Raw genomic sequence first — 72,089 nt, 5'->3', positions numbered from 1 at the left:
AGAATTGAGGGGCACCGGAGCAATATTAAGAAAAATTAAAAAAAAAAATATATATATTTACGAAATTACGAATGAATTTCTTTTGCCCTAATGTCATCACTCTTGCCCTAATCTGTCATCAGTCGAGCAAAGAGGAGAAGCGACACAGCACGAAGAGGCGACGGCGACCCACCATTCCCTTCCGGCGACGGCGACGCAAGAGTTCCGGTGAGTCTTCTTCTTCTTCGTCTTCATCTTCTTCTTCGCCTTCTTCTTAGCCTTCTTCTTCTCTGTTTAATCTTCCTTCCACCCTCTTCTGTCATCTTCTTCGTTTCTTCTTCTTCATCTCTTTTTTTTTTTTTTTTTTTTTTTTTTATACAGAGATCACCAATCAGCAAGCATCTATTTTCAATTCGTCCCCTGCACTGCATATCAGCCACCTAGCAACCAAGCAACTGGTCAGAATCTCTTCATCTCTATTTTTTTTGATTTTTTTTCTTGTTTCTTGTTTCTTCTTCAGAGGTATAATCTGAATCTGATGTAGAACGAAAAAAAAATTAGAGAGGTATTGAACCCAATCATATTTAGAAAAAAAAATAAAATAAATAAAAAATGTTAATAAATAATTAATCTGCTGCAAGTGTTAATAATTATAATCTGATATTAAAAAAAAAATTAGATCACAAATAATTATAATCTGATGTTAATAATTATAATCTGATGTTAAAAAAAAATTAGATCACAAATAATTATAATCTGATGTTAAAAATTATAATCTGATGTTAAAAAAAAATTAGATCACAAATAATTATAATCTGATGTTAAAAAAAAATTAGATCACAAACATTGTTAATAATTAATCACAAATATTATTTTTAATCATCAAAAATATTATTTTTTATGCTTATAGGAAAATGAGTTCATCAGGCAGTTTAGGTTCATCTGCTGCAAGTGCTTCTGCTCCTTCCATTGATCAATCTGGAGATGAAAATGCTCCTCTTTGGGGCTATGTTACAAAATTAGTTAGAAGGGGAGAAGGAGGAAGTGGTAATACAAAATTTAAGTGTAATTTTTGTAACATTGAGTACCAAGGGTCATATTCTAGAGTTAGAGCCCATTTGTTGCTACTTACTGGCCATGGAATTAGAGTGTGTGCAATTGTGAAGAACAAGAGTGATCTTCTTTCTGAAATTCGAAAGGCAGATCAAGAAGCTGAGAATCGGAAAAAAATGGCAAAGCCAAAAAATGTTCCTTTACCACCACCATCTTCTCAAATTAGTGCTAGCCACGGCAGTGTAGAAGATGTTGGAACATTTAGAATGGAAGGTTATGCACCAAGAAAGAGAAAGGCAATTGGGAGTAGTCCTTTAGATAAGGCATTCAATCAAAGTGTTAGAGAGCACTTACATTCTTTAATTGCACGTATGTTCTATTCAGCCGGTTTGCCTTTCCATTTGGCTAGGAATCCATACTTTGTGGATGCTTTTCAATATGCTGCTGAGAATCAAATTGTTGGGTATGTCCCTCCTGGATATAATTTGTTGAGGACTACCTTACTTCAAAAAGAAAGGGCAAATATTGAAAGGTTATTGGAACCAACTAAAAAATCATGGGATGAGAAGGGGTTGAGTATAGTATCTGATGGATGGACTGATGCACAGAGGAGGCCTCTCATTAATTTTATGGCAGCATGTAATGGTGGAGCTATGTTTATAAAAGCTGTTAATTGTGAGGGTGAGACCAAGGACAAGTATCATATTGCCAAATTAATTAGTGAAGTGATTGATGAAGTGGGTCCTACTAATGTAATTCAGGTAATTACTGATAATGCTCCAGTTTGTAGTGCAGCTGGATCAATTATTCAAGGTAATTATCCGAAGATCTTTTGGACACCTTGTGTAGTACACACTCTTAATCTTGCTCTTAAGAACATTTGTGCTGCGAAGGAAATTGGAGTTGCTGCATATGCTTATGATGAGTGCCATTGGATCACTACTGTGATTGATGATGTAATGTTTGTGAAAAATTTCATCATGAATCATTCCATGAGATTAGCTATTTTTAATGAGTTTGTACCTTTGAAGCTACTTTCTGTTGCAGATACACGCTTTGCATCTGCAATTGTTATGTTAAAAAGGTTTAAACTTATATATCATGGTCTCCAAACAATGGTGATAAGTGACAAATGGGCTTCTTACAAGGAAGATGATGTTGGGAAAGCAAGTGTTGTAAAGGAAAAGTTGTTGAATGATGTTTGGTGGGATAAGATTGAATATATACTCTCATTCACATTGCCAATTTATGAGATGCTCAGATTTTGTGACACAGATAAGCCATGTCTACATTTGGTTTATGAGATGTGGGATTCAATGATTGAACGGGTGAAGGCATCCATCTATAGACGTGAAGGGAAGTCAGAAAATGAAGAGTCATCCTTTTACTCTATAGTGCATCAAATATTAGTGGAAAGGTGGACAAAAAGTAGCACACCTCTTCATTGCCTTGCTCATTCTTTGAATCCAAGGTATAATTCACATTAGAGTCATAGTTTATACTTTAATTTTTTTCATTGCATAATTTACTTATTATTTTTTTCTAATTATGAAATCTAGGTATTATAGTGGGATGTGGCTTCATGAAAATCCCATTCGTGTTCCTCCTCACAAAGATGTTGAAATTTCTGAGATGAGAATCAAGTGTTTTAAGAGATACTTTCCTGATTCAGATGAGAGAAGAGTTGTTAATACAGAGTATGCGAAGTTTTCAGGTTGTTTAGAAAGTTTTGGTGACTCTGACTCAATATGTGATAGAGGCGTAATGGAACCAGTGGTTTGGTGGTTGGCACATGGCTCTTCTGCACCTACGCTCCAATCTTTGGCAGTGAAATTACTTAGCCAACCATGTTCCTCATCATGTTGTGAAAGGAATTGGAGCACCTACTCTTTCATTCACTCTATGAGGAGGAATAAAATGACACCACAACGGTGCGAGGATTTGGTTTTTGTGCACTCCAATATTCGCCTCTTATCAAGAAGGAGTCAACTATACACAGAAGGAGAGACCAAGTTATGGGACGTTGGGGGAGATGCATTTGATTCATTGGAGGGTTCTGGTTTCCTTGAAATTGCAAATCTTTCACTTGATGAGCCAGAGATGGAAGCTGTTTTATTCAATGATGAAGTTGATGGAAGTGAACTTTGAAGTGTCAAGTTTAGATATATAGGGCTTTCTTTTGTTTTTTTTCATTTGCTTGTGTTATGAACTGAATTGGCCTTGTTTTTCTTTTGGTGTTGGTTGTTTTTCCATTGCTTGGATTATGGACTGAATTGGTGTTGGTTGTGTTGTATTGAATTGAAATATATTAATATTTGTCTTTTAGTTTTATAATTCTCTTTTTAGTTTTGATATTTAATTTCAATTTGTAGGTTGGATCTTCTCACCATAATTATAAAAAATAAAAAAATAATAAAAAATATCGGCGTACCGCAGCCGTACCCGTATCCTACTTTTTTGGAATTTTGCCGTATCGGCGTACCCGCACTCGTACCCGTACCGTACTCGTACCCGCACCCGTGCTTCATTGATTGCCATTAATAGAGCTGCCAACGAGCTGAGCCCAGCAGAGCTTTAAGGTGTTGGATTCAGCTCTACATCCTAAGGATGTGATCAAGTTCAGCTCATGTTTGTCAAAAGCACAGCCCCAGTTCCACCTGCTCAAACTTGCTGGGGACTATTCCACAAGCTCATGGCCCAAGCTTGAGTAAGCTCAGTTTAGTCCTGTTAATTGGTTTTGAGTAACATATGTTTTATTCTAACTGATGGAAGACTAAAAAGCAAAGGACAAAAGAAAAATTCATGATGCAACATATCTTGTAAGTTGTCAGCCAATCATGTGACTTGTGGGCAACTTTTTTACCTTTTATATCATATTATGTTTACAACAATTGCAATGGTCAAATTTAAACATGAGGATAATAAATAGGTATGTATGTAACTTTAAGGGAATTACAAAACCATTGCAAGTTCACATCCCTGAACCCAACAAGCTAAACATCAGCCTGAAGTGGTTCATGTAATAATAATGGGACCAACATCAAATCAAGTTTGAGTTGTTCATGAACAGTTTGGGTCAGTTACAACTTTGTTTCAAATTTTTAATATCTCTGAGGTAAACTGTAGTATCTTGAAACATGGCAAACCTTCAAAATGAATCATTACCACTCATTACTTCACTAATTTAAAAATTTTTACAGTCAGTATATGGTTTGACTACAAAAAAATTGTATGAGAAGAGAAGTTATTGTTGATAGTTGTACAGATCTAATGTTGCTAACCTGCAAGGTCTGCTGTACAGGTGCTGACACCAATTTTACCACTTTCAGATCTATGTCTGCAGCTAAAAAATTGATTACTATTTACCAAAGAAAATCATTCCTGGTGTAATAATCGATTGCATGGAGTTTAATATTCTTATCTGTATTGATGTTTTAAACGAGGCAGGTGCAAAAGGACTAAATGACGAGTCTTTATCACATAAGTTCTGGTAGAGTACAAGCTGGTACAGTGCAACCAAAAAACCAAACCAATCAAACAATAACCAAAACCAACCAAACACTCTTCATTTGGTTTGATTCAATTTTCAAGGCATTCTACTTGGTTTTGTTCAAGACATACTAACACCACTGGATCTTATTTTAGATTAGGGTTAAGATATTGGATAAGCCAGATCAACCAAAAATTGACCTTTAATACAACAACTTAAAGTAACTTTAGGTTCAGCTTCTTTCTTTCTGTTCATGATAATGAATGATTTGGATCACATACAGATTTAAAATAGGAAGTATCATTAGCCAAATTTTTATAAAACTCAATTAATTACATTTCAGTCTAGGATTTTCATTAAGTAGTAATAAGGGGAGAAATTATATCAATAAAAATTAAAAAAAATAACAAAATTCCTATAAACTTTCCATAATTTCTGAAGAGAATAGAGAATCGAAAGAGGAGACAAAACTCCTCCAAATCAAACCAAACTAAACATCAAATAATCTGGTTTGATGTGGTTCCAAAAGCTAATGGTGGGGTTTCAGCTTACAGAAATGGAAACTGATCCTATAATGGTTTTGTTTAAGTTATCGATAGTTCACAAATCAAGATAAACTCATGAAGCGTTGTCAAGATTAAGACCTTACATCTCCAAATAGCTCACCAAGGAGGAAAGACTGTTCCTCTACCACACAAATCCTGATAGAAAGACAAGACAAAGAACATCCCATGCTTCGATATCTTCCACACTACAGCGTCCTAGTTGGTCCCTTAAACCCTCGACTCAAAGATACAACCAAAGAGAGTCTCCATGGACTAAGGCCCTGTTTGGCAAGTAGCTATTTTAGCCAAAAAGGAACCAAAAAAGCCAAAAAAAAATTAATTCATACTAAAAAGTCAATGATTCCTTACCATTCACTCCACAAAGTCAAAGATTCCTTTCCATTCACACTATTTTTTGCATGTTTTTCCATAAAAAGCCAAAATTTCCTTCCCAAACATATTGATTTTTTTTCATTCCATATTTTAGTCAAAAAGCAACTAAAAAAGTCGCTTCCCAAATGGACCCTAAGGCCTCATTTGGCAAGTGGTGATTTTAGCCAAAAAATCACTAAAAAAAATCAAAAAGGCAATAATCTATACCAAAAAGTCAAAGATTCTCTTCTCTCTATTTTTTGCACATCTTTTCATAAAAAATCAAAAAGTAATCCCAAACATACTAGTTTTTTTTTTTACATCATATTTTAGCCAACAAGTTACTAAAATAGCCTGCTCCCAAACGAGGCCTAAATCTCTAATTTTTCCAACTCCCTTGTAAATTGTGGATTCCATTTCACTCCTCTAAGGTGGTCCCATCAAGGAACATGACCTTCAAAGTAAACAAATTAGGGAACATGTCCTTCAAAGTTTTGTGGCCACGCCATGAGTCCAACCAGAACCTCACCCTTCCCCCGTTACTCACCCTAAACAAGATTATTTTGAAGAATTCACCCCAAACACTCATGATTCCTTTTCATAACCCCAACCCATGTGAGACCATAAACCCTGCCTATGACCTAATGTCCCCAAGTGCACCCATACCTCCTCTCCATAGCCTCTCTCTTCCACATTTAACCTCCATAATCATTTCCCAATAAAGTATAGAGGAACTTATCCATCTTACAAATCCCCAAACGTCCCCTATTGACTAGCTAAAACACACTCTCCCAATTAGCCAAGTGGTACTTGAAATCCCCCTACCCCCCCCCCCCCCCCCAAAAAAAAAAAAAAAAAATCCCCACAAAAAGCCACTTTGGAACCTCTATACCTTTCAAAGTTCCACCATAGAGCATAGAACAATAAACAGAGACATCAGAAACAACCTATGGAAAGGAACTTTTATTTTGATGAGCTAGCTTCTTGTCAAATCTCTCCACCACCTATCTCAAAATTGACTAGGCTTTAAATGAAGAACCAAACAAAAAATCCAAGTATGAAGTAGGCAATGAATCAAAATAGAAATCCAAGATCCCATGTCATCCACTTCCCCTACCCTAATGAGAGCAATCTTTATTAAATTAACATAAAGTCTAGAAACAACCTTGAAGCATAGAATAACGCACTTAACAACCTCAATCTTCCTCCTTAGATTTGTAAAAGAGAACAATATCATAAGCAAACAATAGATGAGACAAACGTATCCAACGTCCACCTCAACCTGTACTTCAAACCCATTAACTAGACCTTCCCTTATCACCCTATTAATCATACAAATTCTTTAGAATCTTCAACGATCTTCTTCTTCTTTTCTTCTTCATAAATCCACAATTTCAATGATTTTGTGAATATGTCCTAATTTCTATAATAGAAATGCAGTACACCAATAAGCAAAGGAAGAGGTCATTGAATAAAAAAATTATGCATGCACACATATAAACACATACCATTTCAATATTCTGACATGACCACGCCATGTTTGTGTCCATCTTTGTTTCACTATATCTGTGTCATATTGAATCAGGGCCTAGAGGTATAATCAGGGCCTAGAGGCATGTGCAACCAACCCAGAAGTCAGATTTGCTCCTAAGCTGTGATTTAGTCTACCAATTAAAATAACAAATATATCTAAATACTACAAACATATCAAATCTCATGCAATGGCATCACTAGCAAAATTTCCACACAAAAGTGATATGATTCAGTAGAGCATCCAACCCATTGAAAATAAAGTTGCAGTCATCACCTACCACAAGGCCTGTAATAGGGCCACAAAGCCAGATAAATGAAGAAAAAGCATGTTGTATTCCAAGCGTCTGCATCAACGGGTCAAAGAAGAGCATAGTTAACCCAACAAGAATATACACAATCCGCAATGAGTATTATATACCACAATGTTGAAAATTATAAAAATTTATTCACATGAACATGTATGTACCTATGTTTATATGCAAGTGCTTATATAAGATCAATTCGTATATTTATGCATCTACATAACAGATAAAAGCAAGTGCAATAGTATATGAAAAATATAAGATCTAGTTAAGTAATTACATTACCTTTAAACGTCCTTGAAGCCTTTAAAAGCCAAATATATGCGTGTCACAATTGCAAATAACAATTTTGTTCTCTCTCCAAATTACTAACAATTTCTTATATAAACAAACAAAAGCACTAACGTAAGGCAGAGCTTGCCATATAAACAGTACTTTTCACCGGATGTTGTTTAATTTAATCAAGCAAAATGCATATATCAAATGTGTTTCACTTCAATCATATATTTACTCATTGTCTAAAAACTCCAATTTATCCAAGTCAAGTTAAACTAACAACCATTGCCTTCCTATTGTATCTCCAACGCTGTTTGGTACAACTTAAATGAGATGCTTATAGCTTATTTTAATTTAGGAGTCTACAAAAAAATTGGTCACTACAATTAGCATTCATTTGGCCACTGAGAAAATGGGAAAACAATAAAGGTGAAAAATTAGTAATTTCTCTCTTCTTTTCATCCTTAATCTTCTTGGGTTTCATCTTAGTTTAATGGAAAATTCTGTTTTGCGTTTATGTTTAGGGTTAGTTCTATGATTTAGATTTTAATGCAGCATCTTTGTAAGCATGTTAAGATTCAAACTTTCAATCTTTCCAACAAAACAGAGTTAAGCATAGCATCAGAATTTGCAAATGTACAACTTCAAAATTTCACTGATTCAGTCCAAATGTTCATGCTTTCTCTCAATATATTCTTAAAACCCAAAATTAACATTCAATAAATCTGACAATTAAACACAAAATCTAGATTTTTACACATGATAGAGAGAGACCTGAATGTAAGGAGTGAGAAGAGAGAGTTGCAAAGCCCAACCGAATTGAACACCGGCGGCGACGGTGCAACTGAGAATCAAGGTCGCCAAAGCGGCATGCTTCGGTGGGGGATGAGAGGGAGAAGAACTGGAAGGCAGATCGGAGTCGATTCCATTTGAAAACCTTGATTTCTCATCAACCTCAATCTGATGATGATGAGGTTGAGCTTCCTCCAAACCCACCAATTCCACTTCCTGTCTCAGATTCTTGTAAGGCACCCGGATCGAGACCGAGTCCATTTTCACCTATATATGAATCTATCCTTATATATGAATCTATAACTGTGTCTGTATATATATATATGATCTAGTTGATCATGGCAATAGATAGATCCAATTCTCTGGTTTTGAAATGTAGAGAGCGATAGAGCGAGGGAGCGAGAGAGAACGAGGTGGGGGGAGATCAAATTTGGGCGATGGGTCTCTTCTGGACTCGGGTGTAGGGGGGTGGGATGATGGATAAATATTTTCCACATTCTCACAAAATTTTATTTTTGGTTAAATTACATTGACACCCTTGAGAGTTTGTCCAATTATTATCACTCTCGATATTTTGAAAATTATATTTTTACTCTGGTTAATAGTCTCATTTCATAAATTCTGCTTAAATAAAAAGTAACAACTCTTAGTAGAAAAATAAAAGAAATTACATTAAAAAAAAAGTAAAGAAAAGAAGAAAAAAAAGATGAAGTAAAGCAAAAAAAAAAAAAAAAGTGCATGAGTTCAATGTTTTTATTCTGTCTAAATAATTGTAATGACAGGGGGTTAGTGTAATTTTCCAAACATCAAGAATGATATGTATTAAATCCAAATTTCAGAGGATATAAGTGTAGTTTTTCTCAATTTTGCCTTTTCAAGTTTTTTAATTTATTTTTAGAATTAATTTTTATTAAAAATTAGATAAAAAATAGCATATTAACAATTATATGGGATAAAAATACTTTATTATGTATACAAAAAGTTTAAGTGCATAGATGACTAAATACATATTCTAACACAAAAACTGTCCATTCGATTATTCGACCGGTCGACTAACAAGAGTTTATTGACCATTGCTGTCATAATATCTTCTAATCGTTCAATCGGTCGTCCGATAAAACAATTTATATGTACGTAGTTTTGTTGTTATGTATAACTTACATTTCTAATATAATTTTAAATCTTAATATAATAATATATTATTTATGTTATGTAATAGATATTATAGTATTTTCTGTCTAATTTTAAAAATAAATAAGAAAAACTTAAAATATAACAGATAAAAATGAAAAAAATAAACAAATTTTAAAGAATTAAGCGTCATGTCTAGTATGGTTAGATTTGATTGATGGGCCCAGTGAAAGCATCAGCAACCGTGTTGAATTGAAGTTGATCATTATTGACTTTTATAATTTGGGATTAGATCAGAGCCGTTTATCAAATATGTTTTTGGTTTTTAAGGCCTGTTTGATTCCAGCATATGATGGGTGAGACTGGATATTATATCTTGTGGGATTCATATATTTTATGTTTGTAATTTTTTTTTAAAAAGGATATAATATCTCATGAAATTGTATATCCCCAAAAGTGGAGGATATACAATACCACCACCTCCCATTATATCATATCCCAACCAATGGGATATGATTTGAAAAGTTCAATTTACCCTTTTGTCTATCTAATGTAATATAATTTAATATATTTTTTGAATTTAATATAATATAATTATTGAATTTAATTTAATATGATTGAATTTAATATAATATTTTAATTTAATATGATTGAATTTAATATAATATAAAAATTTAATATAATATAATATAATATTATTTTATTTAATTTAATTTAATATAATATAATTTAATACAAATTTTGAATTTATAATTTAATTTAATTTAATTTAATATAATATAATTTAATATAAATTTTGAATTTAATATAATATAATTATTGAATTTAATTTAATATTATCAAATTTAATATAATATAATATAATATTATTGAATTTAATATAAATATTATTGAATTTAATTTAATATAATATAATTTAATATAAATTTTGAATTTAATATAATATAATATTATTTAATTTAATATAATATAATATTATGAGGGCAATCTTAGAAATTACTTGTTTATATCCCACAATATATTTTATAAAACAAACATGGATTGTATATATCCAATCTTATATATCAAGTCAACAAATATGAATTAGGAGATATATTATCTAATACTTATATCATATTCATTATATATCCTAATTAAATCTCACGTCATATTATATCTTTTATTTTATATCAAGGGAAACAAACAGGGCCTAAGGGTACCATACGTGTCTTCACGACAAAGAAAGCGTGGAGTCACCGACAGAGAAATGGGAGTCAAATTCACGAAACGGTAATGGTCTACCTTACACAACATACAAAATGGACTCTTTTGTTTTTTATCTATACTATATATTAAGTAAAAGAGGATTTTTAACTTCAAGTTTTCTGGGAGTTTCAATCTTTCAATCTAATTTTTTTGATTTTTTGATTTAAAAAAAAAAATTCTTAGCATTTATTAATTTCTTCCAACTCCTAAGTCTTACCCTCATAATAACACTTTAAGGCATTAAGAATAAGCATAAAAAAAATTCTTTGAAATCCAATACATATGAATTCCTTGAAAAGTCCCAACACATTTGATTATTATCCCTCATAATAACACTTTAATGCATTAAGAACAAGTATAAAAAAAAATTCTTGAAAAATTCAACACATATAATTATTATCAAAATATTAAACTTTAATATAATATAATATAAAAAAAAGACATTTAATTTCTTGAAAAGTCCAACACACATATGATTATTATCAAAATATTAAACTTTAATATAATATAAAAAAAAAATATTTAAAAAAAAAATTAAAAATCACAATTCACATATATATATAATTATAAACACCATTCGTGCTATGGACTTTGGCGCACCAGTGTTTCGCACTCTCCTTGAAATTTCAAAGAAACTACATCAAGGAGTTTTGTTGCTACATATTAAAAAATAAAAAGATCAAGTATTAATAAATGTACTTAAAATATAAATTATTTTATATAATTTTAAAATTATAAATATTTTTTTATTAAAATTTGTCATTTAATAGAAGGGAACAGCTATTTTCATTCCATTTTATTCCAAATATACTTTCTTCTTTATCTTTATTATACATAATTATACTGATATCTTTAGAATTTTAGTTTTTTTTTTTTTTTTTTTTGTGTAAGGGTGTTTGGGCCCGTTTGTTTTCAAAAGTAAAATGGAAGGGATTCGTAGTGACGAGATTAATAGTGAGAAGATTGTTAGTGAGGAAATTAACTAAAATTTTGTTTATTTTGATGATAGTTATTGGTGTAAAGATTATTAAATTATTTTTATATAAAATAAACATAAAGTAATAAAAAAATAAAAAAAAATACAAAAGCATTAAACATCAATGTTAAAAAAAAATACACAACACGTAAAAAATAAAAAATAAAATAAAATAAATAAAACAAATAAAATTATAATTTTTACTTAACAAAAAATACCAAGAAAATAAAATTAAACATTAATGTTCAAAAAAAATACCCAACATGTAAAAAATTAAAAAAAAATAGTCCGACGGACTGTTTTTTAATACCAAGTCTCAAACCTCCATCATAATCCCCTCCCCAAGACCCATCCTAATCCGGAGAGCATTATAAATCCCTTTTTCATCTCCCAAAACAAACACAACATTAGTGGGTTTCACCTTCATCTCAATCCCAATCCTCCCTCTATCTTCCAGAAACTTTTGTCTACTATTTAGAAACTCCTGTGTGAGAAAACACGTAGGTTGCGTTTATATGTTTGATTACGGGCCTATCAGAACTTGTGAACTTAGTTCAAGGTGTAGAAATGTTTGACCATTTCTGACTTCTAACACGAAGAAATGATTGTGTGGCTTAAAAGAATCACTACTGGTTCGGATCTTACCCCAATGAAGACAACTTTTACTAAGGTGCTAAAGATAGACTAAACTAAAATTGAACTTTCATTAATCTAAAATGAAATACAATTGACTAATCTAATTGATCTATGTTGAGCTAAGAAGCAAAGCTAAGTTGAGTACAACTATGAAGCTAAAATAAATGAAAGACTCTTGGTCGAATTGATTGGTACTAAATCCTTTCAAATGTTGCACTTGAAGCCTTTTATATACTATTGGAGAAACTCCCCATTCTGCTCAACTGCCAGGAATGTGGTAACCTCTCCTGGTGACATGTGCCATCCTTAGCTTGACCCCATGAGTAGGAACGATTTTGACCATTCATAAATAGTGCCGATCTTTGTAGTTTTGACTAGATCCATTGAGCTTCTATAGGTTTCCATGTATCCCTCAATAATCAAATTTGAATTTATTTTGCATGATTTGGGAAAAAGGCTCCTCTGTTGTAGTATGGATTGATCCTTAAAACCTTTTCATTTGCCATGCATGCTTATCCATACGAAACCTCCAACCCGATCTTGCATGATTTAGGGAATTCAGTTCCTATATTATAGCCTTCTTGTTGATGTTGTTAAATCTTCAAATCCCATGTAATTTAGATTTGGGGTGGTTGCTATGCTGCGGGCACAATAGCCACTGTTGTGTAGCCAAATGGGCCCACTTCAGGGTCCGTTGTATCCCCAGCACAACAGCTATCCCAAATTCATATAATTTTCATCTATAGCTGTCATTTAGCAACAAATTAGGGAATAAGGTAACCATTTTAGGAGATAAACCTCAACAACCTCCTGACTTTTAAGAACAGTTGAAGCTCCATTATCATTGAATAATTATTTAATTTGTTAATTAACCAAACAACTTAGTTAATTAATTAAATAAATAACATAAAGTAATTTAATTTGTACAAACGCCATTTGACTTCGGTAGTGAGTTTCAAAAAATCTTTGACCACATAATATTAAATAATTTAGAGAATTACAACATGACCATTTTTACCAAAAAAAAAAAAAAAAAATTACAAAGAAAGTGCCAATAGAACTTTCTCTGTGTCTATGGGAAAAGTTCGCAGATGTGAAATTAGCTTGCGCCCAAGGTCCACTGCAACCATTTTGATTTGTTTGGAAATTGAACATTATAATTTATGCCTAATGATGATGTATAACAAACACAAAATTAAAGCTAAATAAATACCATTTACATTTTTCGAATAGTTACAATGACAATTGTTTCCTACGTATCATTTATTTTTTTGGTTTTTTGAGCAGGCTTCCTACATATCATTGAAATCCCCAACATCATATATCCTAGACCAATTATTTTTTATTTGAGTTTAACTTCTCTCAAATTCATATAAACTTGAGGGGTTTATGGGAATTATTACAAGTTGGATCAATTTATTTATTTTTTATGAATTAAATACATTGAATGTCTTACAATATAAATGACTTAAATCATCGAAACGGGATTCGTTGTGAGCACTACAGCCCCTCAACTTCTCTCGAATTTAGATTTAAACTTTAGAGAAATCCAATCCTTCTTTTTTCTTTATGGACTGCTAGGTTAGAACAATTTGGAGGGGAAAAAATAAAAATAAAAATAAAAGAAGCGAGATTTTCATTTGGTTCATCATTAGGCGAAAAATGGTAGAGTGAATTACGCTTTACCTTTCTCAACTATATTGTATTGTATCATTTTTTTTCCTCTCATCTATTAATTTTTTTTCAAGCTAAACTTTCTTGATTCTTGAAAAAAAATAAAATAAATACCCTTTCAGCTATAGAATAAATTACACTTTACTCTTCTAAATTTTCACTCAATATCACTTTGCACCCTTCAACTAAAAAATGTTACACTTTATCATGTTGTCTATACTATGGCTACTATTGCGGCTTTTTGAGGAGAAGAAAAAAAGGATAAAAGAATAATGTCAATTTAGACAATTCATAAATTTTGATATATCATGGGTAAGTCATATGTCAATTTTTCATCTATATATGTAATGAATTTTTAACGAAAGGTTTACACTAATATAAATTGATAGTTAATATGACAAAGTATAGAATTTTTTAATTAATAGAGTTAAAGTGATATTAAGTAATAATTCAAGGGAGTAAAGTATAATTTATCTTATTGCGAAAAATTGTATTTTTGTTATAAAAGTCCAAACTAAGAAGAAGAAAAAAATAGTAGATGAAGGAAATAAAATGTTATAATTTTTTATTCAACGATGTAAAAATGATATATGCCAGTATTAAAAGGGATAAAATGTAATTTGTTAGAATAGTAAAGAGAGATAAAATAATATGTATTGTATTGAATAAATTGTCCTATACATATATAGGCTGAGAAAAAGTATCCTACTAGAAATCTAAGGCCTCATTTGGGGACTAGCCGGTTTAGCCAAAAAGCCAACAACTCATACCAAAAAATCAAAAATTCTCTTTTCTTTCTACTTTTTACACATCTTTTTGTAAAAAACCAAAAAAATCATCCCAAACATACTAATTTTTTTTAGTTCATATTTTAGCCAAATAGCAAAAAAGTTACTAAATTAGCATGTTCCCAAACGAGACCTAATTATGAAAAAGAGTATCTTATAAGAGACCTAACTATGGCAATACCTAATTTATTTAGGAAATCAATAACTAACATATGTAGGAATATATACCAATATACATTAACATCCTCCCTCAAACTCAAGGAGGACAAACATCTTGAGTTTGGAGAGAGAAACTAAAATATAAAATAAAATTAAATAAAATAAAAGGCAAATAAATTACAAAATCCAAACGGGAGCGCAAGGGCGCTTGAAATAGATCAGATGTTGAAACTAATGCCAGAAGACAGTTTATGGTCTTGTCGGACCATTGTAGGAATTGGCTGAAACTAATGCCAGGACAGTTTAAGGTCTTGCCGGACCGATATAGAAATTGGCTAAAACTAATGCCGAGATTAGAGGCCGAAGCTAATGTCGGGAGACAGTTTATGGGGTTGTAGAGATTGGTTAATCGGAATCAATATCAGGACAGTTTAAAAGGGTTTATGCGGACCGATGTAGAGAACTGGATATTGAATCAACAAGCGTAACACACACATAACTTATGACGTGGTGTTGAATGATGATGGCAACAAATAACTGAGTCGGCTTGGATGGTGTGCAAGGAGCGACTTGGGTGGTGCGCCACAGGGGGCGGCTTGAGTTGCGCGCCACAGGGAACGACTTAGGTGGTTTACATGGTGTATAACCATGTTCACCATGATATCAGCCACAAAGGATGGCTTAGGTGGTTTACATGATGTATGACCATGTTCACCATGATATAGATATAATACCCTCCTCAAACGCAAATAGGTTTGAAGATAGAAACCTATATGAGGTTGAAGCAGAGAGAAAGACAGAGTGAAAAAACAAATGGATTGCCAGTAAAAAAATAAAATAAAATAAAATGATAGAGATAATTGGGGTAGGAATAAACCAGCGGACAAAAGAAAGAGATCACCACGAAGCGATACTGGCAGGGAAATATGACAGCGAAATAAGTTGAGGTTCGGCAGGCGACTAAGGCAAGGCTATCGCTTGCTGGTGAAGTGAAATTACTAGGTACTTAACCTAGCTCTGATATCATGTTAAAATCATAGAGAGAGAGCGAGAGATAAAATAATATGTATTGTATTGAATGAATTGTCCTATACAATAGAAGGCCTATATATATAGGCTGAAAAAGAGTATCATACTAGAAATTTAACTATGAGAAAGAGTATCCTATAAGAGACCTTACTATGGCAATACTTAATATATCTAAGAAATCAATACCTAATATATGTAGAAATATATACCATATATACATTAACAACATTACTTTCATTTTGATTTCTAATAAGGTGGAAGAGAGAGGGAACGAAGAGAGGATGGATGAGGAGTGTGGGTCCTCCTTTGTACATGGTCTATTTTATGTTATTGGAGGGTGTATTGGGAGAAGTTATTCATTAGTCAGAGGGCACAGTCACGTGGTGTCCCAGATGTGTTCTGATTAGTGGAAGTGTGTGTTCCATAATTTTATGTTGTGTGATTGGGGAACATGAGGGAACACGTGGGTTATGATTAGCCAGGGAACGACAATGCTACGTAGCTCAAATTTTGTGGCTCAAAAGTGGCTCAAATGGCCAAAACGACGTCGTTTTGAGTACAGAACAACATAAAAATGGCCAAAACGACGTCGTTTTGGTCATTTGAGCCACTTTTGAGCCACAAAATTTGAGCTACGAGACATTTTCCACCAGGGAAATAGTCACAAGGTGTCTCTAGACCAACCAATAACTTTTTGTGAATTAGGGATGCTCAATTAGAACTTCCAATCATTTTCCAAAATGTAATTTACTCAAAATGGTATAACATAGTGACAAACAAAATTCTCTTAAACTACCGTCTTCCTTGCCGTTTAATCTCATTAAAATAAGATTTGGGAAATAATAAATTAGCATAATGTAAGTTTTTATAACGAGTCCGAATTTTTAGGCTGACTTTTTCTAAAATTATCTTAGAGTAATTTTTTTATTGACTATTTTAACTTATTTTATCTTTTAAGGGTTGTTTGGGGTGTCCTAAATAAATGTATTTTTTATCTTTTTAGACTAAAAAGTTAAGGTTGAAAGGGTCTGGCTTTGGTCTAGTTCGCCATCGGACTGGACCGTGCTGTTGGGCCCGTGGGGGTCCACCATGGGTCTCATTTTAAAAATCTGAACCGTTCAATGTGTAGAACTCGTCGAGTACTATATATTTGTGAAAAATTACGTTGATCGGATATCGATAGCTATGTGATCAAATCAGTTTTGTATAAAAAAAAGACGGTGAATAAATTAACGGTTGATAAAAAAACTATTTTGATCACATAGCTATCGATATCTGATTAACGTGATTTTTCATAAACATATAATACTCGATGAGTTCTACACATTGAACGGTTCAGATTTTCAAAATGGGACCCGTGGTGGGCCCCCACGGGCCCAACAGCACGGTCCAATCCGATGGTGGACTGGACTAAAGCTAGGCCCAAGTTGAAAATATAAATGTTTGGGTTAACTTTTTGACTTTTTATGGAAAAATGTGTATTAAAAAATTGTATAAATTAATGTATAGGGAAAAATTAGTATTAGGAGTTGTGCAACCGTAATTGTTGACTTTTGGTGAATAGTGATAATTTTTTAACTTTTTGAGTAACTTTTTGGATTTTTAGCTTTTTTGAGACTCTCCAAACTTGGCCTTAGTAGACTATTTTAACCTACCACTCTTTACAAACAAGGTCAGAATTAAGGTCAAGTTTGGCAAGTTGCAAAAAAGTCAAAAAACTAAAAAGTTACTCAAAAAGTTAAAAAGTTATCACTATTCACCAAAAGTTAAAAATTATGGCTGCACAACTCCTAATCCTAATTTTCCCTTACACACTAATTTATACAATTTTTTAATACACGTTTTTTCATAAAAAGTCAAAGAGTTAATCCAAACATCTCTATTTTTTTCCTCAATTTTTTAGTCCAAAAAGACAAAAAGTACACTTATTTAGGACATCCCAAACAACCCCTATTTAAAAAATTATTTTAGAAGATCCTTGCGCTTTAATAATACCAAAATTAGTCATCAAATGAAGGAAAATAAACTCACTATATCTTGATAGTTGTTTGGAGGAATTGCAAATCAATGAAAATAAAAAATAAAAAACAGGAACTACAAAAATATGAAGATATAAATTAGCACGTGTACCCCTAGATTTTCATGAGGAACGTTCGGGTTTTGTGCTTATAACGAAGCATCAAATGCCTATTAATAATAATAATCTAATCTCCTGACTTTCTTTTTCTAAAAAAAAATGCAATTAAGGACACAGAGGGGGTGTTTGTTTAGATTTTTTTGAGTTTATTTATAATATTTAGTTTTGGAAAAGTTATTTTGGATTATTCGGTTAAACCTATTTCAAATAATTTCTAATTTTAACATTTTATTTTAACTCAAAACTGATTCTGAAGAACTGCTCACCCTTTACTTCTGATTATCAACTTCTGCTGTGAACATATTAATTTACAGTTATAGTTTTAGATTTTTTTTATTTTTTATTTTTTTAAAAATAGAAAAAGACCAAAAATTGATTATAGATTATTATTATTATTTTTTATGTAAAATGTAGACAAGTAATGAATAACAAAAAATAAAAATTAATTAAAAAAATTACTTCACAACTTATTTAACAAACATTACTCAACAATTTTGTTAATCATATTATTTAATTTTGATAATGTCTAAAATATTATTTATAACAATTTGGATTTTTTTAATATACATATTATTTGACACAAAATATTATCTTTTTAAAAATATATATATTTGTTAAATATTATAATAAAAATATTTTTGAAAACTTTACTATTCACTTTTTGAAAATTTAAGTTGATCACTATTCACTTTTTGACAAAATTAAAATAAAAATATTTTTGAAAACTTTACTATTTACTTTTTGAAAATTTAGGGTGATCACTATTTACTTTTTGACAAAATTAAAATTGATTAAAAATTTTGATTAATTATATTATTTTGACAAATTTAATATAGATGGGTTGTCTTGTGTTGACAAAATTAATATGGAGTGGTAGAATATATTTAGTTTAAAATCTCTACAACTTATACAATATTTTAAAGAAGGCATATATTTTCATATCCATCATAAATATTATTAAAGAGATTTTTTTTATGCAAATATTTGATTAGAACATTATATATATATTGCATGTAATATGAATAGAATACATCACGTGCGCTATTAAATTTTTTACATTACATTGATTATATCATATTATAATCAAACAAGAAGAAAAAGATGGAGTTATATAAATATGTGTATATATATATATATATATTATAAACTAGATGGAGAAAATTATTTGTTTGTTTGAAAGTTGTGAACTTTGTATTAAATTGTCTACAAAAATGGTGGCTCCATGTTTGAAAAAACAAAAAGAAAAAATCAGTCTTATTTTTTATCTTTTGCTGACTATTCAAAATCAAGGAGTGTGCTTATGTAAGCGATGACATCAAGAGTGTGCTTATGTAAGCCATGACATCAGGAGCGTGCTTATGTAAGCCATGACGTCAGGAGCGTGCTTATGTAAGCCATGACGTCAGCAAGGAGCGTCCAACGGGTATATTTTTGTGTATAAATAGAAGTGTTGTGTGTGGAGAAAAAATAAAGAACTTGAAGAGAAAATTTTCTGTGAGCTCCAAATTGTATTCTTCTCTTTCACTTTCAGATCTAAGTCTAGTTTTTGTTCTTACACTTTCATATCTACTCTTTGTGAGAGAATTATTGTAAAAGTGGGTTCAATTACCACTTATTCTTATTCCTTATTTTTGTGAGAGATTTTGTAAGGGTAAGGCATTTATTGTTGAGTGAGGCTCAATAGATAAGAGTAAGTCCTGTGCCAAATCCACAAGCTTGGTGGTGTATTTATTTAATTGATAGTAAAGAAATTCTCAAGGAGGTTCCTTGGGGAGTGGACGTAGGCCTGGTGTGCCGAACCACTATAAATCGCAGTGTTTGATTTTCTCTCTCTATCTCTTCTACTTTTATATTGATAATTATTATTCTGTTTTTTTTTATTTATTAAAATTCTGAATATTGTGTTATTTTTAATATTGTGAAATTTTTAATAACTCAATTCACCCCCCTCTTGGGTTGCCTATTTGGGATAACAAATTTAAATCTATAATCTCACAGTTACACCAAATAGATTAACAGCTTCTGATTAAAATCATAATGTATAATCTGTTAAGCTATAATCTATAATCTGTTTTAACAGTTACACCAAACGGGACTAGAGTATACAAATACTTACATTTTTTTTATATCCATCAATATAAAAATATTTATAAATAATTTGAGACTTACATCACATTAAACAATTAATTATGTAAGAAAATCTAACAAACATATACACGTGTCCAACATCAACAACTATTATATCCCAAAAAAAAAAAAAAAAAAAAAAAAAAAAACACCTTATAATAAGAAAGAAAGAAAGAAATAATTACAAAAAAATTCTTATTAAATCAAACCAAACCAAGTCTTAGAGTCCATCAAATAAGGTCGGCTACACGAATCTTTCTTCTCTACTCAATTCTATCAAAAGTTATTTTCAAAATAGGATTCATTTCATAAGAGATCTGAGCAACTTTTTACGTGTTGACTGTCGATTACTTGACACATAACCCTCCGCCTTTACTGAAACCGACAGAGTTGTTAAATAATCTTGGCGGAGTTACATAAAACCTGGTCCTACAAAAGAAAAAATAAATCTTTATAATTAATAATGATCGACTCCTTGAAAGTGAACAATAGTGGTTCAAAGCACGTACAACTTGCACTTCCATGTTTTTGTTTCTTCTAATTTATAATTACTCCTAATTGTTTTGGTAAAATAACATAAGACACGTCAAAAATACACTCATCTCTTTTTAACTCATTTAAATAAGATAGTGAAAAAATATATATAGTCATCTACTAAGATAGTGAAAAAATATATATAGTCATCTACTATTTATTTTATTTTTTATTTTTTTTCAGGTGCAGTATCAATACGTTGAACCTAATTACTCCACCCCATCTCAGTCTCACCACTAGACTGCATTGGCCCGTCACCGCTAGTGGAAAAATAGGTAGTTCTTCTAAGTACATAAAATTCGACATAATCAGATATAATCCTCTTACATAGGTGAAACCACACATTTTGGTAGAGCCTACCTCATTAAGAAATGCGCACATTTTGGTAAAGCCTACCTCATGATTCAAGAATACGTTGTCGGGGACTAATAAGTAAATAAACAAACTAAACTAGCTGCAACATGTGTCAATATCCCTCCCAATAATATCCTGATAGACAATAGCACTATACTGAAGCAGAGAATAGGAATATGATAGGATCAAAAGAGTAATCGATTCACTATGCTTTCTATTTGTATTATCATGTCAGCACAAAACCAGCAATGTTATATACTTGCAATTTGTATTAAAAAATTTACCAAGAAAAATCAATCTGTGATATGATCCAAATTCAAACTCCGTGCAAACTCCACCACGCAAGAATTAAATCTGAACCACATTGATTTTCTGAGTAAATTTCTTGACAAATTCCAAGTACATAGATTCATGCCAATGTAAATGGTGACTCCTCTGTGGAGGAATAGTCCGCCACCAGTTGAAGAGCACCCAAAGTTTAAAAGACATCATGCTCCTCAAACATTACACAAAATTTGCATAAAACTTTGTTTCATTCATCTCTCTTAGGTTTTAGTAACAAGATTGTATGTACATTAGAAAACTACATATACTGTCTTTAAGCAAATGCTACAAGACAAGATCAAGAACCTGTACTCGAGTCAAGCCAGCTTCTCATTTTTAGCAGTCCCAGTACCCAAATCACCTGCAACTTTCGCTGCCCGAGTTAGTGCATCCGATACCCAAAGAGCTCCCTTAGAGAAGTAACTACTGCTGACCACAGAGTTTGCTGCTGCTACAGCTGTTCTCCCTGTAGCTGATACTGCTGATTTCGTGGTGTCTGAAATGTGGTACTTTTGATCCACAGACATGACAGCTTCAACCCCTGCACAAAACTTATCAGTGAGCCCAATTCTCTCACTCAGTTCAGCAACCTTGGCCACTGCAGTTGCGGAGACCTGATGAGATTCATCAATAGCTTTGGCCTTGCTCAATGCATCTTTGCCCAGTACATATCCTTTGGCTAGCATGGTTTTAACTACATCTTGAGCCATTGTTACTGCTTCTCCAGCAGAAGGAACAAATTGGCCTCCTTGTGAGGGCTGTTAAGATAAAGAAAGAGCTTAGAATGATGAATACTCCGAAAATAAGAGACTATCTAGCATCAAACCAACTTAATAGAGCAACCAAAACAAAGGAAAGATGCATACAGCTGAATCAGTTTCATCTTCAATCTTCCATGAAGGCCGATTCCAAAAATCAAATTCATCTTCATAATGCCCCCAGGGTGTTATGCAGATGTGTTGATCCAAAAGTGTAGCTCCCTGAGATGTAAAGTACATTTAAACAAAATGAAAATTTTACTTAATGAAAAAAAAAAAAAAAAAAAAAAAAGGGAAACATTTTTACGTTCCAAAAGGGTTGATCTGGGAATCATTAATGCCATGATTCTGAAGATAGGTTATAAGCTGCATTTAATTTAGATTGGGTAATAGAGGCCCCAACCGAGTAGATATTGGATGTAATGGTGATATCACGTGGTGGTATCATCAGCCAATGAGCATTGTTGATTTGACGTAGAGACCATCATTGTTGGGTTAGTGGGCGACAAGAATTGACCACTTAATGCATTTGCGAGTTTTTATTGGCCAGTGACACCACGTAAGATGGCTTCACTATTATGCTCAATATTTGTTCAATTTTAAGGGTAGAGAAGATGGATCAATAATGACAGCCCAATTTGAGTATGTATCAAACGGCAAGGCAACACTTGCTTTAAATATAGCCAACTCAACGGGCTATGTGCAGTAAAAAAAAGAACAGATATAACATTCAGAGATTTCACAGTATGAGCAGCTAAGCATTTTGCAATATTGCAGAAGATTTATGGGGAAACATATATAACTATACACATACAGAGTATGAACAGCTAAGCATTTCACATCAAAGCATTTACTGTTGCAGTTAGTAATGGCCGCTCCCAACCCTGATTCTACAGATCCTTAAATCAGTAGCATTTGCTCAGGTCAACACTGTTTAAGCACTACTTCAAAACTGCACGTTCTCGTTCTTGGGAAAATGAATTGTACGCTCACTGAAAATCCTGTAGCTACCAACAAGTATTCTAAAATTCCTGGCAAAGATTTGCAAGTAGCCTTAAGCTGAACCAGGGAAAAAGGGATAAGTACAGAAGAAAACTTACACTAAGCAAGACTGCTGTTTGCACGGCATAAGCATCTTTAAATGTCACATAGGCTGAACAGGCATATTCACCAACTCTGTCTTTCCAAAGACAAGCATAAGAGTCTTGAATCAGGAAAAACACATGTACTAAAAGCATTATACCAAAAAAAAGAAGGTGCACTGCTAGAGAAACTAGCAAAAATGCACCTAACAGTTTCTTGTCTCTTATTGATAAGAAGCACAAGGCAATAATGAACATTTTGAAGCTGATAGACATACAAACATCACTGGGCTATAATACTCTTATCAGGAAGCAAAAATGTGCAATAACATGCACACAACACAGGTCAAAGTAATATTATATCACAGCTAATAAATGGTTTGTTGAATTTTCATTCATATCCATATCCACCGGAACGTAGAAAGTAAAGAGAAAAGTCGTGACCACAAGAGTTTTGTGAAATCAGTAAATTCATCCAGTTGAGGGTATTCTTAATTGAGAAAAAAATCCCCTTCAGACAAAGTTATTTGTGGGCGACAATTTCAACTGAAGCCACACAAACACAACAACTCCAGCAGCAGCCACTAAAGCAAGAGGGTATAGGTATGTTCAAACTTCTGCCACTTGAAATGTATTGGAAAGACCTCCTTGCTTTCCTAATAAAACCAGCTTTACCAATTGCACTTTCCATCTCTAACAACAAAGGGCATGCAGAAAGACTAACAAAAGAAGCCAAGATTAAAGACAGAAACAAGTTTGGTTCTGCTGTAATGAGTGGAGGGAGATAAAAACGGTCTTTATCGGCTTGTCTTCCTCATTACTCCTTTTTGACAACTAGCTTCTCAAGTTGGTGCCTTGGTAAGCAAGCTACCTTCAGCATCAGTAAAATCCCTATCAATAAAATAATAGGCCAGAATGGTTTGGAAGGATGTCCATAATAGGCCAGAATGGTTTGGAAGGATGTCCTACCTACTTTGATAGATAGTAGGGAATCAATGTTTCCATTACTGACACCACTTACAGATATTTAAAGGATATTATGGCTGTCCATTTTTCAATTTCTACGTTTCACTATATCCACTTTTTAATTCAAAAAATGTGGTAAGCTATGAAGCTAATTACTATTAAGCCTTACTTAACCCTTAAAATGTTGCATATATGCCACAGAATATACCTAACTTGTATTATGAATAGACACTCCTCTTCTCCCCCAGTGTAGAATTTTGTCTTCAGCACCATATTGTCTTCCCCCCCACTCTTGTTGTCTTTCTTAAATTATATTGGGTAAAAAGTACTTTACCCCCTTGTGGTTTGACGCTAAAGCACTTTACCCCCCTATAGTTTGAATATATGCAGATACCTCCACCATGGTTTTGGACTAATGTGCAACCATAGCACTGTTAACAGTTAATGTTAAAAAGACTAATTTACCCTTACATAAAAGGCTATTTTTTGTCTCTTCTCTAATACATTTAACTTTCTATATTAATCACATATTTAACAAATTAAATCATAAATTAACGTAATCACCGTAATCTATTATCATAAAATTACCTTAATGAATTTTTAAGTTAATTTCCTTTTTAATAACATTTTAAATTATATATAAAAATATATTTGTATATAATTAAAACATAAATTAATCTAAACACATTTATTACCATAAAATCAAATCATAAAATTACTTTAATCTATTTTTTAATTTTTAACCTACTTTTTTTATTTAACATTTTATATATATAACAAATTAAATTATAAATTAAACTAAACATCCTAATTTATTATCACAAAATTACCTTATTTAATAATATTTTAAATTAAACATATACATATACATAAATAAATACATATATAAATTATAAATGGGGGATGCACCAATAAATCCTAAATAAATAACTTATACCCTGTTTAGTCCTAAAAGTTTTCTTATAGACTGAAAGGTCCCATTACAATGTTTCAAACATCATATTAATGTTTCGAACATTAGATTTCGAACATCAGATTAATGTTTCGAACATTAGATTTCGAACATCAGATTAATATTTCAAATATTAGATTGATGTGCAAATGGGACTAAATGGAGCATAAGAAAACTTTTAGGACTAAATGGTTCAACTTTTCAGAAACTAAGACTTATGGGTAAATTTTCCTTTATAAATTAATCTAACTGCCCTAATTTATTTTCATAAAATTACCTTAATTAACTACTAATTTTTAACTTCATTTCTTATTTAATAACATTTTAAATTATATATACAAACACCTAACTCTTTTATTTTTTATTTTCATTTTATTTTTTTGTTGATTTGTTTAATTTTGTTTCTACTATATTGTGCAATTTGTTAGGAACATTGCAATATCTACTGGTTCCCTCTCTTTTTTAAGTTTTAATTTTAAATTTTATGATTTGATTTTATGGTAATAAAGGTGTTTAGATTAATTTATGGGTTAATTATATATTTGTATATATAATTTAAAATGTTATTAAATAAGAAATTAAGTTAAAAATTTAAACTTAATTAAGATAATTTATGATAATAAATTAAGGTAGTTAGGTTAATTTGTAATTTAATTTGCTAACATATAAGTATATGTATCTTTAATTTAAAATATTATTAAATAAGGTAATAAAAAAAATAAAACTAAACAATAAAATTAAAAAGGAAAAAAGAAAAAAAGACGGTCATTAGCATAATAGAGTAGAAGAAAAATTAAACAAATCAAAAGAATAAAATAAATAAATAAATAAGAGATGCAACTAGCACAATAGAATAGAAAGAAAATTAAACATATGAAAAAAGTAAAAAAAAAAAAAGAAAAAAAAAATAGAGGCAGTAGGATGTTTTCCACTTCAATGGGACAATTTTGGTGAGTAATAACAAGTCATTTGACATCATTTTCTTATATAGTGAAGGCTAAGGTCATTTTGGTCTTTTGGACAAATCATTTTTGGAGGAAAAATCATCAAACAGAGCCATACATGCGCATTGGGCGCGTGGACCACACCTCTTGTTTGTTTGGATGGAAAAGGTAACAGTTGCACATCAATCCAAAACTACAGGGAGGTGTCGGCATATATTCAAATCATAGGGGGTAATGTGCAACAACCCAATGTTATTTACCAAACTATATTTCATAATCATATGAAGAACCGTGACTTCAGTTGTTCTCAAAAACATCTGACCATGAATAATCTATAAAGGAGAAGTTATCCACAACTTTCACAAGAGAAAACAAAAGAGGAAGGAAAAAAAAAGAAAAAAAAAATTCTGTCGGATAACAAAAACAAAAAAGGCTCAATTAAAACATTTGAAGGGTATTTTTTTCACACCATGGTTTGGATTTGGGATTGACTACTCTTAGCAATGGCCGACAATATTTCCTCAATACCATTTTTTAGTAGGTGAAATATCATTCAATTTGCTTGGTTCCATTTTTCCAAAAACACTTTTCAGAAAATTCTACTTTCTTATTTTCCGTGTTTTTTTGTTTTTACTGAATTTTTTTAATATTTTAAGCAAGTTTTTTTACTTTTAGACACACCTAACATTAATATACCTACAAAGTAAAAAATTTGTGAAAAAAACCTTTTAAAAATTTACTAAATACCAAAAATACAAAAACAATACGAGAATTTAGTATATTTTTTTGTATGTTTATGTGTTTATTAATTTTTTAAAATATTTTTTCACAAATTTTTAACTTTTTAGATACATCTAAGTAAGGTGCATCTAAAAAAGTAAAAAAAATGTTTAAAATTTTAAAAATATTCACTAAAAACAAAAAAATACGAAAACCAAAAAACTCAATTTTAAAAAAACTTAATCCAAAAAACTCAAACAAAACACACTGATTAATACTTGAAGTGGTGCCCTTTTAAATTACCACATTCCTTTTATGTCTACGCTTCACCCATAATAGAATATTGGGTAAATTACACTTTGCACCCTGCACTTTGGACAAAATCCCACTTTAACAGTCAAGTTCCCCTTGCATTTCTGATCAAATGTCAATGCCCCTTTTTTGTTACTCCATTGTTAACAGAATCCAATCATATGACAAGCATGTAACTACAAAATGATGGCAAGAGAAGAAAATCTTCCTCATTTCCCATCAATACACACTTTGTCCCACATGAAAAGCATGTGAGAGTTATGTAATACAATATATATATATATATATGTTCATATGTTGAAAATAGGGACGAGAATGTAAGAAAATAGAGCATCTGAAATCAAACACGCAATAGAGAAATTAAAGGGAAAGAAAGAGGAATATACGGAAGTCTGTGTTATTGTGGAAAATAGAGTTTCGTGATTCTAATTTTTGCAGAACCCTAGTTCATCACATTAATCATTCACAATCTGTGTTTTAATTTAGCTTAATACATTCATAATTTAATGTAAATTTGGGGATGAAATGGTGGGAAACAAGGGTAATTTTCTTACTTTACCCTCATTTTGTAGTCATATGCTTATCACATGACTAGATTCTATTAAAGATTTAAACAATAGAGAAACAAAATGAGGACATTGACACTTAACCAGAAGTGCAACAGGTTGACTATCACAATTTCATGTGTAAGGAGCAAAATAAGATTGGTGCAAAGTGCAGGGGTGCAAAATGTAATTTACCCTAGAATATTCAAGAAAACCTCATAAGATCCATAGCATTAGACTGGTAGCAAAACAGAATGAAAGGGGAAACAAAAAAAAAAAAAAAAAAGGGGAGGGAATATTGGTGGAAATTCCCATTATATGATATTGTTTTCAAATAAATCCCACATCAAGTCTATTTACCCATTAAGGCCATGTTTGTCATGTACTAAAAAAGTCAAAAAGTCAAAAAGTTACTATCCTATTTAAGTCACATCATCTTATTTAAATCACATCACCTCTCCACTACATCACTTCAAATCCAACCCAAACCCAACCCATACTTCATAAAAAGTCAAAAAGTGCACTTATTTAGAACATCCCAAACCACCCCTAAGTCCCACACTAAATGAATGTTTTGATCATTCACGAGACCTATATTTAAATTTTAAGGTCATTTATGGTTGTTTTACCCTTTGTCTTAAATGCTATGTATTGTCACGCCACAACCTCCTTTATTGGTTGGGAAGCATATCCATCAATTTCTAAATTGGTAAAATTGATTCCTTATTCATTTGTTCTTGCTTTGTTACATCATTTATTGTGTTTGTTTCCTGGCTGTATTGAATTATCGAGAAGAGCATCCATTTTTTAGATTATGGTTGTTTTACCCTTTGTCTTAAATGCTATGTATTGTCACGCCACAACCTCCTTTATTGGTTGGGAAGCATATCCATCAATTTCTAAATTGGTAAAATTGATTCCTTATTCATTTGTTCTTGCTTTGTTACATCATTTATTGTGTTTGTTTCTTGGCTGTATTGAATTATCGAGAAGAGCATCCATTTTTTAGAAATAAAACTTCTAAGGTAGCACTCCTCTGTTCTTCACACACATTTTCTTGGAACTTATCCTCTCACACTAAACCAATAGTTTATCACCTTTTCTCCCCTCTCCTCACCCAACAAATTTTTTACAGGTGATTTTTGTATTTTCAGTGTGAAAGCTCACAATTTTTTATCGAATGACTTTTGTATTTTTCAGAATAAGAAAATAAGAATATTCAAACTAGCTAATGGATGATTATTATTGGATGGGAATGTTCACACTTCTTATTGAGTGCTTTAAAAATGTCATAGTGTTTCACACAGCAATTTGCACTATTTTATTCACACCTACAGAGCAATTCACACTATTTCATAATATATATATATATATATATAAGTAAGAAAGAAAAAAATTCCAAATGGTGTACTATAACAAATATGGTTTATTTCATTGTCATTTTTAGCACCACATATAAAAGCTGTGGTTTTTTGCCTTTTGAATAGCTAGAGGCCTTTTAGGGTTTGTACAATATTTTTTGGACTCAATATGGTACAAGTTTTATATATACGATTTTTTTGTTAAAAACCCCATAAAGGAAACAAGCTATCTCTGCATGTGTGTGTGTGACACACCATGGTAAGGTAATTGCACTTCACTGGTTTATGATGTCATTAAAAAATCTAGTACAAGTTTGTTAAGGCATTAAAAAAGTTCCAATACAAGATGAAAACAGCCAATTATTTATCAGGATAAATTTGTGTGGAAACACATTGTCCGATGAAACTTCAAAAAACTACCAATAACAGTACAGTAAATGAAACTTCAGCCACTAAATCTTTCCTTAAGAAATGTCTAGATTTGCCTTGTGTACAGAAAATTGCAAAAGATGAAAGATATGTTAATATCCAACAATCAAATTGTAATAACGTGACAACAACGGCAACAGAAAATCATCACTACTTTCTCTATTAAAAACAAAGTCAACAAAGAAGCCATGAAATTCTCACTGTGACACAAAGACAAATATAAGATGTGAATGAAAGTTATGGGGAAATAAATAAATAAATCAATCATCAAATACATAAAAAATTCTAAATTTATTATGTTTCTCATATCACCTGACAATGTCAACATGTTCAATCGTCCCACAGAAGGCAAAGAAATCATAGACATCCTTCTCTGTTGCTTCAGGGGGCAGACCTATAACTTCGACAGTAAATGCACCCGAATCCATATCTTTCTGATCTGGTTGAAGAAAGAAGTAAATCCCGTGTCATGTTAAGAATGCATTAAAAAAAAAAAATTAAAAAAAAAAAAGGATGTTAAACATGAAGAACATGCTTTTACAAAAAATGGATTTAAATATCAACAGCAAGTATGGAATTTCAAAGCAAAATTAGATCCAATATATCTGTTCCTCACATGATTTGGAATTGAAATTGCTATAGAATACAATATGCTATTAGCGTAGCTTCACACAATGAAAGCCTCATTCCATCTTTCTTATTTTTTATTTGACTAAAGTCTATCATAATCCCCAGCAGATACCGCTTCCCAGATAGGGCATTTACCAAAAGAACTATTGTTGTGATACTTTAATGCATAATGTAACGGTAAAAATCTCCTTTTATCCATCCAACAGAAACTCTGTAATGAAAAGACAAACTTCCCTAGCCAACTGTGATTTTGCAACCACTGACAATCAAAAGGATGACAACAAACTGGATGCACATCCAGCAAATTTATCGTTCAATATGGGTAATAGTTAGAAGGACAACCATAAGTCAATTATCTCACGACGCCATTTGCAGTAACAATAGCCAGGAATCAAGAATCACTATAATGTAATATTCCATGTAATTGCCAAGAAGATGGCAGAAAATGAAGGAATTCTATGAATTTTTGAAAAGGTGTGATCAAATGGTGGTAGTGAGTGAGAATTAAATATAACAAATTTTCTTTTCTTTTAAATATAGGGTTAATTTCACTTTTATCCCTTGAACTATTGTCATTTTTTCTACTTCATCACTATACTATCCATTTCATCTAGTTTAGTCCATGAAGTTTCTAATTTCACAAACACCTATCTTCTTACTCACGCTATATTAGAGAACTTACAAACTACAACCAAACACCCACCATCTTCTTCGCCACTCCTCATTTCAAAACAATAAATAAATAAATTAGGGTTTAATAATATGGTTTAAATTGTTAAAAATTTTAAAATGACCTTTTTGCCCTTTATCTGAAATTAAAAACTTTAGGGACTAGGCCTCGTTTGGTAACATCACTTTTTAGCCTAAAAGCCAAAAAGTTGCTAAAAAAACCAAAAACTGCCAACCTATACTAAAAAGTCAAAGATTCCCTTTTTCTCTCTACTATTTGCACATCTTTTCGTAAAAAATCAAAAAGTAATCCCAAACATACTAGTTTTTTTTACATAATATTTTAGCCAAAAAGCCAAAAAGTTACTAAAGCTTTTCCAAACGAGGCCTAAATAAAAATTAAACTAGTTTAGGAATAAAATAAGGAAACCGCTATTCCCACTCCACTTTGCTCCAAATACACTCCATTCTTTGTCCTTATTATACATAATTACTAAAATCGTTCAATAATTGAGGTATATGTACAAAAGTAAAAAAATGTATTAATGTAATTATGTAACTATGTAGAATAAGAAAAAGGCATGGAGTGCATTTGGAGTAAACTAGAGTGGAAATAGCGGCTTCTTAAAATAAAATAAATTTTGGCTATATTTTAGGTAATACAAGTGAAATTAATCCTTTTTTTATTATAATAATTTCTCAAGAATCAAACGAAACAGAAAAATAACATGACAGATCTTTTTCATGCAACAAAATTAAACAACCAGAGAAGATGATCTCTGTATAGTTCACAACATAATTTTGGAAATGATCTAGGGTTCAAATAATTGTATACCCAGATCGAGATCGAATTTTTTTTTATTCCATGAAAAAAGAACACCCAGGCTGAAGACAAACACTTCGATTTTGTATACATTGCAGATTAACAAGTCCTAACAGGCAAACATAACTAATTAAGGCGATCAAATACTAAACTAATCAATCAATAACAACACCATTTCAAAAAAAAATTATTAAAAAAAGTAAACAAATTACTAACCTGTGAAGAAATTGTTACGCTGCGAAGAGTTTATTCAAGAAAGTTCTCGACTAAAACAGTGTGTGAACTATATATATATACACACACATACAGAGACAGGGCTTTTCAGTTTTTGGTCCTGTTCATACCTCACATGTCAAGCCAGTAAGAATATGAATATATGGCAGTCGTTTTGAAATAGTTGATGTTCTGAATTACGAAAGTGCCCTTGGACGAATAATTATTCAATAATTTTAAAATATAGACATGTAATATTTTATAATATTATGATTGATAAAGAATATGAGTGAATAAAATATTATATTAAGGGGTTATTTGGGGTGTGTATTTTTTATTTTTTTAGACAAAAAAGTTGAAGAAAAAAATATGGATGTTTGAGTTAATTTTTTTGCCTTTTTACAAAAAAATATGTAATAAAAAATTATATAGGGAAAGAAAGTTGAGTAGGTTGTACGGCTGCCCTGCTGGGTAGCGTGTCTTACTAGCAAATTATTGCCTCTTTCGGGGCAAAGTGTTTGGACAATGATGGTTGGTCCGTGGGGCTCACCATAGATTCTATTTTAATAATCTAAACCGTTCAATATGTACAAATCGTTGAGTATTATATACCTATAAAAAATCACGTTGATCGAATATCGATAGCTATATAATCGGATTAGTTTTTTTTCAATAGTTAATTATCACACCATCCGTTTTGTTTATACAAAACTAAGTTGATCATATAGTTAACGATATCCGATTAATGTGATTTTTTACAAGCATATAGTACTCAACAAGTTTTACATATTGAATGGTTCGAATTATCAAAACGAAACCCTTAGTGGGCTCCCAAGGGCCCAACATTACTATCAAACTTTGTGGCTTTACATATGTAATTTTTTTTTTTTGCCCAAAAAGTGTATGACGTGCCTTCTTGCTGGGGCAGTACTTTTGATAGTGTAATTCAAACTTTTGTATTATAAAAATGTATAAAATACTATTTTAATATTTTTTATTTGTGAATAGTAATCAGTGTGTTTGGTTTGAGTTTTCTGGATTAAGTTTTTTGAAAACTGAGTTTTTTGGTTTTCGTATTCTTTTGTTTTTAGTGAATATTTTTTAAATTTTAAACATTTTTTTTACTTTTTTAGATGCACCTTAGTTAGAGGTATCTAAAAAGTAAAAATTTTGTGAAAAAATGTTTTAAAAAATTAATAAATACATAGAAATACAAAAAATGTACTGAATTCTTGTATTTTTTTTGTATTTTTGGTATTTAGTAAAATTTTAAAAGATTTTTTTACATTTTTTTTACTGCTTAGGTGTATTTATGTTAGGTGTGTTTAAAAAGTAAAAAAATTGCCTAAAATATTAAAAAAAATCAGTAAAAACAAAAAAACACGAAAAATAAGAAAGTAGAATTTTCTGAAAAGTGTTTTGAAAAACTGGTAACCAAGCACAGTGAATGACTTTTTTATTTTTTGTGTAACTTTTTGACTTTTTAAATTTTTTGGGACTTGCCAATCCTGGTCTAAGTGATTGGGAAATATAAAAAGATAAAATAAATTATAATTAATTAAAAATTCAGATACGAAGGGCTTGTTTGGTTTGTTTTTCAAAAAAAAATTTGAAAAAAATTCTCTACAAATAAATTTTCAAGAGTAATCAAACCAAACAAATTTTTTCAAAAAAAATCTCAAAATTTTGTTTGGTTATCTACTTTCCAAAATCATTCTCTCTTATACACATCAAATCAATCACTTTTTTTAAAACTCTCTTCCCAAAATAATTTTCCAAAATTATTTTTGAAAAAAGACAAACCAAACAATTTTTCGTACTTTTTATCTCAAAAATTACTCTACAAACACAAATCAATACGAAATATTCCCAAAGTAGTCTATAATTTCTCCTTGTGGCAGAGTCTCAGAGATGTCAACTTGGGTATAATTAGGTCTGTCTAACCAACCACCTTGAGTGCTTCCCACACAACCACTTGTCGTATAATTAGGATGAGCATATGGTTGAAATTGATTCGGTTTAATAGAAAATCAAGATTAAATTATTACTTATATTTTCATGAATGTAAAATTAAATTAAATTATAAAAATCTTATAATTAAACTAAACTAAACCTGTAAATTGCAGTTCAGTTAAAAATGTTGTTATCATTCATAAACATGATCATAAAATATTATTTATAACTTAACAACTATTTAGGTAATTCTTTATATAAAAATAAATTTACAAAAGTAAAAAATTACAACAAATGTATATATTTGACACTAATAAAATATTTGAATGTTTACGATAACTAACAAATTATATATATATATATATATATATATATATATTTAAAAGGTCCAGTTTGGTTCTAAACTGAATTCTTAACTATAAAATTATAGATTGAACCACGAAGTACAATTCATCTATTTTAAGAATTAGGACTGAATAGTGCATTGAAAAAATAGACCAAATCATAAGATTTTGGTCCAAGTCAGATTGGTTTGTAATTTTTTTTAATTTTTTTGCTCAGCCCTTCTTATTATTATTTTTGTAATTTTAAGAGTTTTTGACCAATTGTTTGCCCTTTCTCACCTCAAACCTCCAAATTTGAACAAAATTTAGATATTCCAATAACAAGTATGTGATGTTTTATTTCAGGTTCTTGATGGAATTACCTCAATATTAACTTCATTTACTATTTTTCATATTATCATATCATGTAATTTAGTTGTTATCTAGTTATTGTGCTATGTCTGTGAAAACCCATCTTTAATTATTCCTTAAAGAAAATAAATAAATTAATTAATTAATTAATTTTGTCTACAGTCTATCTGAATTATATATTAGTGTAAAAGTTAGTTTTAAATTGACTAAATTCAATCACTAACAAGACATTATAAAAAATAATAATTTTGTGGGTGTTCAATATTTGTTGTTTATAAATTATTTTAATTAGGATTCAATATAATAATTATTCTTACTAAATACCTTAGTTAAAAATCTTAGTGTGTCAATTTTCAGAAACCCACACAAAAAAAAAAAAAAAAAAAAAGAGGGAATCAAACCTTTGCAGAATTTTGGTGGAGGCTTTCCACATGTTGATTTGCATGCTTGTTTAGGGAAGAAGAGCTAATGATGCTCTTGGAATTGAGAGAAAGAAAGCCATAGAACTTGGAGAAAGAGAGCAAAGAATTTAGTGAAAGTCACATTTCTTAGAACTTGGAGAAAGTGGATGGATTTATTAATGGAAAGAATGTGTGAGAGGGAGGGAGGGAGAGAGAGCTAGCCTCGGAGAAGATCTATAAAATGCACCTAGTAGTCATGCACATTTTGAAGGTTAAGCATAAACCATATACATCCAAATAGAGGGAATTCTTGTGGAAGAAGAGGAGGAGGTTGAGGTTGCATATTTTCCTATCATTTCATTATTCCATTTCAATCCTACTACTAAGTAAGAAAACCCTCTCAACCCTCTCATTTTTTTTATAATTGAAATTTTTCAGATTATGTACATTTGATACATTGTCTAAAACTGTGTTGAGAATAATCTGTCTTGAATCTGCCAGCATGTTACCCGAATTTTTAGACAATTTTATACACAGAATTTCGAGATGATTTCTTCTACAAAGTTGTTGATAATGATGTCTAGTTTATCCAGAAATTTTTGGAAACAATTTTCGAGCTTTCTACGAATTTATACAAATTTTTAACTAAACCTGAAACTGTGTTGAGAATACTCTGTCTTGAATCTGCCAGCATGTTACCCGAATTTTTAGACAATTTTATACTCAGAATTTCGATATGATTTCTTCTACAAAGTTGTTGATAATGATGTCTAGTTTATCCAGAAATTTTTGGAAACAATTTTCGAGCTTTCTACGAATTTATACAAATTTTTAACTAAACCTGAAACTGTGTTGAGAATAATCTGTCTTGAATCTGCCAGCATGTTACCCGAATTTTTAGAAAATTTTATACTCAGAATTTCGAGATGATTTCTTCTACAAAGTGTTGATAATGATGTCTAGTTTATCCAGAAATTTTGGAAACAATTTTTGAGCTTTCTACGAATTTATACAAATTTCTAACTAAATCTGAAACTGTGAGACAGATTTTACCATGTATTTGAAAATTTATTTAAAATTCTATACTAAGCCAAATCTGGTAATTTCTAACTAGAAGATGAAATTTGAGAAGTCTAGTTTCATAATAAATTTTTAGATTATGGGTTTGATCTATAAATTTAAGCATGGAATTAACGTAAGGAAATGTGACAAATCTGTGTCATAAACACCCTTAGAATTTGTTTAGAATTATTTATAAGTTATTTTTGGAAAAAGCTTTCTGAAAAATAACCATAACATGTTTATTGAGTATCCTGTAGATTGATATGAATTTTAGGGTTGTATAAGTAATGTATTTATAATTTTAATTGCAAGATATATACTCTGAAAATTTTTCTGGACAGAATAAAATCACCACTTTAATATTATGCTAGTCTAATTTTGTAAATCAAAAATTCGTGCATGTGTGTGTTTAGGGTTTAATTCTTGTATCTAAGTTATTATTTCATACCATGGTTTAAATAAATTGTTTATTTAAATTCTGTACTTTTATTTAGTATTGTGTGACACATGCAATATTTTATGATTGGGAATTTTAATGAGTTGGTATAACATTATTTGTGATTAAAAATTTGGAATTGTTTGTGATTAATATCAAAATTAACTGAAATGATTAACGGCATATACAAAGTTAACAATTGACGGTTAATACCAGTTGTTCGGAGTGAGTCTTGGTTTAAAGACTGTACGAAATTAAGGGTTGACGGTTAACACCGGTTGTTCAGGGTGAGCCCTGGTTTTGAGAATTCTCACGTAAATTGTGTTGCGAAACTCTAAGATGGCACGGGACTTATTTGAACCCTTTTCGGTATTCGGTTTTGGAATAAGGGTGGATGTGCAGGTGGCACACAGGGAGGTTGCTTACCCCTGGCAGACCGTTTCCTTGGGGCAGACCACGGATGCCACTACTTGGGTATATAACTCCGGACGTGGGCATCCCTAGTAGTTACGGTTGGTAACACTTAAATATTTGACCAAGGGAGGGTTTCAAATTAACCGTTGCCATGCTTAGTGGTTGGTGAGTTAAATCTCTTTGGTGAGATTTCGAGTGTCACCTAAATTATTAAAATTACTGAAACTATTCTAATGGTTGTAATTTCTGTGTATAATTATATTGTTATCTCATGTTTAGAATATTATTATTTGTCTCTTAAAAAGAATGGTAGGTTGGTTACGTTTTCTTACTGTGTTGCAAAACTCATGGCATATATTTTGTTGCCCTGGCGTTTCATGCCAGATTATGTTGAAGAAGGGACTGAGGCTGAAATTGGAGCTGCTGCCAATATCGAACCTTAGCTGACTTAGAGTCAAGATTTTGTCATAATAAAATCCTGTTATCCCTTGTATTAGGATTAAACTATGTTGTGACGTTGTGTGTGAACTTGTAGTTTTATTTTGTCGTTGGACTTTGGCTTTGTAAGAACTTAAAAGTTCCTAACTAGTAGTTAAAATTTTATCTAGCAAGTTATTGTTATTTAAATCTTATGACGTTTCAAAAAAAAAAAAAATTTTTGGGGCGTCACAATGTCAAAACTCTCACTTTTAATTAAAAATACCAAATGTATGACGAGATTAAAATTTTCTCACGAGTTGTATAGAAAATTCTTAGCCTTACTCTCAACTAATTTTAACTGTTATAGCAATTTGCATATAAAAATATAATAAGAGTAATATTTAATTAATACTTCGTTGTTGTAGTTGGTTTAATTTTTTATTTTGTATTATAAGTTGATGGTTATTTACTTTTTTCTTATTTTTTTATATATATATTTTTTTGGAATCTAAATTTTGTTAAATCTGAAACAACAAGGACATATTTTTATCTTTTTTATTTGTAATGATTTGTTCATGTCTTGATCTATATAAGTAAATTCAGTATATAATTTTAGCGATTTCCAAAATTATGTTGTGAATTATATAGAGATCATTCTCAGATTGTTTAATTTTGTTGCACGAAACAGATCTGTCATGTTATTTTTCTAGTTCGTTTGAATCTTGAGAAATTATATGAAAAGGGTTAAATTTCACTTTTATTCCCTAAAACAATTTACACCTTACACATGAAATGGAATAAGGTGTCAACTTGGGTATAATCAACCAAACCAACCACCTTGATTCCTTCCCACACAACCAATTGTCTATTTTGGCATTTGGGTTAAAAATCGGTTTTTTGTCTTTTGACTTCTTTGAGTTATATCACCTCTATATTTAAAAAAAAAAAAAACTAAAAAAACTAAAAAAAAGTCGAAAAACTAACTTTTATCATACTTCCCAAAATAAGCCTGATAAAGGATGTTTGGTGTATAACCTTCTTATAATTAGGATTAAATTATTTCTTATGATTTTATGAGATCTGAAATCAAATTAAATTATAAAAATCTTGTAATGAAATTAGACTAAACTAGTAAATTGCAGTTCAATTCGATTTAGAACTATGATTTTTAGAAATATTGTCATCATTCATAACATGACCACAAAATATTTGTTTACAACCTCAGAATTATTTAGGTAATTGTTTACAACTTATATAAAAATAAATTTACCAAAGTAAACAATTACAGCATATTTATATATTTGACATTAATAAGATATTTGAGTGTTTATGATAACTAACAAACTATATATATGTGTATATCTCTAAATGGTCTGGTTCGGTTCTAAATCGGATTTGCAACTATAAAATCATTAGGACCGAATAGTGCATTGAAAAAATAGACAAAACTATATGATTTTGGTCAGAGTCAGATTGGTTTGCAGTTTTTTTTGATTTTTTTTCTCAGCTTTACTTATTATTATTATTATTATTATTATTATTATTATTATTATTATTATTATTGTAATTTTAAGAGTTTTTGTTCAATTGTTTACTCTTTCTCACATCAAACCTGAGTATCATGTGGTTTTATTTCAAGTTCTTACTAGAATTACCTTAATATTAACTTTATTTACCTATTTTTCATATTGTCATATCGTGTAATTTAGTTCATATCCAGTCAATGTGTCACGTTGGAACTTTCACTTTTAATTAAAACTTATCTATTTTTATTTATTTACTTATCTATTTTTATTTATTTATCTATTTTAAAACTTTCACTTTTAAACGTATGAAGAGATTAAAATTTTCTCACAAGTGGTATAGAAAATTCTCAGCCTTACTCTAAACTAATTTTAATTATTATAACATTGGTAGGTTAAAAAATAGGAATTCAATGCTTAATTAGCAATTTGCATATAAAAATATAATAAGAGTAATATTTAATTAATACTTCGTTATTGTAGTTGGTTTAATTTTTTATTTTGTATTATAAATTGATATTTTATTTATGTTTTTCTTATTTTTTTTTATACATTTTTTTTGGGAATCTAAATTTTGTTAAATCATGAAACAACATGGCTATATTTGTATCTTTTTCTAGTTGTAATGATTTGTTCATGTCTCGATCTATATAAGTAAATTTATTTTATAATTTTAGTGATTATATATATGTAAAATTTTTGAAGGTATAATAACAAGAATATATCATTCTATCCAACCACTTTTTATTTTATTTTTTATGTATGGGTTCAATTTTGAAACTTCCCCTAGTGCCCAATAACCTTTGGCTAGCCTTGGAAATAGATTTAACAAGTTAAAAATAGTAATAATAATAATTATCTAAAAGTTAGGGATAAGATATTTTTAATTTTTCCTTTTTGATTATTAATATTGTTTTTTCAACATACAAAAAGTAGCATCAAATAGGCCCAATATTAGTAAGATGACATTTTTTCTTACTATATTTTGTAAAAAGCTAGGCTGGATTGGACAGTACTGTTGGATCTATGGGGCCTACCATGGGTTATATTTCGATAATCCGAAACGTCAATATGTTGAATTTTTCGAGTGCTTTATCCTTGTTAAAAATCATATTGATCGGATATCAATAGCTACTTGATCGGATCAATTTTTGTCAACAATTTATTTTGAAAATTATATTTACCATTAACAGAAATCTATTCCGATTAAGTAATTATTGATATCTGATCAACGTGATATTTTATATGGATAAATTAGTCAATAAATTTTACACATTGAACGGTTTAGATTATCGAAAAAAGATCTGTGATGAGCCTTCACCGACCTAATAACACTTTGCAATCCAATCTCAGACCGGAGATTTGCTAGCCCATTCGTAAATTACTTTACCCATTAAATAAACTGATGTGCACTAGTATTAAACAAACTTAAACATCCTATCAAAATAAATAAAAAAATAAATAGGACAAAAATACAAATTAATTGGAACCAAAATAGAAAAATCAGTCCTACAAACAAAATGTCAATAATCTGAATTGAGACTTATATTTGACACACAATTTCCTTAAAACAAATTTCGATACTCACTATGATGCTTTCGTATGAATGGACGATTGTGTTGGAAAGCAGTATCAAAATTACATAAAAAATATAATTTAAATTAACACAAACTGGTTTTGGAAAATTTTTAAAACTATATATGATATAAAAAGAAAAAAGGAAAAACACAAAAACAAAACAATGTAATAAAAATTTATAGCATAGAAATGCTTGAAGAATTCAGAAAAAATCAATACTAGTTTGAACACTATATCCTTGAGATAGAATTTGTAAGAATGTATTTTTGAGTGGAACATGTTGATCTAAGATCTCATCTATGTGATACGAATTGGATTATGAATAATACCAATTGAGTTTGTAACATTAGTCAAATTTTAAAATAGGACTCTTAAATGGTAGAATCCCAATGAGACGTGACTCTTAAATTGGATAAGAACGGAACTCTGTTGGGAAAATGAATTATAGATAAGAAATACTAACGGAATAAAGTCCTAGGTAGAAGGAAACCTAGGATCGGGATGATGCTACATATAATAATTAGTATTTAATTATTTAAAATTTAAATTTTAATTACTTATTATTTTAATTTAATTTAGAGCTTATAAAAATTATTCAGTTTGTTTTATATATGATTCTATTGAGGATTTAGTTTAAAATTAAAAATTAAAAATCTAAATGGCTCAAGAGAGTATAATTAGTGAATTGTATTATTTTAATTTCGAATATTAGACCATATGAGAGTTTAATTAAATATTCGATTCAGATTTGTAAAATTGAGATTTGATTAATTGGGTCCGAATTGGAGTTAATCAAGTTATGAGAATTGAGAATTAAGGTTACTATGAATTAAATTTATTTATAATGTATTCAATTGAGTATGTAATTTATTGGCGAAGATTTTGAAATTTAATCTGAAATTGAAGGCTTTAATAATTTAAGAAATCAAAATTGAGGATGGAAATAAGTTTAATTTAATATGTGAAGCCTTTTGGGAGTTTGATTAAAAATCTAATTCATAATGATCCATTTTAATATAATTAATTGGGCTCTAAAGGAAGTCAAATTAGACAAATTAAATTATGTGAAATTTATAATTAGTTGTGATTAATTAAGTTATGTGTTAATCAAGATGCATTAAGATCCAGTGTTGCCTAATTAAGTTAATTTTAATCATAAATTGAAGGGTTTAAAATTTGAAGGTGGGTGTGGGTGTGTAGAGAAATTTGGGCCTTGTTTGGTTTAACTCTCAAAACACATTCTTTGAAAAAAATTTCTAAAATTTTGTTTGGTTGGAATTTTTTTTTTCAAAATTACTTTCTTTCTCTTACACATCAATCAATCACTTTTCTTCTATCATTTTTTCTCACACACACATTTAATCAACTATAACAAAATATCAAATCATCCCAAACTCCAATACTCCAAAACTATTTCCAAAATATACAGCCAAACAAACAAAAAAAAATTTTAAACTCTCTCCTCAATTTTTTTTTTGAAAATTTATCTCCTAAAATCAAACCAAACACACCATTGGTGTGTGCAGAGAAATTCTATGTGTGTGTGCGCATGTGAGTGATGTGTTGGAATTCAAGAAGTGTGCAGGTGTGCTTGTGTGGTGTCAAGAAGTGTTGTGTGTGTTTGTGTTATGTGTTGGTGAGTATAGATGAGTTCATTTGTTTTGTGCTGAGAGTTTACTTTAGAGAGAGAGAAAGAGAGACCAACTCTAGAGAGAGAGAGTTTCAAAATTGTGAAGAGAAGAAGAATTGTAAGACAAGCTGAAGATTAGGTTAGAACTCTTCAAGCTAAAGACTCTAGGTAAGATTTTAGTCCTTAATTCTTGTAAATGAATCATCTAAAGGTTGGATTTATGAAATAATTGGGATTAATTACATGAAAATTGTTAGGAAATGTCAAGAAGATGATGAATAGTAAACTAAGTTCATATCCAAGGTTGCATGTCTTATGTTTCATCATTTTCGAACTTGGTTTTGAAGGTCTTGCATACAAAAGAATATATATCTTATGTGGTTTCAGAAAAATTCATGGCTCATATATTTAATTTCATGTTTTGAAAATTAAGAACAAATAGAATCCAATTGTATGTAATTTTACATATAATGAAAAGAAAAGAATTAAGGTCAAGAACTAAGAAATTAATTTGAAAAATTTATCAAATGAGTTTGATTTGTGTTATTTCTCATGAATTTGGACTTCATTTTTATATGTATCAATGTATTTTTAAGAGATTTGAAGAATTAATTTCATGTTTGGGTATAAGAAGAACAAGTTTTGGTAAATTATAAATTTATGAACATTTTAAGCTTAGTTTTGAATTAAAGGGATTTTGATGTAAATGGTTTGATTTTGATCCTAATTTCACACATGCAAATACTTTTCTAAGAATTTTATAACTTCAATTTCATAATTTAAAGGAAACAGAAAAGAGTTAGAAATCAATTTTATGTGATTAGAAAAGAAATTGACAAGAAAATGATGAATTGGAGCTAAGATCAAGTTTATGAGAGTTAATTTAGAAATTAATTATTTTGGATTTGATTTTGAGTTTGGATTTTAAAGTGTTGTTGTATGAAGTTTTTTGTATTGAATTTTATTCTAGAAATTCATAAGTCTCATGTTTAATTTCATGATTATTCTTCACAGGAAAAGAAATTTGAAAATATTTGAATGCGTAGAGTTTGATTTAAGTTTTGACAACTTGATGAGATTTTGAGCAAATAATTTATAAATAAATGAGTGTTTATATTTTGTAAAGTGCTTTCAAGGTTTTGATCAAGATATGTGGGTTTGAAGATTGAAAAATGCATTTGGAAACCATTGGTGAGGAATTTAGAATTCTGGAATGTGGGAGCTAGAAAAATATATATGCCAGCTTATTGGGGCTAACCCAAACAAGACCTATAATGGGCCCAACTCAAACAAATATCTTATATCCCCTATAAAAGTAAGAGACCCTAGACAGAAGAGGTATGTCTTTTTCCCCTGCACTTCACACACAACACTCTTGACTATTTTTTATCTATACTCTTCATTCATGGATTCTAACTTCATCATCGGAGTGTCCCCGGCCAGTAATCCCGGTTAGGTGGCATCAACCATATTTATCTCTTGCATGGTCATGGGAATATCTTCGTTGAATCTCAACAACAGTTCATGTGAGGGATTATTTTGGATCTCACAATTGGCGCCGTCTGTGGGAACGACTGAATGAGATCAACGAAGAACACAACAAACATGTTCTTGTAAGTACAAATTTAATAACACTTTTGATTTATTTGCTCTCTAAAAATTATTTTAAGAATGGTTCTTGGTTTAGATATACATATGTTTATGCTTACAAAATAGAGCCTTTTGTTCACTGTGAATCTTTTGCATCTCCATTTTCTCTCTCTACAAATGGGTTTCACTTTTCTTGAAGAGAGCATCTTTTCGGCATATTAAAGTTGAGTGATGAAATTTTCTTGATAAATCTGTTAAAGCTGTTAGCCGGCACTTTTCCAATTTATGCAAGTGCACTTCACATTGTTCAAGTTCATTGATGAAATTTCATCTTTTCTTGGAATACACACACACACACACACACACACACACACACACACACACACACATATATATATATATATATATATATCTATACTAACAATTTCTGTGGCCTCCAAACTTGGGTCTTTACTTTCTCTCTCTAAAAATTGGGAACTAATTTTTATCACCTACCTTTCCGTGGAGCACTCCAATGGGTACAATTAATTCGGCTATTAAAATGAATTATATATATATATATATAATGGTATTAGGAGTTTTCTGAAAATATTGTTCCCCTTGTAACCTTTACCTTTTTGCCGAGACCATTATTAGGAATTTTATATATATCAGTTTGCAGAGAACACTATTAGGGATTATATATATATATAAATTGTTTTTTTTTTGACAATAGTAACATTATTCGGCAACTTTATCAAGTTGCTTAGTCAACAACATTATTAAAAAATTCCCATTTCCTACATCACATTACTCGGCCAAACATAAGTTATTCAGCCACCACCTTGTTAAATTCGCGCAGCCGTTTAACCATTTCTGGATGCTCGGCACCACAATTCCATCACCATGCTCATTGGTTCAAGTATACATAATCATGGTGGCTACAATTGTAGCCCTAAGTGATGCCGACCAAGCTCTCGGCTAAGTCATCACATTATAAACGAGAGGGATCAAGGTGTTTTGGCTTCACTTACTCGGCACACAACTTAAGTTCCTCAGCTTTCCAATCATTTGGGTTAAAACTAGAATCACAAGTTCTTCAACAAAGGTTGTTCGGCAAAATGACAATGGAGACGTTCGGCAACCCAATAAGGTTGTTCGGCAACTATTCAACCCTTCTCGGCTTCACTACAGCTCACCCAAGCTGCCTATTGTTACTTGGCATCTAAGCAACCCAGTAGTGGCAGCGTAACTTGCAGAAAGCTACTTGGCATGTCCACGCATGAACCTTCGTACTACTCGACAACCATTCCGTGTTAACCAGCCGTTTAAGAAGACAACACCTCCGATTGTCAAAATTTAGTCGCATAATGCCGAGAACAAATTCGACAGCTCAACCGCGATGCCAAGAACAAATTTAGTTGTTCTCTTTGAGTAACATCTCGGCAACATGTTCCACAGCATTAGGCACTCGGAACAAACACTATCAATTCACCAATCTCTTCGACACGAATCTCATGATTTCTCAGTAGCAATATTGATCGGCATTTCTCTTTCGGCATGGAACTAGCATCTCGGCTTGTTGAAATCAATATCTGAATATACCAAAGGATTTGTGTCAACTAAAAGAGTCCAAACCCACCAACCCGAGGAGCCAATAGGTCACCAAAGTTCACTGGTAGTTGTGAAACAGACAAAATTTATAGAAAACTAAGGCCTTGTTTGGTTTGTGTTTCCCAAAAATTTTTGGGAAAAATTCTCTACAAATAAGTTTTCAAAAGTAATCAAACCAAACAAATTTTTCCAAAAAAATTTCTCAAAACTTGTTTGGTTTACAAGTTTTCCAAACAAATCTCTCTCTCATATACATCAAATCAATCACTTTTTCCAAAACTCTCTCAAAATAATTTTCCAAAACATCTTTTGAAAAAAACCAAACCAAACAACTTTTCGTACTTTTTATATCTAAAACTCATCTCCCAAACTCAAACCAAACATACCCTAAAATTTTAAAAGTTGTCGAAAGCTAGTTTTGACTATACCAGTGTGAAGCACTCATTGAGATGAGTCCAACATGACAGACCGCGTCAAAATCGGACTTAAAACGAAGGAGATATAGGGCCTCAAAGTCACAAGTTCAAAATTGGACCATGTTATCCCAGTTAGGCAACCCAAGAGGGGAGGTGAATTGGGTTATTAAAAATTTCACAATATTAAAAATAACACAATATTCAGAATTTGAATAAATAAAAACAAACAGAATAATAATTATCAATATAAAAGTAGGAGAGATAGGGAGAGAAAATCAAACACTGCGATTTATAGTGGTTCGGCACGCCAGGCCTACGTCCACTCCCCAAGGAACCTCCTTGAGAATTTCTTTACTATCAATTGAATAAATCCACCACGAAGCTTGTGGATTTGGCACAGGACTTACTCTTATCTATTGAGCCTCACTCAACAATAAATGCCTTACCCTTACAAAATCTCTCACAAAAATAAGGAATAAGAATAAGTGGTACTTGAACCCACTTTTACAATAATTCTCTCACAAAGAGTAGATATGAAAGTGTAAGATCAAAAGCTAGACTTAGATCTGAAAGTTAAAGAGCAGAATACTCAGAATTTTGGAGTTCACAGAAATATTTTCTCTTCAAGTTCTTCATTTTTCTCCACAACCAACACTTCTATTTATACACAAAAATATACCCGTTGGACGCTCCTTGCTGATGTCATGGCTTACATAAGCACGCTCCTGACGTCATGGCTTACATAAGCACGCTCCTGATGTCATGGCTTACATAAGCATACTCTTGATTTCATCGCTTACATAAGCACACTCCTTGATTTTGAATAGTCAGCAAAAGATAAAAAATAAGACTGATTTTTTTCTTTTTGTTTTTTCAAACATGGAGCCACCGTTTTTGTAGACAATTTAATACAAAGTTCACAACTTTCAAACAAACAAATAATTTTCTCCATCTAGTTTATAATATATATATATATATATATAACTTCATCTTTTTCTTCTTGTTTGATTATAATATGATATAATCAATGTAATGTAAAAAATTTAATAGCGCACGTGATGTATTCTATTTATATTATATGCAATATATATATAATGTTCTAATCAAATATTTGCATACAGAAAAATCTCTTTAAGTGATATTTATGATGGATCTGAAAATGTATGTCATCTTTAAAATATTGTATATGTTGTAGAGATTTTAAACTAAATATATTCTACCACTCCATATTAATTTTGTCAACACAACCCATCAATATCAAATTTGTCAAAATAATATAATTAATCAATTTTTAATTTGGTCAAAAAGTGAATAGTGATCAGCCTCAATTTTCAAAAAATGAATAGTAAAGTTTTCAAAAATATTTTTATTTAACTAATAGTTAACATATATATATATATATATATATATATATATTTTCTTTTAAAAAGATAATATTTTGGGTCAAATACATATGTATATTAAAAAATTCAAATTGTTACAAATAATATTTTAGACATCATCAAAATTAAATAATATGATTAACAGACCATTATGCCTTTCACGACATGGAGCATGGAGCATGAAGATGAAGACGATGAAATAAGGATTTATCATGCGGTTCTCTGCACAAAGTGCTTCATTGCATCTTACTGCATTCCGATTAATCGGATGGTCCAATAACTTCGAGGATGCCTACCTTCTAGTTTTTCGCCGTGTAGAATCCATTTTTGAGGTCCAATTTTTCAAATTCCGAGTCTCAAATTAGGATCAATAAATTGGGAAATCGGGAACGCTACATGATAGATCAATGGTCAGATCGTGTCTGATCGACATGCATTTTTAACAAAAGGCTCATGAAGCTAGGACACAATTATCCATCTTCGCCAATCCTTCATTCATTACTTGGCTATATACCGCCCACTGGGGCAAGACCCACTTGGATTTCTTTTACTTTCGGCTCCGCAACATGCAATCTGCACTGTCCGCGGTCCAATCACAATGATTCAATAGTCGTTTCCAGTTATTTAGGACATTTCGAACACATCTGTACGGTCTGATTTTGCAAATTTCATACCCTAAATTTGCAGATTTCAACCACTCACAATTCTCAACCGATCCGAGCCATTATGTTCATTTTGGCTACAATTACGTTATCCAGAGTCCAATTCCAATGGTCCAATAGTCGTTTCCAATTATTTGGAGCCTGTTACACACATCCGTACGATTTAATTTTGCAAATTCAACAACTAGAAAATATCCATCGTAGCTCAAACATTATTTTTGCTGCCAAACATAGAGTTTGATCGATGCCAACTTCTACAACTAAAAAATATTTGGCGATTGTCTGATTATATAACCGCCAACATCATTATGAATTCCTTCTGAATAACAAAGTTCATTCGAAAGTAATGGGGCAACTATACATTGGATAATAATGCGACAAAAAGCAAAAAGCAACAAAAACGCAACTTAAATAAATCGGCAATTCTTTACAATGGAGCAATACTATGTTTCAATGCTCTACCATTGGTGTACTTTTTTCCACTTTCACTTATTTATGATTAACAAGTCTACATATAGTAATTGTGGCATCCTTCGTACGACCCTTGCCCAGGGGATATAATACCACAGGCCTACACCCTTGCCCGAGGGATACAATACCGTGGCTTACGACCCTTTCTCGGGGGATACAATATCGTGGCCTACGACTCTTGCCCGGGGGATATAATACCGCAGGCCTACACCCTTGCCCGAGGGATACAATACCGCGGCCTACGACCCTTGCTCGGGGGATAAAATACCGTGGCCTACACCCTTGCTCGGGGGATATAATACCGCAGGCCTACACCCTTGCCCGGGAGATATAATACCGCAGGCCTACACCATTGCCCGATGAATACAATATAGCAGCCTACGACCCTTGGCCGGGGGATATCATATCGTAGGCCTACACTCTTGCCCGAGGGGTACAACATCGCGACCTACGACCCTTTCCTGAGGGATATAATACCGTGGCCCATTGTTACAAAGGTCCCTGATGTCCCTTATACACATATATTTGTATATACAGTCAATCATTCATATGAAGAAAAGAGCAAACACGTTATTGTTAATCTCAAAGCAACATCAATTGTCATGAATGACTCATATTGATGCCTACCAAAATCTCAACAAAACTGAAGATCAAAGTCATGTTGCATGCATAAAGAAGTCTTGTCGACCAAGTTCTTAGCCAAGTCAAACACAAAGAGATGCCGACCAAATGTTTCAGCATACCGTGAACCTCAGAGAAGTTGCCGACCAAGTGTTTTAGTACATCGAAAAGCTCTTACATCCCAGAAAGAAATTGATTGGCACTCATAACAAGCTTGCCGAGTCATTAACAAAATCCTTATGATTATAAGCTCACAAATTCAAGATTCGGCTACCACATCTACTGTTCTCGGCAACCTATTATCTCAGTCGAACTTTATGCCGCCATCATCTCGGAAACACTTGCGCTTTTGTTTATGGATTCGGAAACTTCGTTGCACCTAGCACATGCCAACAGAGCCAAACCCATATTTAAATTTCAACTCATCAGCAAATTCCAAATTTCTTTCAAATAAATAATAGCCATTGGCAGGTAATGGGTCAAGACTAGGATAAATCAGCCTCAATTGGCTCAACATACCATCGTTGAACACAATTTGAACCAACATGATGGCCGTTGTAGATGTAACATACTTGACAAAGGCTTCACGAACATGCTCATGCAGTCGTGGTTCGGTACTTCACTTTACTCGGCCCTAAATTCATCCATCAATAACCGACCGAAAGTTAGTTAGAACATTCAAGCTCAGTTCATAGCCGAGTATTAACAAAAATTCCGGAATCCCACAAAATCCATTAGAATCCAATATAAATTTGGAATCCCACCGATAATGTGACTTAGATAATGTGGTAGAATCTGTTTTTGGAGTCTAATTTTACAAATTTTGAGCCTAACATTGGGATTGATGACCTGAAAAGTTTGGGAGTTATAAGATTGTTAAACAGTCAAATCATATCTGATCAGCACGCAATTTCAGCAGCAAGATTATGGGGCTAGGAAATAAACCTCCGTCTTCCCCGATCATTCATTTCATTACCTTGGCCATTTATTGCCGACCGAGACATCTTAGTCAATTTTTCGCTTTCCAATTGGGGCATCTCAGCTGATCATTATCTCGGTACCTCTGCTATATATGCATACTCAGCCAACTTGGTACAAGCATTACAAAACATTACTTAAGTTACAAATTCCCGCTCCTTTTCACACAGCTCCCTGCAAGCGACAGTTTTGAAGCAATCATACATTCACACCTACATACATTCATACACGTAATCATATGTGTATTTGTTCATTTTTTTTGTTCACAATTATATGTATCAAAAAATGCTTTTCTAGCTGATTTAATATTTTTTTAAGCAACATCACTCGGTAATGTGGTCTGGAAGTAAGACCTACATCAACTGCACGTTATCCATCAAAGATCTAGCATCTGTTTATGCCACAAACTCAAAACAAAAAACTTCTACTTCTTTTGTCGAAGAAAGCGAAAGTTTTGGGGCTATTGTGGGAGCTAGAAAAATATATATACCAACTTATTGGGGCTAACCCAAACAAAGCCTATAATGGGCCAAACCCAAACAAATATCTTATATCCCCCTATAAAAGTAGAAGACCCGAGACAGAAGAGGTATGTCTTTTTCCCCTGCACTCCACACACAACACTCTTGACTATTTTTGATCTATACTCTTCATTCATGGATTCTAACTTCATTATCGGAGTGTCCCTGGCCGGTAATCCCGGTTGGGTGGTATAACCATATTTATCTCTTGCAAAGTCATGGGAATATCTTCGTTGAATCTCAACAACAGTTCATGTGAGTGATTATTTTGGATCTCACATGGAATTTTACAGGTTGCTTGAGCGGACTAATTGTCGCTCGACTGTACATTGAAGGATTCCAGTACTTTGCAGTTTTTAAAGGCTGCTTGAGTGACTAAAGGTTCACTCGAGCGATCAGCTATTTTTAGCACATTTTGAAAAATTGCATTTAGTTCATATTTTTATTCTCATCTCTTCTCAAGCATTCTAGACATGATTTATGACTCAATAAAGATTAATAAGCTACCAATCAACATAAATTAGTTAGTTAATGAATGAATCATTGATCTAGTAGTGATTATTTAAAAAGCCAACTAAAAGGTCGGTCTATTTGGAAAAAGAAGGACTTAGTAATGAAAGAATACGTGAAATAAGAACCCGGTTCATTCAAATAAGAAAGAATAACGTAGTATAACCTCGGACTACTTAGATAGAAAAAGACAAGGACAATCAAGTTTGATCAATGAAGTAATATTGTGTTTCAATGTGTATATGTTATGTGCTTGTGTAGGTCACGCGCTATTGTCTGCCTGATTTGTTTGATCTGTCTAATCTGTTTGATCTGCTCATGCAGCTATCTGTGAGTAATAACTTAGTAAAACTATGTTCAACTTTATTTATTTTCTGTATGATGAAATAAAATCTGTTTTCTGAAATGTCATGTTCTGTATAATAAATGATTGTCCAATTTCTGAAATGTTTTTGTGGCATCCTTAGCTTCATGTGATATCTATTAGCTATTACCCGGTATCAGAGGTTCCATTATGAAACTTAGTATGTTTGTTATCTGTTATCCATACCGGAGGCTCCATCACAGGGCTCAACATATCTGTTATCTGTTACCTGGTATTAGAGGTTCCATTATGGAACTCAGTATATGTGTAATCTGTTACCCGTACCGGAGGCTTCATCATGGAGCTCAGCATATCTATTATCTGTTACCCGGATACAGAGGTTCCATTATGGAACTGGTTACTCATAACTACCATCTATTTTGTATCTATTATGTATTCATTTTGTTAGCGCTAATGGATGTACCACGTATGATTAAGCATGGACTTTGATTTTTGTATATGATTTGAACAAGAATATGAATATGATTTTGATTCCATTTCTGATATGAACTGAATTCAGTTTTCTATATCTGTTATGGACAACATTCATTAAACCTATTACTTTGTTATTATTCACTAGACTCCAACTCACTGTATTATTTATGTATGTAGGTGATCAGGCGTATAACCAAACTTAGAAGAGTCTGTCTAGAATCTGTTTTTGTCAGCCAACCTATGTGTCTCCCGTGGAGGTTCCAGATATGTCAAGTGGTTATGGCCATATGATTAAAATTGAAGTTTTGTTTTTTTGTTTGGTTAAATAAGTCTTTGTTTATTTTATAAATAGGGCTAAGTCCCTTTTTGCCTAATTTGTATATATATGATGACGTAAGGATGATGTGTAAATATGTATATAAAAATTTTTAAATTTTTCTGTCTCATATAAGTCTGCACAACTTAATGGACGTTGTATATTTGTTATGTGCTTCTGTTTGCCCCTAATATTATGTTAATCTGTCTCAGAGGCCTTTGGTAATCCCAAGATTACTGGCCGATTACGATGCCAAACCTATAGGAGCTGGTTTGGATCGTAACAGGTACACATTGTGCATGTTATAGTAATTGATTATAACTTTCAGTATTTGTGCTATTGAATATTCTTTAGTTCTAGAGAGAGAAAGTCACTGACTTTAGCATCAGAGTGCCCGTCTAGAAAAAGTCAGATAGGGTATTGGCAGTTCTTTACCTTGTAGATTCTCGGAGGATTCATCTAGAAGATCAACTTTGTTCCCGGATTTATATAAAGAGAAGATCTTATCGATCGCGTATGACCAAGTTATATTTTAGCACACACATAATTTATCCCTTATTACAATGCTATGAGATTAATTGACGTTTGTCTCCTAAGATACAACAATCACAATCACAAAGACACAACAATTGAATTGTATGTCTATTCACCCAAAAAAACGAATTGTATGTCTAGTTGAAACTCTATGTATGATGCAGAGAAAAGAAAACGAATTAAGAAAAATGCATGCAGAGGGATATAGATCTAAACATGACTGTTTGGTTGTAATATTCTATTGTGAATAATCATGACTCATATCTCTTTAAAGATGAAGAGTAGATAAGAATAGATGCAACTGTTTAGAATAGAACAATAACAAATCATAATTTTTTTGAGAAAGTATATAAATAAAGAGTAATACTAGAGATCCCAAAAATTTTGTCAAATTTTCTACCAAATGTCTCACATGGGTATGCGACTTAGACCATGTGGGTCCCACAGACATTTGGTAAAATTTTTGATAAAACTTATATGGTCTGTAGCATTTTTCTTTTCAAAGTGTGAAAAATACTAGATTAGCTACTAAAACTATAACATTTTTCAGTTTTGAAGACAAAAATAGAGAAATTTCCCACTTTTAAAAATAGTTTTTTTAATTGTAACGTTCAAAAGTGTGAGATTTTACCCCCCTTTTTTTTCATGCATTTTATATTCAATTGAGATTGTATTTGTATTTGATAGATCTCATTGAATAGTTTTTAAAAATATAAATTTTATTTAAAAATGAATATATAATAAAAATTATAGAATTTGAAAGTTTAAAACCCAAAAAGACAAGGGTAAGTTACATTTTCTACCCTTGCATTTTTTATCAAATCTCACTTTTAGCCTTTACACATGAAATTGTGACAGTTAACTCCTACACTTTTGATCAAGTGTCAATATCTCCCTTTTGTTACTCCACCGTATAAGTCTTTAATAGAAGTCAGTAATATGACAAACATATGACCACAAAATGAGAGCAAAAGAGAAAAACCACTCTCATTTCTCTCATATACACATTTCGTCACAAAATTTATATCAAACTATGACCATGTTAGGTTAAAACAAAACGCAAATTGTGAACGATTACGGAGATGAATTAGGGTTTTGCAAAAATTGGAATCATGAAACTCCGTTTTCCACAATAATAGTCTTCTGTCTATTCATTTTCCTCTCTTTTTAATTTCTCTACCCTTTTTTATTTCAAAAGGTTTGTTTTTTAATTTTTTTTATATATCTTTTCATCCCAATTTTTCACATATGAACATATATATACATATATTGTATTATATAACTGTGATTATGTGCTTATCATGTATGACAACTGTGTATTGGTGGAAAATATGGATGAAATTCTTCTCTTATTTTATTTTGTAGTCACATTCTTGGTATATAATTGAATTTTGTTAAAGATTTAAACAATGAAGTAATAGAAGGGAGACATTGACACTTGTGTAGGGATCAAAGTGAGATTTGACCAGAAGTATAGAGTGTTGGCTATCACGATTCATGTAATGTTTTGAAACTCGGACTGGACCGGTCAGTCGGACCGGTTGCACCGGGAACCGAGCCTTGTTCCGGCCCGGTCAACCCCCTAAAATCGGAGTGGGAGCAAAACCAGTGTGAAAATGAAAAACCGAAAGACGCGAACCGGGTTTTGAGGGTTGGCCTGGGTTTTTTTTTAAAATCTTTTTTTTGTTCTTTTATTTCTTTCTTTCTTTCTTATATATATATATATATATATATATAAATATATTTCAAAATTTTGACTAAAAATTCTTACTTTAAGAGCCTCCTCTCATAAGGAAGAGTCTCATTGGAAGCTTGAGAAGATTATGAAGTCTATTCCTATTTATAGGAAAAGATTTTTCAAAGAGAACCTATAAAATTCTATGTGAGATTCAATCAAATTATTTGAAACATATTGATTGGAGGAAAAGTTGAAAATTTCATTTCTCTTCAAAATTAAATCTAACATTCAATCAATTTGTTTCGAGGGAATGTTTAAAAAATTTAATTTATTTAAAACAAGTGACTTTTTATTTTTTATCAATTATGACTTTATTAAATATTATTAATAAATACTATGCAACAATTTTTATTTTTATTTGAGTATTTATATATATTTTTATTTATTTATAATTTATAGTTATATTTTTTAATTATATAATATTAATTATGACATCACGGTTTGACCGCTTTGACCCGACGGTTGAACCGGTGACCCGTCCACCTGGTCCCTTTTCCGGTTTGCTCACCGGTTCGGTTTTCAAAACATTGGATTCATGTATAGAGACCAAAATGGGATTTAACCAGAAATGCAAGTGGTTGAATGTCATGATTTTATGTGTGGGGACTAAAATAAAATTTTGTGCAAAAAGTAGGGATGTAAAGTGTAATTTACCCAAAAGACAAAATAATTGCCAGTGCATACGACATTTTCCATGATTGAGCACTTATAAATAAGAATTAAATTGTCCAAAAGTTTGTTAGAATTTTGAAAAAGGACTTAAGGCTCCAAACAATTGAATATCAATTTATTCAAGGGAAAATTACCATGTAGTCCTATGTAGGAGATCTATTTCCCTTCTAATCCCAATTTATTTTTAATAGTTTAATAGGTCCACAGTTTTTTTAGTTTTATACCCAGAGGTCCCGTTTTTTATTTTCGTATTTTTAAATGACTGTGTTACCCTTTGTTTTGAGATCTATATGTACGTGAGAAATCAAATTTTTGCTTCGTTGAAAAAAAGGAAATCAAATCTTCGTCTCCGCGATCTCGATTTCTCTTCGTTGTGGCGATCTCATTGTGCTGTGTGGTCGATCTCATTGTGCTGTGAGGTGGATCTGGTTGTGCGATTTGAATCTCTGTGTACAGGCGATATCTTCGTACGTTGTCTCTCTCTCTCTCTCTCTCTCTCTGGTGATAGATATATGTATGTGTATGTATGTATCTGTCGATACATAGATATACATATATATGTATATATATATATATATGTCTGTGTGTGTATGTGGTTTGTATTTTGTCGACATATATGTATGTATATATATATAAGCAAATTTGCGTGATATGTGGTTTGTGTTTGGCGAATTTTGTTTGTTTGATTTTGATTTTGTTGATTTTGTTTGTCGTATAGTGTAATGTGTTTTGAAGTTGTATTTTGGAATTGTGAATTCTGGTGTTTTGATATTGATATGTCGTAAGTGTATAATTTTGCAGTTTTGGAATTGTAAATTGTGTACTGTTGTTATTGATATGTTGTAACTGCATAATTTTGCAGTTTGGAATCTGTGAACAATTGTTTGTTGGTTTCTGATTTTGTAGTATGGAGCGGTGTTTCATGTTAATGTGCAAATACAGTAATTGTTGTGCTGCTATTAAGATTAGTGACGGATGTAGTTATGATGAAGTTGTTGAGAAAATATGTGCGAAGTTCAAGGAGTTGAGTGTTGGTAACTTTTGTTTGTTTTTCTCTGTTCCTGGATATTCTAATTGTATTGTTGAATGTGATGATGATTTGGGGAATATGCTGTCAATGGTAGGTGGTAGTGGTTGTCATGTTGTTGATGTTATTGTGGGGGATAAGAGAGTTGTGGAGGTTGATGATGGTAATTCTTGTAGGATTGATTCTGTAACTTGTGAGAGTTCTTTTGTGAATGATTGTGATGATGTTGGTGGTTTGTTGCGTAGTTTTTATCCAGAACCAGAGAGAATTTTGTTGTCTGCTAGTTGGAAGGGGATTATACATAGTGTTGGTCAAGAATTTGAAGGCGGAGTGTCGGGGTTCCGCATTGCATTGGCTAAGTATGCGGTTCAGTGTGGTTTTGCAGTGAATTATTTGAAGAATGATGCAACAAGAGTAACCACTGAATGTATGATGAAGTCGTCTACGGGTTGTAAATGGTTTGTGCATGGAAGGGTGTTGATGGATTCTGGTGTTTTTTTTATAATGAAGTTGGATAATGTGCATACTTGTGGGGTTGTTGCTCGTAGATCTTGTAGCAAAATGGTTGGTTCTAGACTTGTGTCTGATATTGTGCAAAATGATATTAGTGATAATCCGTTGACTCGTCCTATTGAAGTTAAAAAAAAGTTGAAGAAGCAATATGGTATAGATGTTTCTTATCGGGTTGCATGGTTAGGAGTTGATAAGGCAAGAGGTGGGTTGTTTGGTGATTTTGCAACTTCTTTTGACCAGCTTCGATGGTACCTTGAGACGGCTATGAGAACGAATCCGGGAAGTGTGTTTGAATTAGATGTGGATGAAAGTAGTGGGTGTTTTCGGAGGTTGTTTGTGGCATTTCATGGATGTTTGTATGGCTTTCAATTTTGTCGTCCGTTGTTGTTTGTTGATGGTACATTTTTGAAGGGGCGTTACAAGGGGCATTTGCTTGCAGCAACATCAAAGGATGGTAATCAAGGTATGTATTTATTTGCAGTTAGTATTGGTTTAGTTTGTCAGTGTGTTATTGTATTGTGAGTCTGCTAATTTTTGCAGTTTCATGTGGGTTTGTTTGCAGGTTTGTTTCCTTTGGCTTTTGCGATTGTTGACGCTGAAAATCAAGATAATTGGATGTGGTTCTTAAGTCAGTTGTTGAAGGCTGTTGGTTCAGGCCGGAGATTGACTTTTGTGTCGGACCGTCAACATGGATTGCTAGACGCTCTTTCAGTGGTTTTCCCCAATGCACATCATGCTTATTGCTTGAATCATTTGAAGAGAAATTTGATTGACAAATTGGTGGGACTTCGTACTAACTATAAGCTGTGTTTGATGAAAATATTAGTTAAATGTGCTTATGCGCCAACGGTTGCTTCTTTCCAACATTATATGGAGAAATTGAGGCGTATTGCTGGGAATGGTAGAGTTGATAGTATGTTGGATGGTTTGCAAAATGATAAGTGGGCCAATGCATTTTTTAGAGGGAAACGATATGGTGAGATGTCATCTAATGCTGCCGAGTCTTATAATAATTGGATTGGTGGGGCCCGTGAGTTGCCTATTACTTGTATGGTTGATATGATTAGGGTTCAAATCATGACTCAATTGTCGGATAGAAGAGCTGAATCTAGAAGATGGACTACGGAATTGTGTCCAGTTATGGAAAAGAAGTTGGTGGACTCTTTGGAGCTAGGTAAGTCTTGGGATGTGATTGTTGCGAGTGATACTGTGCTTGAGGTTCATTCTTCTATTTCTTTTTATGTTGATATTGGTAGACAAACTTGTTCTTGCCATGAATGGCAATTGAATGGTTTTCTTTGTTGTCATGCTGTGCATGCTTTGCGTAGTAGTGGTAGAGATGTGTATGGTTTCATTGATCCTTTTTTTCATGTAGATTGTTTTAGAGAGTCATACAAGGAATCTGTTTATCCAGTGCCTTCAAGTGAGAGATTTGACTTTGATGGTGCCAGTAGTTCGGTTATCAAACCTCCTATAACGAAGAAGTAGCCCGGGCGGAACAAGAAGAAGAGGATACCTTCAAGGGGTGAGAATGTGAAGCAAATCAAGTGTGGGAGGTGCTTGAAATATGGGAATCACAATAAGAAGACGTGCAAGGCTGCTATTTGAGGCCGCAATCTATTCTTTTGGATTTGTATTTGAATTTGAGGAATTATGATAATAAAAAATGTGATACTTGGTATTATGGAAGTAATGAATAAAGTTGGTTGAATTGTTTTTTGTTTGTTGATGTGTTTTTTACTTATTGAAGTTGTTTTCTAATAGTCTGGTTTTGTTTTTTATTTTTATGGAATGCAGAGAAGGTTGTTGAAAATTTCTTATTGAAACAGTATAATGGCCCTGTTTGGTACAGCTTAATTTTAGCTTATTTCAGCTTTCAGCTTAATTTAAGCTATTTTGATGTGTTTGGTTTAGCTTATAGCTTATAGCTTATAGCTTTGTGGAAGTCAGAAAACAGCTTATTCTTTAAGTGGGACAGGAGATGCTTTAAGAATAAGCTGGAAATCAGCTTAAGCTGAAAGTTATAAGCTATAAGCTGTTTAGCCATAAGCTATAAGCACTTTCCCACAGCTCTACCAAACAGGGCCAATATGGAAACGCAGTTCATATTTCATAGCGATAAAACTGTATAATTTTGCAGTTTTAAGAATTATTAGAAACAACCTGATGAAACCGCATAATTTTGCAGTTTTAAAAATTATTAGAAACAAGCTGATGAAACTGAAAAATTTTGCAGTTTGAAGAATTATTAGAATCAACCTTTACTGTATGAAAATATATGCAACCACAAACAGGTAGACAAACAATCAAAAGAAGAACCACAATAATAATAATAATAAGAAGAAGAGCAACAACAACATCAATCATTTTCACCATAACCATGATAACCAGAAAAAGATCATTCCCAAAAGTATATAAAGTACTTGTCACATGTTAAAAAAGAAAAATAAAAAAAAATAAAAAAAAGGTTCAAAGATATGTTCCCTTGAATATTTGTATTGTTAAGAAGTTTGTTCATTGTTTCTATGGTTTGGTATGTTTTGTCAACATTTGGTAGTGCTCGAGTTTCCAAGATCGGTTCTCATCATTGAGGAATTGATTGATGATTTGTGCTCGAAATTTGACCCACTCAGTTGGACGAAGTTTTTTCTGCACAGGTTGCCAGTTGAGATATTGGTTGATAACATTGCAGACGGCAATTGCACAATCATTCCTGCAATGTTTGAGATGAAGTTAATTAGTTAGGTGAAACTGCAAAAATTAGCATATTGGAAGATTAGTTTATGGATTTTGTATCTTACGAGTGTGGGGTTTGTTGTGGGCATTCCTCAATTGATGCAATTTCTGTCTCGCACTCTTGAGATGAAAACATGTTTCCCTGTTTGCTGAGTAATGCTTTATTCCATCTCAGTTGATGTTGTTGCTACAAAATAGTTAGTGGGTGTTTTTGTTAGTTATAGTGATGAGTTGAGATGTTTGTAAAGGGATGGAACTAAGTATGAAATTTTATTTTAACTTACAATTTGCTTTGCAATTTCAAAGTGCTTGTTATGGCAATGTTTTGCTGGTCTCAAAGAGTCATAGTGTCTCCATATTCCATCAGCATTGTCAAAGACCACAATTGTCCAATGGTTGTCGTGGTTGATTGGGAAATGGATATATCTGTTTTTCATTGCTTCTGGAAAATGGCTGTCCATCAGTTTTTCTCTCAGTGCTTGATCTTGGTTTTGTAGTGGAGTCTGTAAGTCATATATATGTTTGAAATATGTCATAAAACTATGTAGTAATACATGTTGATAAAGTAGAAAATTTTGCAGTTGTAAGGTATGTTAAGTTTTGCTTACATTGATGAGTGTTGAGAAAACGTAAGATCTTCCTGCGTATGGATTGCTTGCAAAGACTAGATCGTTTTTCTCAAATTCTTCAATGGTTGGTTGGAGTGCCAATTGCTTTTCTGAGAAGGCATCAATGACCTGAAACATGTTATATATGAGAATGTGTTAGGTTTGTGGAATAGGTTATTGAATATGTACAGAAACTGTAAAATTGTGCAGTTGGAGACCTACATTCCCATATAAGGGTTCCCTGTTGGTCAATCTGCATATATCTGAAAAGTATACGCAGTTTTCATCTTCGCTGCCAGACCAGACACAAGCAGTTGATTGTGTGTTGTTGATGAGTTGAATTTGGTCTTGGTCTTTTTTGGATAGGCTATGCCAAACCTTGTTTGTTTTGCGGCATGAAATGGTGAGTGGCTTGTTTGGGATTGATTCTTCCTGGAAATCATCATCACTTTCCAATACTTGAAGATTTGTCTTCTTTTGATTGGCATGCTCTTTTGGGTTTGTTTCAGCAGCAACTGGTTTCTCTTGGCCAATATGTTCTTGCATCTTTTCTTTCTGCTGTTGTTTTGCTTCATGAGCACCCTCTTTTTTGTTGTCATTCTTCTTCTGTTTTTCTTCATTGGTACCCTGTGTTGGTTTGGGTACATCAGCAGCAGTTTGTGTCTTGTTTGTTGCATCTTCTTTGGGTTTGGTCATTGGTTGGTATTCAAAATCTGGGTGATGTGCTTGTTTTCTTGATTTTTGTTTGATTCTCTTGACCATGGATCTTTGTTGGGGACTGCCAGTTTTTTTGGTGGACATTTCCTTCAATTGATCTTCTTTTTTATGCAATTCAGCCATGAATTTTTGTTCCATTTCTTGCATTTGTGCTCTCAGGGCTGATATGAGCTTGTCCTTGTCGTCCTCTTTGGTTGGTGTTTGTGGTTGGTCATGACCTATAAAAATGTTGGATTGTGTTTTGGTTAGTTTAATGAAATTTTGCAGTATGCTTTAGTATTAGACAATAGTTTACCTTGTGCATGAAGTATGTCAGATTTCTCTTGCAGTTCTTCTTGTTGGTTTGTCAGTTCTTGTTCATTGACTTCTTCGTGTTGGTTTGTTTGTTGTTCTTCTTGTTCTTGTTGTTGGTCTTCTTCTTGATCAAGGTGTTCTTCTTCTTCTTCTTCTTCTTCTTCTTCTTCTTCTTCTTCAGTTTCAGTTTCTTCTTCTTCTTCAGTTTCTTCTTCATCAGTTTTTTCTTCATCAGTCACTTGATTTTTTTCATCATCACTCTTTTCTTCTTGTTCATCACTTTGTGGTTCTTGTTGTGGTTTTTGCTTTCTTTTCTTTTTTTTTTGTTGTGCTTCTTTTTCTGATTGTGATTCTGATTCTGAATGATGTTCTTCTTCGAGAAAGTCATCCTCATCACTGTCTAGAAGTGTTCTTTTTTTTGTTGCTTTTGTTTTCTTTTTTTGCTTATTGTCCTTTTTGTGGTCTTGTTTCTTTGCTGAATAGTCTGTTGATGTGCTTTGATTGATATGCAATAACTGTATTTCTTGTTCAGTTGGGGTTAAAGAACTTTGGTTAACCTGCATTGGAACAATGTGGCATATATCAGTAATACTGTAAATTTGGTCAGTTTCATAAGATGAGTTGTACTGTGAGTAATGTGGGTTAAGTGTCGAAATATGTTTTTTGAAACTGAAAAATGTTACAGTTTCATAACATGAGTGATGTTAAAGAAGTGTGTGCTTTGAAACTGAAAATTTTCACAGTTTCATAATATGATTTGTACGACAATGAATATGAAAGGAGTGTTGAATAGATTTGTGCTAGGATAGTATAGAAGAGTTTGAATACCTTTTCAAAGTGAGCGAGGCTGATGTGTTTCCACTTGGAGTACATTTTGCCAAGGTTCCATTTCATAAACCTTGGGAAGCCTTCTTTGTTGGATGGTCGGAGGAGTTTACTGTGCTCACAGTACCAGTACTGTAAAAAAAAAAAAAAAAAGTTGAAATATGTTAGATAGTTAGAAATAGGTGAATGTCTGATATTTTTGTGGGAAGTAGTTGAGTAATGTGTTTACCAAGAGTAACATGACGCATCCAGTGACATGCCTTGGGTTGTTGTTTGCATTTGCCATTGAATTCATCAGTGTGTCTTTTATTGCCTCAACCCAATTGTACTTCTTGATGTTGTTGAGATTGTCAACATAGTTGAGGAAACTCCAACTGAGTGTATGGCCTGTTGTGGGCATGAGAAGTTTCAAGCACAAGTAAAGGGTGATTACCCTTGCAAGATCTTGACAATCATTGGTTGATTTTCCTTTTTTTGTTTGTTGAAACATTTTGGTCAAAGACTTGCCATCCAATCTCTTGACTGATTTGCATCTTCGTTTGTAAAATGGAAGCTCAAAATCCTTTGGTCTTGCATAGGATTTGGTGGTGATGCTGTCTTCTCCACAGTCGATACTAAAAATGAGCTTGACATCACTGGTTCTGAGTTTCATTTCCTTTTTGCCAAGTACAAATGATCTTTTTCTTTTGTTGTAGAGTGTTGTCATTTCTGCTACAATGGAATTGTAGCATCTGCACCAAGAGGCCTTCAGTTGTGTTGAGGAGAGAGCATTTATAAGGGGCCAAAAAGGGATTTTTTGCAGCTCTGTCTGTTGGGCTTTTGTGAATTTGACCCCCTTCAACAGTTTGATTACCATTCCGATGTTGGAACGATAATTAAATTGTTGGACTCTCTTTGCAGGGACTGCTGGTTTTTTTTCTTTTGATGCCTTGGTTGTTGTTTTGGGAGTTGATTGGCTTTCTTGGAGCTTTCTTTTTTTGGTTGGAGGAGCTTCTTGGTTTTTTGTTGGCTTTCTTTTGTTTGTTTTTGTTGTGGTTGGAGGTGTGGTTGGTGTTTGTTGGGTGGGTGGGGTCTGTGGTGTAGTTCTTGGGCTTTTTCTTGTAGGTGGTGTGGTTGTTTTGTGGGTTTTTTGGTGGGGTCTGTTGGATTTGGTTGTTTTTGGGTGTGGTGGTGGCATTTGAGTGGATACAGGAGAGGGACTTTCAAAAGGGGAGATGGTTAAATCCCTGATTGGATTTGTGGGCATACGGGTTTGTTTCTTCCAATATCTTCCAACAGCTATTTCTGAAAAAATGAAAGTGACAACAGGGTATGAGTAATATAGTGACAAAACTGTATAATTTTGAAGTTTTATATGCAGTTTAATATGAAGTTATATGTATTTTGTTGGTAAGAGTTACGAAACTGTATAATTTGACAGTTTGATTTGCACTTTATAATAAGTTAGCTATTTGTTTTGAGTAGTGGTTAAACTGTGTAATTTTGCAGTTTCATTTGCATTTTGAATAAATTTAGATATGTTGCTTGTATAGTGATGAAATGAAACACTATGATGTTGCAGTTTTTATAAGGAAACAGTATGAACAATAGGAACAGCCCATTGTATTTTGTAAAAAGCAACAATAACAACAAGAAGATTAAAAATTCAAAAATAAGAATAAGAGAAGCCAATATTGAACAACAAGAATAAGAATAAGGTGTTGAATGTGTAAAAACAGGGATTTATGTGCAAAAACAGTGTTTAGAATGTTGAAAAACAGGGGACTATATATATATTAAAAGAGGGTTTATACATTTGGAAGTATGTAAAATGTGTATATAAGAAATATTAAAGAATGATGTACAAATGTGAAAAATAATGAATAGGTGAAGAGAGATGTTACTTTTTTTCCCCATTTTTGTGAATCGGAAGTCAGGAACTATGAAATCTCTTCAGAGTGGTGATGGTTCTTCGTGTTGTTGAGAGTCGCCGATTGGAGAATATGAACGGCTTGGTGTTGTGTTGAAGTTGAACGGTTTGGTTTTGTGGTTAGGGTAGGGTTTCAGAGAGAATGGATTCGAACGGAGGAGAGATGGAGGATTGAGAATGCGATTTCGAGCGGCGGAGATGTAACAGTGTACTGATCAGACTGAGATGATTGTGGGTGATGAAGATGAACGGTTACGTTTTCTGGTTAGAGTTAGGGTTTCAGAGGGGATGGAGTTGAACGGAAGAGAGGTGGAGGATTGAGGAGTCGATTTCGAGCGGCGGAGACGTGACAGTGTAGTGATCGGACTGAGATGATGTGGACGTGGGAGATGGTTGCGCGCGTGTAAATTGGATGATATATTGTGGGTATTTTCGTCTTATTGTTAATTTGAGGACTTAATGGAGTATTAAATTTGTTTTGGGTCTAAATGGGGTATGATATGTTGGGCTTGGACCTTTGGGTCAGTTACCCTTTATTCAATTGAACCTTATAGGTTAATAAAAAGTTCGTGAGACCTAATTAGAAACAAGTTAGTAATTCTCCTTAATTTTTAATTTACAAAATCCTTCTAAACAGTTTTCTCATGCATGGATAAAATTAGCACTTGAACTACCTTTCACTAATATAAGTGTCCAATGGTTTGTATGATTTAGAAAGAAAAAGAGTTACAAAGATGATACAAACTTTTGTTAAAATTCAACGAATTTTGGCATAAATATGTGTGCAAATAATTATATAAAATAATAATAAAAATTTCTAAAATAATTTTATAAATTAAAATCTAAAAAATAAATCTTATAGACCTTTTACTAAATGCTAAAAATGGAAGTCGAGACATGAGTTGCACATAATCTCCTTAAAATATATTTCGTTATCGCTCCGGTGCTTTGAGTTTTGACTGGTGTCTGCTTCTCAAGATGCAACGATTATATTCAAAGTTGCAACACTACAACTTCAAGCGTGGAGAACAAAACTAGTCTTGAAACTCTCTCTCTTAGAAATCTTAAAACTTCTAAATTATGTAGGATTTATAGAAACATAAGAGAGCGAAAAAGAAGAAAAGAATATGGAAATCCAAAATTGGAATGATCTGGATTGCTAGAATGGGGAGGCTATTTATACTTTGTAAGGTGCCAATTCGGAGGTGCTTGGATGGAAGAGACCAGAATTCGAATTCAAATTTTGACACAAATGAATTTGAATTTGAAATTTGCAAAAAAAATTCAAGTGATTTTTGTCCAAAAATCATAATATGGACCAACCCAACGAGTGTGGGATGGCAATGTATGTGGGCGTGGTAATTTGGGTGCAAACCTATGTTGTCCATATACCTTCCCTTACAAAACTTAGGTACCCTAAGGGCCCAAACCTAATTCTCAAACTTAAAAGTTATATACACGTATAAATTCCCTTGTTTTTCTATGTGAGATAAGCCTATATCACCATGTAGAAAACTCACCAAAACAACATTTCTACAAAGTCCACTTTGGAGTTGATTTCCAATTCACTTGTAAATGATTTTGTCAAACCAAATATAATCACCACACAGCATAGAACACGTCACCACTCAAACCCACTAAAAATAGTAAGTGGGACCCGTCTATAATTTAGCTCAAAGTCTGTTAAAATTATTTTTACAAAACCATTTTCAACGACTTCCATTGTGATCAGCTTTCTAACCATCATCGTTGTTGATGTAGTCGTCCCTTGCCATTATTGTCATTGATTTGCTTATGACAATCTTTGGGAGTTCAGATCCTCTCTAGCCTTCCTTTCCAACCTTTCCTCTAGGGGACGGCCTAAATTGGGCCATGTCACCCTATTGAAAATCTATGGTTCAGATTAGCTAAAAAAATAAAAAATAGAAAAAAAATCAAAATTCATTCAGCAAAACAGAGCTCAGCACATCATCTTCACTCTCATCTCCTTCAAGATTTGCACCGCGAATCAGAGCAGCGGCATGAAAACCCTTCTTGCTACTGTTTTCCAAAGTGGGTATGACATTCGGTTTCGAGATTCTCAAGCCTCAAATACAGATTCTCGACCAATAAATACTTTAATGTGTAGTCAGGTACTTTTTCTGCTGTTTTGGTCTTGTTTTTGCTCAAATTACTACTATTTTGGTGTTGTTTTGCTGCTATTCTTGTTGCTATTTTGCTACTGAAATTGCTGCCATTATAGTGTTGAAATTGTTGTTGTTTTGTTGCTATTTTTTTAATGTTGTTTCGCTATTATTTTTGTGCTGAAATTGCTGCTTTTTCTTTTTTTTTTTTTTGCTAAATTTGTTGTTGATAGACGGTGGTCGCCGGTGAAGAATGATGGATGGTAGTCGCCGGTGGAAAACGACGATGGTGCAAATCTTGAAGGAGATGAGAGTAAGGGTGATGAGCTGAGGGAGAGAAAGATAGACAGAGGGAGAGAGGGAGATGATGTGCTGAGCTCTATTTTGCTGAATGAATTTTGATTTTGATTTTTTTTTTTAAATAGCTAATTTGAGCCGTAGATTTTCAGTGGAGTGACTTGCCCCAATCTAGGCCGTCCCCTGGAGGAAAGGCTGGAGAGGAAGGCTGAAGAGGATTTGAACTCGATCATTGGACACCACATAAAGTCATATGGACTCCATAAGGCATGAAATAAATGAAGGGTGTATGTGCATCTTTTCTAGTTCTCTAGAGCAAAAATAAATAAATAATTCCCGAATTTCATTTGTAGTAGTTAAAACTATAGTAAATTTTAGTTTTAATCTAATTAGTGGAATTGAATTTGTGAAAACTGTTTCATGCATAGACATATTCAAGAACTTCCAAAATTAATTTCATGATTTTTGGAGCAAATATTTTTTTTTAATTTTTTTTATTTATTAATTTTAGATCTGTTTGTTTGGCTTTTATACTAAAAATATACAAAATTTAATATTAAAAATCATAAATGTTGTGATCATTGTAGCGACTAGTAATGATGATGATAGTGGTGACACTCTCGTGTTAAAGGTTAATGGAAACATTTTTATAATAAAATAATAAAATTTCACTGTATGAATTTTTATTTTTATTTTTATTTAATCAATGGAATTGAATTTTTTAAAATGGTTTCATATCCATTTTAGACATAATTAGTTTCATGATTTTAGGAGAACATTGAATTTTGTTAATCAATTTTGAGTTTAAAATCATACAAAATTTGATATAAAAATTAGAAACATTGTGATCATTATTGTTATTAGTGATGGTGGTGATGATAATGGTAATAACGGTATTGTGGTGAATATTAATGGAAGCCTTTTTATATTTGCATAGGAAAATGTAATTGTACCAGAATTTTTTTTATTATTATCAAATCAATGAAATTGAATATTCAAAACTATTTTATTTTCATGTTAGACATATAATTAGAAAAATCATTTTTAATCAATTTTGGGTTTAGTTTATTTTATTTTTATATCTAAAATTATAAAGAATTTGATATAAAAAATCAAAACAAAGTTGTGATCATTGTGGTGATAGAATTTCAATGTTCAAGCTAACTTTAATATATTGAAATTTTACTGTGTTATCTTAACTTGGATAGTAAAATTTCACTACATTTTATTTATTTATTTATTTATTTTATATGGAATTTCATAATTTACAGAGATCTTGAGTCATTCAGATTATTGGTATGGAAAGTAACCTTCAACTAATCCAGTCAGACTTTTCCTTTGATAGATCTCTCTGAGATTTAAAAAAAAAAAAAAAGTTTTAAGGTCCCTGATATTAAGATTTTATAAGATAAAAGACATGCAATATTTTTATAGTAGTTGTGATCCCTCAACATTTCCATAGAGAAATTTTGCACACATAAATTTTAGTATAGAGAAATTTCAACTTTTCACAGAGAAAATTCAGAGTGAAGGGAAGTTTATCTGGTATGATCACAGAGAAATTTCTGCTCTGTTCTCTACTCTGCTTTCTCAAAACTTCACTGTAACAGCAATGGCAACTTTATGTTCACACTGGTGGCACTGCCCATTCTACTTCACCATGTCTATCGTCCCTGCTACAATGGAAATCTCTACATCAATCTATTCAAAACCTAATTCAATCACATTGAACCAAACCACCATTCCATAACACTTTTCATTTAATGCCTCTCGTGCTCTACGACGCAATGGCTTTAACTGTATATCCACTTCCTTCTAAATCTATCTCAAAAACTTCCTCTCATCGTCCTAATAAACCATTTTCGCATCCCAGACACTACCATCCCCAATTCCTCTACTTATCTAAACATGTTGAAACAACTCATCAAATACCACACCTCTCTTTCCAAGATTTCCATTTGAGAACTTTTAAAGAATCCCCAAGGCACTTGCTTACCCACCTTTATTCACCACAAGAACATCGTGATCATGAAGATTGATTCGAAACAGGGGTCAATTGAGATCAACAATGTGTTGATTTCTCATCATGATATGTTTCTTGATGGACCCATTTCAATTTATGGTGTTCTTGTCACTTTTTCTTCGTTATTTGGCTTCGATTGAGATTGGCAAATCACTTAGCCACCCATTTGCAAATCCAAGAATTCTAATGAATCTAAGAACATGGTCGAATAGACACATATGGTTCGATTGTTGAGCTCTAATGGGTTCATGTCATTTGTGATCAGATTGCACTCTGTTCTTGATGGGATACTTCAAGATCACCCATATTTGAATTTTAGACATCTTCATTGGTGGTGGTAGAAGCATCGGAGGAGGAAAGAGAATGGTGGAGATGTTTCTGAAAAGAAATTTCTCTGGTACAAATGACCCAACTACCATAATACTATTATTAGGGACCTTAACTAATAATAAAAAGCATATTGGACCTCTCCTACTACTCAAAGTCGGAGAGGGATGTTTCACTAATTTTTTCTTTAAAAAATATAAGAAAGAAAAATGGACATCTGCATAAAAAGTTATACAATTTTAAATTTTGAAAAGTGAATTAAGGTATTTTGGTAAATAAGTTATATATCGTGCGTTCCTTGTCCTTATTTCAAAAAGAATTTATAATATTATTTTTTTGACAACAAATGTGATGTTTTGAGAAAAGAATGGACCACTCAAGTGGTGGAAGTGCTGTTCAAGCGGTGAAAGGGGGTCATCTAGTATCTTGTTTGCAGGATTGAAATTTTGAGAATGAGGCTTTTTCGCTCAAGCGACCAAGTCACAGTTCGAGTGGTTCTTGTTCTCATACTGCTCGAGCGGTGTATTGACCGCTCCAGCGGTTTGTTCAGGGTCGGCCAGTTAAAAACCACTTTTTGCTCTACGTTTCTTTACTCTTTCTTTTCTCTTTCTCTCTCTCTTCTCTTGTCTGAAAAACCTTAGCTTCAAACTCTTGATTTCACCGATTTCCGCTAAAGATCTACCTTAGATCATGCAAGAAAAGTGAAGAGGAGGTGAAGATCATCCATTTTACTATTTGGATCGCATTTTCGTCAAGGTTTTTTTTTTTTTTTTTTGTAGGGAAGGTGGGGGGGGGGGGGGTTCAGCTTTAGCACTCTTCTTTGAGGTAGGGGTATTCTTAACCTAGTATGTTATGAGTTGAGGTGGATATGTGGTATTTTCTTAGTTATAAGTGTATATATATATATATATATATATATATATATATATATATATATATATGAGATGTTTATGTTGTATTATATGGATTTGATTCATGAAAAAGGGGTTTCACCCAAATTTTTGAAACATTTGGAATAACTCTTGAGGATAATGAGTGTTGATGAGAAAATTTTACTTTGGAAATGTAATGAAGGAAAGTCCCAATTTTATTCAAACCCTAGTTTTGAATTTTACTCTAAAGATGAAATTTTGTTCAATTGGACCTTGGGTCATGAAATTAAGTTAATGCTTAGTTGAAATCTATATAAGTATTGCTTTTCAAATTGTTTTGGAAATTTATGTTTAGGGAAATTGGATGTTGTTCAGGATGTAGAAGTTGGAAATTTGTGAATATTGGCTATGATAATTCTCTATTGAAGCATTGAATGAACCATAGGTAAATTGATACATTTACAAACTTATGCATCATGTTGCATTCTTCATGATTTTGGTTCCACAATTATTAAAATCTCTTGAATACTTGGAATTGTTGAAAGGGGGTAAATATCATGTGAGTCTAGGTACTGAGTTGGGTTTGGAATTGTGTTGAGTATTGTCTTGGTACTCACACGGTGAGTTAGGGTGCCCTATTGCTCTATCTTGAGCTAATCGCCGGACGAATTAGGAAAATATTTTTGGGTGTCCATTGGCCCTGCCGTTTTTAGAGTCAGTGAATGTGGAAAAAGGAAAAAAGGTTTTTGGATGCCCTTTGCCTCGCCGTTTCTAAAGTCAGCAAATGTGGGGATATTTTCCATGTAGAAATGGTTTATGACTCTTGCTTAGGACGACATTGCGTATTTACCACCCCATTGTTGAATATGAGTTTTTGACCAAAGGTTATGCATTGAACATCATTGCTTTCAAAAGAGAAAAACATGGACTTCATCCTGGCATACACATTTTAATCATTTATATACTCTATTAATAATACTCCTATTAGGCATTAGCTCACCCCAGTTTAACAAAAATTCTAGGATTTGATGGTGTGATTCCACCCAAGTGATTGGGTGGTAGAAGTATTTTGAATAGAGCATGTGGGCTCAGTGGATGTTACTTGCTAAAAATCCTTGGGCTATTTTGTGGAGTGGGACTGAACATCCACTTTTTTGTGTAATTAAGAACGATTCTTGAAATGTGTATGCCGTTAGGGCACTTTACTTTTGTATTTTCTAGCTCCTTGAACTGTTATTAATTATGATTAGGTGGTGTTGGAACTACAATACCTCTTGAATAGTTCAATGAGAAAAAGATCATATACAACAAAATGTTTTACTCTTTAATAACATTTCTAAAAATGGTTCTGAGACGTATTAAATGTTTTCAATTTATTAAATGGATCATAATTTTAGGGGCGTTACAATAAAATTTTACAAAGAGAGACTTGTAACAAAAACCTAGGATATGAAACATTACTCTAGTTTTTATGCTATTTTTTAGGGTAAATTATAAATACGTCCCCTAAGATTTATTAAAAATACAAATTTATCCCTTACGTTTGAGAAATTACATCTCACTCTTTAATACTTTTATCATATAACAATTGGCCTCCGTTGTTAACAAACCATTAAGTCAAACTAGCAGTGTTTATAACATAAGCAACAAATTGTTTCCTCCAATACCCATATTAACTTTTATGAAGTTAAACACTTCATTTTTATTTTTATTTTTATTTTTTTGTTTTTCTTTGTCCTATCTCACATCCATTATTCTCCATTTTCTCTCAACTAGTAACACCACTTTACCCAACCGTCATACCACCATCTCCCATTCTTGATTACGATCACCATCATTAGTGTCTACAAACATTAGATGTATTACTAATAAGGGTTGGAGAATATTGTGATCGTGGCATCTAATAGGATTGGAACCTATCCCAAGGTTTAGAAGACCTTTGTCTTATTCATTAGACAATAGACGCCTTTATTTTATTCCAATTTTTTGCCTCTTGTTTGGAAAAAATATGATTAAAGGAATTAGATTGAGAGAGGGATTTGGTTGTCTGTGAATAAAAATGAAAGTAGTACGATAATTTTATTTTGGTATTAGAGGACATTTGGGTAGTTTTATTTTTTTGTATTAGGTCTAGTTGCAGGAAAAATTATAATAAGGGGCATTTGTAGTTTCCAGAATGTGAAGGGGAAATTCATGTTTTTGACAAACTTTAAGGGTGTATTTGTAATTTTTCCTATTTTTAATTAATCAATAATTTAATCAATAATTTTTAATTGAACAATACTACATGTACAAAATTAGAACATAGAATGGTGTACAAAAAATGTATGTATGGTTTGGATTTATTTTAAGCATGATTCACATAATATCTAAAATAAATCTCAACTACATATTAAATTTTTTGTGCATTTTTTGTTTTTTAAGTCAGTTCAAATATCATTTTTATATTTAATTTGTTATGCTTTGATTACAAGTTCCTCTATATTCATCACCTACTCTTTTTAGAGTTCCACTTAAATCATGCTAGAGACAACTAAATAAGAAGTTGGCGATACCTCACTTTGTCCAAATAATCATCTATTTAAGATAGGTTTCATAAATGAAAGAGACCCATTTACTACTTAAAAAAAAAAAAAAAATCTCATTTACCCAAAACTCATGGCTAGAGGGTAGAACAGTTGTAACACTCCAAATATTAAATGAACCTTTAATGTGACAGAAGCATAAAATGTAGTTTAGGGTAATTTGGTGAAAAAATATAATTATGTAACTAATTGGACTCAAGGTTTACTTTTTCATAAAAAAATTTGCCGCATGATTTGAAAAAGAGAGCTAGATGTCCATTCTTCCACCAAGATCATGTTAGATAAGGAGCCCACAAACACACACAGCAACACTAGCACAATTCGTCAGGGAGAATGCAGAGTCCACATACGTAATACCAGGGTCCAATATATATTATTTGAAACTCATACCTACTTAAAAGCTTGAGCCCATAAGTGGAGAGCCAATCCGGTGTAGGACTCTACCTTCACACATACTC

At 32.0% G+C, this 72,089-nt stretch overlaps 5 protein-coding genes and 1 long non-coding RNA gene across 13 annotated transcripts in view; 2 read left to right on the top strand and 4 right to left on the bottom strand.

The window, feature by feature from the left end:
* SUT2 (sucrose transporter 2) overlaps positions 1 to 8,870 on the bottom strand; it is a 24,016-nt gene extending 15,146 nt beyond the window's left edge. For 2 of the 6 annotated variants that reach the window (XR_014344282.1, XM_082894412.1), the window contains exons 1-3: positions 8,325 to 8,837; positions 7,247 to 7,316; positions 4,314 to 4,363 (exon numbers count right to left, since the gene is read on the bottom strand). Coding sequence is in view for 2 of the 6 variants with exons in the window: in XM_082894412.1 (XP_082750538.1) it covers positions 4,314 to 4,363; positions 7,247 to 7,316; positions 8,325 to 8,603 (399 nt within the window). In the remaining 4 variants the exon portion in view is untranslated. Of the gene's footprint in view, positions 1 to 4,313; positions 4,364 to 7,246; positions 7,317 to 8,324 lie in introns of all 6 variants that reach the window. The other 4 variants (XR_003645311.2, XM_028253477.2, XR_014344283.1 and 1 more) reach the window with 2 other exon arrangements.
* On the top strand, positions 123 to 3,366 carry LOC145802057 (uncharacterized). 2 transcript variants are annotated; one of them, XM_082894410.1, is made up of 4 exons: positions 123 to 207; positions 361 to 437; positions 890 to 2,503; positions 2,592 to 3,366. In XM_082894410.1, the coding sequence occupies exons 3-4, from the start codon at positions 894 to 896 to the stop codon at positions 3,178 to 3,180; spliced, it is 2,199 nt and encodes a 732-aa protein (XP_082750536.1). In that variant the 5' UTR covers positions 123 to 207; positions 361 to 437; positions 890 to 893; the 3' UTR covers positions 3,181 to 3,366. The 2 variants fall into 2 exon arrangements, with proteins under 2 accessions (XP_082750536.1, XP_082750537.1); XM_082894411.1 differs by lacking the exons at positions 123 to 207; positions 361 to 437 and having other exon boundaries at positions 770 to 2,503.
* On the bottom strand, positions 311 to 1,505 carry LOC145802058 (uncharacterized). Its single transcript, XR_014344285.1, has 2 exons — positions 1,387 to 1,505; positions 311 to 514 (listed from the first exon to the last, which is right to left on the bottom strand). It is a non-coding gene; the product is annotated as an uncharacterized LOC145802058 (long non-coding RNA).
* A 12,776-nt stretch (positions 8,871 to 21,646) lies between the features above and the next one.
* LOC114266124 (RNA-binding (RRM/RBD/RNP motifs) family protein) lies at positions 21,647 to 32,054 on the bottom strand. 2 transcript variants are annotated; one of them, XM_028207015.2, is made up of 5 exons: positions 31,864 to 32,054; positions 29,838 to 29,959; positions 23,315 to 23,390; positions 22,323 to 22,436; positions 21,647 to 22,214 (listed from the first exon to the last, which is right to left on the bottom strand). In XM_028207015.2, the coding sequence occupies exons 2-5, from the start codon at positions 29,951 to 29,953 to the stop codon at positions 21,774 to 21,776; spliced, it is 747 nt and encodes a 248-aa protein (XP_028062816.1). In that variant the 5' UTR covers positions 29,954 to 29,959; positions 31,864 to 32,054; the 3' UTR covers positions 21,647 to 21,773. The 2 variants fall into 2 exon arrangements, with proteins under 2 accessions (XP_028062816.1, XP_028062815.1); XM_028207014.2 differs by having other exon boundaries at positions 29,838 to 29,964; positions 31,864 to 32,025.
* A 24,176-nt stretch (positions 32,055 to 56,230) lies between these two features.
* On the top strand, positions 56,231 to 58,038 carry LOC145803194 (uncharacterized). The gene is made up of 2 exons (XM_082896506.1): positions 56,231 to 56,778; positions 56,878 to 58,038. Exons 1-2 carry the CDS (start codon positions 56,232 to 56,234, stop codon positions 57,801 to 57,803), a joined length of 1,473 nt encoding a protein of 490 aa, XP_082752632.1. The 5' UTR covers position 56,231; the 3' UTR covers positions 57,804 to 58,038.
* A 661-nt stretch (positions 58,039 to 58,699) lies between these two features.
* On the bottom strand, positions 58,700 to 61,233 carry LOC145802528 (uncharacterized). Its single transcript, XM_082895255.1, has 6 exons — positions 60,672 to 61,233; positions 59,882 to 60,594; positions 59,660 to 59,788; positions 59,336 to 59,554; positions 59,117 to 59,238; positions 58,700 to 59,028 (listed from the first exon to the last, which is right to left on the bottom strand). Exons 1-6 carry the CDS (start codon positions 61,231 to 61,233, stop codon positions 58,839 to 58,841), a joined length of 1,935 nt encoding a protein of 644 aa, XP_082751381.1. The 3' UTR covers positions 58,700 to 58,838.
* Between the last annotated feature and the right edge of the window lie 10,856 nt (positions 61,234 to 72,089).

The sequence above is a fragment of the Camellia sinensis genome, chromosome 11 (assembly GCF_055761805.1).
Source record: "Camellia sinensis isolate YWXY chromosome 11, ASM5576180v1, whole genome shotgun sequence".
In the NCBI taxonomy this organism is placed as follows: domain Eukaryota; kingdom Viridiplantae; phylum Streptophyta; class Magnoliopsida; order Ericales; family Theaceae; genus Camellia; species Camellia sinensis.
The sequence above is the reverse complement of the archived record's forward strand: the minus strand, read 5'-3'. Positions and strand labels throughout refer to the sequence as shown.

Excerpts from the sequence above, each read along its gene's own strand:
- LOC145802528 (XM_082895255.1), bottom strand. The coding sequence starts at position 61,233 with ATGCAGGTTAACCAAAGTTCTTTAACCCCAACTGAACAAGAAATACAG. Across the intron at positions 59,555-59,659 it reads TTTTCTCAACACTCATCAAT|ACTCCACTACAAAACCAAGA; the intron begins GTAAGCAAAACT and ends TATGACTTACAG. Across the intron at positions 59,239-59,335 it reads TTGAAATTGCAAAGCAAATT|CAACAACATCAACTGAGATG; the intron begins GTAAGTTAAAAT and ends ACTATTTTGTAG.
- LOC114266124 (XM_028207015.2), bottom strand. The coding sequence starts at position 29,953 with ATGGATTCGGGTGCATTTACTGTCGAAGTTATAGGTCTGCCCCCTGAA. Across the intron at positions 22,437-23,314 it reads AAACAGCAGTCTTGCTTAGT|GGAGCTACACTTTTGGATCA; the intron begins GTAAGTTTTCTT and ends TTTACATCTCAG. Across the intron at positions 22,215-22,322 it reads AAGATGAAACTGATTCAGCT|CCCTCACAAGGAGGCCAATT; the intron begins GTATGCATCTTT and ends TTATCTTAACAG.
- LOC145803194 (XM_082896506.1), top strand. The coding sequence starts at position 56,232 with ATGATGAAGTCGTCTACGGGTTGTAAATGGTTTGTGCATGGAAGGGTG. Across the intron at positions 56,779-56,877 it reads ATCAAAGGATGGTAATCAAG|GTTTGTTTCCTTTGGCTTTT; the intron begins GTATGTATTTAT and ends GTTTGTTTGCAG.
- LOC145802057 (XM_082894410.1), top strand. The coding sequence starts at position 894 with ATGAGTTCATCAGGCAGTTTAGGTTCATCTGCTGCAAGTGCTTCTGCT. Across the intron at positions 2,504-2,591 it reads GCTCATTCTTTGAATCCAAG|GTATTATAGTGGGATGTGGC; the intron begins GTATAATTCACA and ends TATGAAATCTAG.